The sequence below is a fragment of the Passer montanus genome, unplaced genomic scaffold, assembly GCF_014805655.1.
Source record: "Passer montanus isolate IOZ18808 unplaced genomic scaffold, ASM1480565v1 scaffold39, whole genome shotgun sequence".
Classification (NCBI taxonomy): Eukaryota; Metazoa; Chordata; class Aves; order Passeriformes; family Passeridae; genus Passer; species Passer montanus.
Window position 1 is genome coordinate 116,432 of NW_024368707.1, and position 60,948 is coordinate 177,379.

Consider the following 60,948-nt stretch of genomic DNA (forward strand, 5'->3'; position numbering starts at 1 on the left):
GTCAAAAAAATCACACCTTTTACCAGTGCTAAAGTCTAAATCTTTTAGATTACAAATGTTTGGTCTTCTGTGCTTGAGGGGACTGCTTTTCAGGTTTATAGAACTGCATTTGTGATAAAGGATCTCTTATAATTCTACCTGAAACATCTGGGTTTTCCTAATTATTTTCTTAAGTTGTCTATGTTTTCTTTGAGCCACTCTAACCAATTTTGTTGCTTTATCTTTAAGAATAAGATAATTGTCTGTATAATTCTACCTTTGCCTTAAAATTGTTTGCATCTGTGCCTAACAAGTTCTCTGTCTTTATTCTCAGCAGGATGTTTATTATACTAAAATGCCTAAAATGAATTTTGAAATTCTACTATTAAAATTTTGTGAAGATGCAGTAAATGCAATACGCCTAAATTAAAACTTTAATCAAACTGTTGTAAAGTATATTCTATGTTATTTGGAATTATTTTTAATGTAGGTGCTCATCACCTGATGGGATATGTATATCCACATAAGACTGGATTGTTGTACAGATCTCATGAATTTCTGTAACAGGGCTGTGAAAGAGTGTGTGTGTTGATGTACTGCTTGTAAATTAGTACAGGAATCAAGAAAGTACATTCTTTTGTTACAGAATTTTTTTTCCCAGGTAGGTAAATTCGAATTTTGAGAATGGTTAAAGCCTGATGAGTTCAGTAGAGAAACATTAAATATATTTTGATTTAAATTGTATTAAAGAGTATCAAAATACCATTTGACTGGTAGTTTCATGCTCTGAAATGTTATTGCTAGTCTGTAATGTTCCTACTCAACAAAAGAAGAGAAAAAGGAAAAGCTTCTTCTCTTCTCTTCTCTTCTCTTCTCTTCTCTTCTCTTCTCTTCTCTTCTCTTCTCTTCTCTTCTCTTCTCTTCTCTTCTCTTCTCTTCTCTTCTCTTCTCTTCTCTTCTCTTCTCTTCTCTTCTCTTCTCTTCTCTTCTCTTCTCTTCTCTTCTCTTCTCTTCTCTTCTCTTCTCTTCTCTTCTCTTCTCTTCTCTTCTCTTCTCTTCTCTTCTCTTCTCTTCTCTTCTCTTCTCTTCTCTTCTCTTCTCTTCTCTTCTCTTCTCTTCTCTTCTCTTCCCTTCCCTTCCCTTCCCTTCTCTTCCCTTCTCTTCCCTTCTCTTCTCTAAAAAAAATTTAGTGATACTGTCCTTGAGAAATCAAGCCCAGCATTGAAATAGCAGTAGATCTGATGGCATATAGGGGTGATTTATGTTTTTGAAAGTAAATGTGATTAATTTGGTTTGAGACAGGAACAACAGTTTATTTTGTTTTTCTAACACTAGAAAAAAATTTGCTGAGTTGAGAGATGCCTTGCTGGACCCAGCACAAAAAGACTTACTTTAAATGGCTACCTCAAATGTTTAAATAAACTAGAAATTCTCATTCTTGCTGGTCACTCTAGGACCACAGGCAGGCCATGGTGAGGATGTAGCCATTCTGCTGCAATGAGAATAAATGAACACAAGGCTGCAGCAGAGACTTGAGTTGCGAACAGGGAGGGTTTGAAGAAATTAATCTCTTCCTGAACTTGACATATAAAGACTTGCTTACCTTATCTCTGTTTGGAGAAGGCATGTATTTGCCAACTCCAGTTAAATACAAGCCATTTCAACTAGGTTTTAGTTCAAGTGGCTGCAAACGTCAACCTAACCCCCCCCAACTCTATTTTTTGGCTAAACCTTTGACACCTGGGGGTATATCAGATCCCATGTATAAAAATTGCACAGGCTTTATGAGGCCAGATTTACAACACTGGAATGCAGCTGCTACCTCTAAATGTCAGGGTGTTTGTCCATAAAACTATACACCTGGTTCTCATTCCCAGGCTTGACTGCACCCTGGCTCAGACAATGAGTCTCTCTTGGTTCATTTGAAAATGCTATATCAGCTATCAGAGCTCTTGTAATATAAAGAATTTATTTTTTTAAAAAAGGTAGCATTTTTTGTGTGCCGGATTTAATTACATTTTCTTCAGCTGTGCCACATTTCTGGCTCCTGAAACCCTCAATACAAACTCCTGCATGCTGCTCAGAGTGAAGCCATTTGCACAGAAGGCAGAACAAGATTTGCCCAAAAGATCTTTTAGAAGAAAATAATATCTTGCTGTACATAATGATTTGCATTCTGAGACACTGAAGACCCCTTAAAAAGAATTTTCAGTGAGGTTCCTCTCTCCTCACAAAAATCCTGCTGTCTTTGAATAAAACATATTACATTCTTTTGTAACTAAAAAAAAATCAGCTACATAAATGAGCAGATGATTTGGGCTTGTTCTCAAGATTCCAAATTACAATAGAACTATCAGGCAGCAGCAGAAAGGAATGATAGAGGTGATTCAATCTGATCATGATAAGCATCAGCTGCTGCATAATTTCTCTCCACTGACTCACCATCAGGTGAACAAGGTTAGCAGACATGCACCCTTTGTAAATAGCAAAAAGTTTTCTATATGGGTGATATCTATTGCTCTGTAGCTAAGTACTCCGTCAGAACTCATAGGAGTTTTAGCTTTTCTGAAAACCAGTTCAGCCAAATGTGAAGATAATAATTGCTGAACATGCTCAGTCAAACAGAAATTTATTTAATCTCTACTTGGACATAGAAAAGTTCTGATATCTGTGCCCTACATACCTGCTGAAATGACATTTTCCCTTGAAGCAGTTCTTGTTCAGAAGCTATAACAGCAAAACGTAAACTGCTTTTTATTTTCTTAAACCAATATGGTTCCATGTTAGCAAATATAAAGCTTTGCTTTTTTATTAGACACTTTCTTTAATAATTATGTGTCAATTTATTCTGAATAATGACAATTAGAAAAATTCCAGCAATTCTGAAATTAAAACTACTCTGCTCAAATCAGAGTAGTTTTAATTTCAGAATTAAAGAGAGAGAGACCCCCTTAAGAGAGTTTACATTTACCTAATCAGAATTGTGTTTCTTTTAGAGAGTTAAATTGGATTCTCACAAAAGGAAACTCATCTAGGCCAATCCCTCAGAGACTGGTTTCACTAATTTGTGCCAGAATTCTGCTTCTCTTACTATAGATGCTGAATATATACTTATTTGCAATCAGCTGTGATTCTGGGGTGATTGCAGGCTTTTGTATGTCCTTAGTGAGAGTGTGGATCTGTCCAATATGCCAAAGGCCAGGAATGAATGGGTTTAACAATTTTTTTTAAGGGAGCAGATGCATGAGCCCTCCTTCTTACACATCACAGAAGAATTTAAACCAATGCCAGAAAATTGACACCCACTGCATTCCGCCTCTTAGTGGGTATACAAATGAAAAAATTTTCAAAATTCATCATGGCTCTGAATACAGGCTGTATAGTCCCAACTTCCACATCTCTGCTCTGTGTGTGCTGCACTTCCAAACAGCTCAACTGTTAAGCTGAGAGCAAATACAGCTGTTCTTCTCTCTGAGTAGCTGACAAATGTTATCCTACTTGGGGATTTTAAACTGATGTCACAAATGTGTATTCCAGTTTATTTACCTGAGCAAGCTTTAAATGCAACCAAGGCAGCACAGACATCACTACAGGTGCAAAAAGTTGCTCAAAAAGCTGAGCAAATCCCAGACACCTAACCTACCACAAACATTCCTACATAAAATATTTCTCACTTGGAAAGATTCTCTCTTCACATTTTCTTGTCCTATTGTCTTCCTAATTTTTGATCTGCAGCACTCAAGGCTGTAGTATTTAGTCCTTTGCTTAAAAAAAAACCTGAATCAGATTACTGCTCAGAAAGTCAGCACATATACCTTGAAATACGGGAAGGAAAAGATGAGATTTTACCTTTGCAAACATGAAAACAGTTTTAAGGATTTTAAAATACTGAGAAAAATAAGCTGATTGAGAAATTCTACAGCAACACAAAAGAATGTTGGTCTGTCTTTAAACCATTTTTCACTTGCACCAGTGCTGTTACTCATATATTTGCACAGAATTTCCATCAGGAAAGAGTGACTAGTGACCAGCTCAATGCAGGGTCTATGGGCTCTTGCACAAAAGACACCAAAGGCCTCTGCCATTGACGCCTTCTCTTGCTTTGTGCTCTACAGTTCTGGAACCCCAGCCCTAGCCACAGCATAGATCAAAATAGCATTGCTAGAAAAGGGAAAATCATCAAATATTATGTACCAGAAATTAGAAATTTTATCTAAAATTAGTTTTCACTTTATCCTAACAGTTATTTCATAGATGGGCATTGCTCTAGTCAGTCCACTCTCCCACAAAATACAGGATGGGCTCTGTCACACAGAATTGTGCCTAGAATCCTAAATTGTAACTTTCAAGGCAAATACTTTTAATGTGTGAAGCATGTAAGGGTTATGAGACAGCAGCCACTAATTGCCTTGACCCCAGTCACTAAAACTCAAGATTGGATTATAATATTATCCAATATCCAGGAACAGGACAGAAGCCTGTGATGATGTGTATTTCAGCTGGTTGTGCACTGTGCAACCACTTCTAGCACAATACACTATCTAAACAGAGACTGGAAATTCTTCAATAGATTTATTATCTTTTAAATATGTAGGTTATCACTATTTGATGCAATCTTATAAGAGGTAACTTCATATGCAATGATTAACCCAGCAAGGTGCACACAAGTATTTCAAAGATTCAAAGTATAAGCAAAACCCCTTGTTTGACCAACAGTCTCTGGTCATAGCAGAGGTTAGGTGTTAGGAAGAAACTTTTTATTGTGAGGGTGATGAGGCACTGGAACAGGTTGCCCAGAGAAGCTGTCAATGTCTCAACCCTGGCTGTGTTCAAAGCAAGGCTGGATGGGGCTGTGAATAACCTGGTCTGGTGGGAGATGGCCCTGCCAATGGCAGGGGAGACTGGGACTAGATGACATTTAAGGTGCCTTCCAGCCCCTTAACTTTCTATGATTCTATGAATTCTTCTCCATTTTATAAAACAGGGGAGGACACAGAATGCAATGGTAGCACAAAGAGCAAAACAATGTCAATTGCAACATACAACGAAGAGTTTAATGAGGCACAGGCATTTTTCCTTCTGACTAAATAGTTCTCCAGCTGACTAGCACAACATTGACAGCCTCCTCAGAATACCTGGTGTTCTCCACCTCTGGCTTTCGCCAGTGTAGAAGGACAAGTACAAGGTCAGACAAAATGTGCTTTATCACCATTTTGGCAGAAGGTGATACTTGTAAATAATAAGTTCTGAGCTTGGTTATGTGTAGCTGTTGCTCGCTTTTTTCTCATTACCCTTCCTCTCCACCCCTGTTCCCAAGTGCATGGAGTTTGTGCTCCCTTCCTCTTTGAAATAAATGGGATTATTAGAATTTAAGGCCAGAAGCAACCCTAAAATCACAGAAGCTGACCTTCCATACATCTTATATGCTTATAGCTCTCCACATACCAGAGCTCTGGGTAAAGATGTCTAGATGGAACTTGTTTTCAAGAAAGTGTTGAGGATTAAAAATTTACCATTTGTTGCGGAATTTTGTTCCCCAGTTAATCAATGCTGTTGTTACAGATAATATCACTCCTTTTGTTTAAAATTAACATTGGCTTAAGCTCCAAGCCACTGTTTCTTGTTATATTACATCATTCTCAGGTACTTTACAGAGCTGTTGCCAGGCTGCCATTTTGTCCTTGTGGAGCTACTTAACACTTGTAACATGCCACTTCTCATTTTTATTTATTTTAATACTTGTATGGACTGTACTTTGCAAGCTTTTCAGTGCCAGGCATGTTTCCCCATTCACTGATTCATTGTTAGAGTTCCCGTCAACAAGGTTTTAAACTTTTCCAATGCTTTAACATTTTCTGTATTAATTAACATTTTACATTCTTTCTCTTGCGTAATCCCTTCAATATGCACGGCAAGAGTTTCAACGGACTGTCATGTAGATTTCTTTGTTCTCTACTACCCCAACATGCTTTTTGTCCCCTCACACATATAGATATCTTTATAGATATCTATATATAGATATCTTTCTTCTTTGATAATCTTAGTTTATTTAGCTGTATTATTAAAAACAGAAAAACAAGCCAACCCACACAAGACTTACATCTCTAAGTATGGATCCAGATTGCCAAAAAAAACCCCAGTGTCTTGCAAAACTCCTCTTTTTTAATTTTTATTCTGTTTATTGTTGCAGCGCTGGTGACAGAGTGAACAGCAGTGATCTGCTCCTTGTCTCTCTTCATTAATCTTTCTGTTATCCAGTTTTACATCCTGCTACAAGCAAGCATGGGCCTAGAATTACCTATTTTCCCATGCCACCTGTTCACCACTCTGCATTGTCTGAAACCAGTGTAGAAAGTGTTCTGTGTCCCTCTGGAATAAAACAATTCTAAAAACCAGCAGTTAGTGTTTGCTCTCAATTTGTAGCCCTGTAATCTGTGTGCATATGTGGCCAATTATTATTGGATTAATTCCTTTCATTTTAGGTAGGTCTCTATAATCTAAACTGTATTTTAAGTTTTTTTCTTTCCCCTTTATAGAGATTTTGAAAAGGTTTCTGGAAATATTTAAATACAAACAAACCCAGAGGCATTTATTGAGTGTGAGTAATTTCAGTATTTAATGATAACCAAGGCAAATGACAACCAATGGAACTGATGTGTCTCAAGTTTTGTTTATTGATGCCTTTTCAGGTAGCCAATAAAAAAGTATTTCCATAGGCCTGTGGCAAAATTTATTTAGAAAAAGAAAGGGAGAAAGAAGGATAGAAGATGGGAAAGTGACCATTAGAATTGGCACTGCTTAGGTGGTATGTTTGTTATATCTATGTGGCAAGGTAGAACATATAGCCCATCTACACAGAATCACAATATCTTCAGACGGGGAAACTCATATAGAAAAGAACATTCATGAAAAACAGTGTGGAAATAATGTGTTCTCTTTTCAAATGTCTTTCTGACAGTAATCTTATGTCATGAACAGAATGATGACACAGACAGCCCCAGCCTCCAGTTTGTGTTGAGTCTTGCATGCAGAAAAGAACTGAATTTTTGGTGTGCCTGCTGTGCTCCTCATGGTCACCGGGTCAGTCACAGGGTTCAAGAGCAATTTCACTGCATCATGTGGCTCTTACCTCAGAGAACTTACTGGATACTTAAACATACCAGCAGTGCCACATTATCAGATATTTCTGCTGCTAGGGAATGTTCTGTGCTCCACTGAGATCACTGGTGACGCCACAACTGCTTGATAACCTAATTCCCAAAACACCAGGGGGGTTTAGCAGAGAATCCTTGGATGCATCCCAGCTGCTACTCAAATGGAATTTCTGTGAATACTTCTAAGAATTCACAGAATAGGTTGCTCATAGATGTTAAGCTAGTTGCAACTCTCCTGGAAGTTAAAGGCTTGCATATGGGTAACCACAACAAAGCCAAAACAAAAGTAGGAAGACAGAAGACTGTATTACAGAAAATTTTATATTTATACTTCCTTTCAGAGAACAGAACTTTATAAAACTTGCCGAGTTCACAATGTGAACAACAATAATACATAGGTAAAATATATCTGTTTTTAAATAGTTTAAATACATACCTGAAGTTTCCTGTTAGTGAAATAAAGACCTCCATCAAAAATTGTTCTATTGGTCTAGATGAATAAAGAAACTTCCTTATAGTTTTTACATTTACAATGACACCATATTCATAACAAAAAAGACTACAAGTGTCTCTCTAACACTGCCATTGTTTGCAGTAATAGGTGTTCTCTGGAAAGTGATCCTGCCAAGTCCATACGGTTTCTAATCAGGAACAGTTCCAACATACCCTGACTGATGTTGATGTGTCTTATCCAAGATGTAAATGCTAGCAGCCCTTTCTCAAGTCTCATTTCAGCACATCTGTTTCTGATCAAAACACATAATCTCTTTATGTATTAATGTCTCCTGTTAGCCTTACTGTTCATCACTCTGGATATGCTGTGGGGACTCAGCTGGCATGAAATTAAGCAAACCTGTCTACACCCTTTCTCCTCTTGCTGCTTTCCTTGCCTTGCTTCTCCATACCTACACATAATTTAAGAAGTACATTTGTTAGAATTACTGTCTCAGTAAACTCTTATATAGCAGCTATTCTATCCCAAGAAAGCATGGATCTTTTTCACAGATATAAATAAATATTGTGTTTTGGAGGTGTACACAGTTTTGTAGGAAAAGGTAGCATTGCATCACCAGGAGTCTTTCAGGAATAAGTGCCAAACAGAGCATCCTATAGTGGCTATTTTAGCCAAATTTGCTTCATGGACAACTGGTTACTTCATCCTTTCCTCTCCTAAGGAACAAGTAACAAGACAGATCATATCTGCTTGCTTTTTAACAGAATCAGAATTGCCAACAGGTTACATTCAGTGTATTATTGAAAACAATAAATCCGGCACAATACTTTAGGGACAATCAAGTAAACCTTCAAAACACAGCCTTTGTTTTGAAGCTAACAGTGAATAGATTCTTTTTCAAGGTGTTAACTGTGAGTGCTCTTTTACCTTCTCCAGAACCAGGTATCAGCAAAGATGGTATACTGGGTTAGAAAAGCCTACACTCAGTTGAAGTTTAAAATCACTAAAATTATTGTACCAAATTTTAGATCTTTTTGATTACACCAATTTTAAGGAACAATTCCAAATATCCCTCTACCATGGTCATGAAAATTTAAATATTGCCAAATTCCAAATAATATTAATGATCTTTCCTTTCCAGATCAGCGTTCTCTTCCAAAAAAAAGTACTAAACTTAACAGTTCAGTTTACAGGTCTGTTCAGCTGCTGAAATAATCTATCACAGGCCTTGGGAGTCTGGGGAATTCTTTCCTGACTGGAAGCTGAAAGCTAACTTACGTTATTCCAATTTACAAGAATGAAGATCCAGGAAATTACAGAACTGTTACTCTAACCTCAGCACCTGGAAAATTATGAAGAAGATCATATTGGATGCTATTGAAAGGCATTTAGAGAACAATGAAACGATGAAATCATCAGGCATAGTTAGAGGGAAAGTCCTGACTAGCTAATCTGATGTCTTTCTGCTGTAACATCAGCTGCCTAGTGGGTAAAGGAAAGACAGTCGGTGAAGGTTTTCAGGATTGCAGTAGGGCTTTCAGTACTATTTCTCACAGCATCCCTCTGGACAGGCTTCCTAGAGAGGGGGTGAATGCCACAAGCCTGTCAGTTTGAGAATCATTTGGACAATGCCCTTAATGACCTGCTTTAACTTTTGGTTAAGCTTGGACTTGATGATTGCCAAAGAGACCTTCCAACAAGAATTATTCATTCTAATTTTAAAAGAAAATTAAACTGTACTCCAAACATGAAATAAACCTTTAAACTGTGTAGCCTATGACACAACAGAAGAGGAGGTGAATGCTGGCCAAAAGGTCATTTGTTCTTGGAGCCACTTGAACGGGCTAACTGAGGTCAATGAGTTTGGACAGTGTCACTGAGAGTAGGATTTACCTCATAAAAATGCAACGGCTGTGGGCTGTTTGTGTTACATAATAACTCTTTAGATAAACCTGTTAGAAAAAGTCAGTCTTAAAAATACAGTCATTTATGGTAATGACTACTTTCCTAATGCCCTATTAGCAGTGCTGCATTCTTTGGCATGTTATCTATGTAATCATCTAGAAGAATGTCCCAGACAGTTCTACATGAAATTCCAGTTCCTGCTGGACAGTGCGGTGCTTTTTAGATATCTGAATAAACAACTTTGGTGAAACATGAACTGATAGCACTTGGCCTTTCCTACATCAGGAATGCAGGTCTTGTTGAAAAAAATACTATGCATGTTCTGATGATATATGCATAATCTAATGGTACTTAATAATTTGAAAATGAATAATCAAAATATATATGATAATTTAAATGAATAAAATCCTGGGGCAAATCAACCTAGTACTATTCTTAATGCATACAAAAATTACAATATATTACTCCTTAAGATGTAGTCAAAGTTTTCAGTTAACACTGACCTGCTGGCAGACATGAGGTAACCAAAAGGGAAGCCCTGCCCTAGAGGTTATAAGGTTGAAAATAAGGAGAGGTAGTTCAAGTTATCCAAGGCCATTCACTACAATTAAATTTCAAGGTTTCATGATGCTTTCCTTTCTTATTTTTTGAAACTGGGGTAACATGGCCTTGACCATAATGTGACACAATGGCAGCTCACTCAGTGCCCTGTCAGAGAATGCCCAGTGACATGTACAGTGCAGAAAGATGACAGAGGCTTCATAAATGCCAACATCAGGATCAGATCTGTTTGTGGATATAACTTACATATACACTCAAGTATATAATGCAGTGAAGTGTGCTTGTTGGGGAGTGGTGCCCTGTGCAGCAGTACATAACAGCACCGATGATGGGAGAATCTGCAGGACATTTAACTGTCCCTTTCCTGGTAGAGCTTCACCTGAGAATGCTGTTCAACAGGTCTCTTGCATCTCCCACTGCATACAGAAGATTCATGCTGCTGGATGTTGGTATGAACATAATCTACCAACAAACAAAAAACAAAAAAAAAACCCCGAAAAACACTCTGAAAAAAACAAAAACAAAACCCAAGGTCTAGATGTCCTGTGTTTTAATTTTTTCATTGTAGAAAACTTACCGTTCTAGAAGCAAATTGCATTTTTTATGTAAAGCAAATTTTGATTTTGTTGATAATTTCTCTGATTTCTTCCACTATGTGAAGAACAGGATCATCCTATTCCTTCTATTGTTTTAGAAAATCTTCCCTCTATGTACACACCCAGTTTCTAATCTTCCTAAACCAAACAATTTAAACACTGTCACATATCACATTTTCTTTATGCTTTAAATAAGTTTCTGTACCCATTCTTACATTTGCCTAATTCATTAAGATATGATAACCAAGGCTGAATGAACTCCTTTACAGACTGGGAGAGGAGAAAATTTTCTGGAGGATGTTGGCTCTGTAACTGTTCACTTGTCTCATTCAGCTTGTGGCTGCTTCCAGCCTTAAGCATTACAATATTCCCATTGTTATTTTCTTCCTACTCTTAAATAGACCAAAATTTTAAAATGAAGTTGCTAACAATGGGAGTATTTTAACATCCCACCCCTTTCCACTTTCAGACACATTCCATTAATTTCATTATTTGCTTTGAACACTTCATTAATTCAGTGGCATTAATCGGTAATAGAGTAGGAGGGCTTAGAGGAAAGGTTTCCAGTTGCTAACCTTCTAGTTACTAATTACTGGCCCTCTGGACTTCAGTTCTCAAGCCAAGTTTTACTGCCTCCATGTTCATGAGCTCCTCGGGTGCAAGCCTTAATCATGATTAAGCCAGATACAATTACAGTATGCACACCCTAAGACTTAATAGAATAAATAGCTGATCGAGCCAGTCCTGTCATTCACCTGTTTGGCCACCCACAGGAAATAATCACCCACATTGCAGTACTCAGTTTCCCCAAATACCTTGCAAGAACAGGGTCTACAGCAGGTACTATGTTAGGATTGTGAATTTTTTTTTTTATCCTGAAAATAGTTGGAGTTTGTTTCCCTCTGGTTGTATTCTGAGCACCCAGCAGCTCACCTTGGTCATCCCCTCTCTCTTCTAAGTGTTGTTTCAGAAACACAGATCCTGTGGCCCCTTTGCTATGGATCCTGAAAATTAGTCACAATGGTAATTGTTATGTGCAGCACGCTGCAATTAAGGATAGCTAAAGTTCAAAGGAACAAGTTTAGTGCCCATTCACCAAGCAGACTGCAGTGGTAGTCCCTTTGCAGCCTAATTTCAAATTGTTTGGCTATCCCCCACCCCACAGGATGCCACTGCCAGAAAGAAAGGATGCCAAAGGCCTGGCAGCAGAGCCAGATGGACCAGCAGTGGGATGTGTTGTGTCTTGGGATGCAACGGCACACCGCTGGGGTGGGGTGGGCAGACCAGGAGGGCTCAGCCTCACCCTTGTCTGTGCCCCAGGTGTACAGTCATCTGTACCTTCTTGTGCTGAGGTTAATTCATGTTAGCTCACAATAACATATCAAGAGCCAATCCAGCTGAAAACAAATATTTTTCTCAGGTTTCTTTACTGTAACAAGCCCACATCTCTTCATCAGCTTGCAGCACAGCAACATTAGCATTAGTGCTGGCACAAGGAAGATGATGAGTGAATGTAGGTGGGTTGGGACACAGGAAGAAGACTTCTGCTGCCAGTGGCATTCAAAGCACACATAACCTCATCTTACTGTGGCCACACCAATTCAGCCTCACTGTAAGGCCAATACAGCTTTTCATTGATTGACTTTCTTCCCCTAGGACCTTACATGGGCATGATGGAACCTTTCTGTAATCTTTGTTTTACTCTTCCTCCACAGTCACATGATTTTAAAATGCTTTAAAAATTTGTCCTTCTCCATAAACATTTCAGCAGAGAAGAGACAGAGATGATATGTGATAATCATGGGTATGACACACCAAATTTCTGGTTGCAATTGGGCCAAAGTTCACAGTAGGGCTCCCTCAAGACCACAAACTATTAACGATGACAGGGTATTCCTATGATCTCTGTTGTGCTTTCCCTCACAACTGGGAGCTGCTGAATTCTCTGTTGTCAAAGTACCAATGCCATTGAGCTGTAGTATGCTTTAGTTTGCTTTTAGCATCTTTTAAATGCCCATTTCTTAACACCCAATGATATATGAAAGGAAAAAACTCTTTCCAAGCTGTCTCAACATAGCCAGTTTAGGGCAGAAAACAGGTAAACATCAGGTGGGGATAGCACATGAAAAAGAAAAAAACAAAAAATCCACAAAAAATTGAAGGAAAATGCAGAAAGTTACAGCAAACCTTATACATACATTTTTTGCTGCACTAAGCTGATTTCATCCAGACATCTGACCTGATTCCTGTCACCCTGTAAGGCATCTAAAAAGAGCTCCAGAGCAACCCATGATACTTAGGCAGGGCCATCTCTGTGGTTTTGTCATCCTCAGCTGAACTCAAACCATCACCTCCATCTCTTTTTTCTTCTCATGAGTAAATGGCACACCTGGGATAAGGCTACCCCACCTGAGGTAAGACTAACTGAGTGGGAATTGTTCTTCTGCAGGAAATGTTGGTGCAGAAGACTGGCAGGGAATTGCAACACTTGCTAAGGATGCAACTTGGCTGAGTTTCAGGGACAGACAGGCTGATGGAGAGTTGCTGAGTGAAAGACAGCAAGCACACACCTCTTTCCCAAACTACTTAGTCTTTTAAAAAGAGACAGCTTTCTTCAAAGGTTGTAAGAAATCTACTGTACTTCCCATAGTCTTATTTGTACTCCACACAGAACTTCCAGAACACATTTGCAACAGTAGATTTCAAAGATAAACAGCAGATTTACAAGAAGAGTACCAAATATTGTCAGGGGCTCCAATTTACCTCCACTTCTTTTCACTTTCTTTCTCTTTCAGGCATATTTTGTCCCTATCTGCAGAAGCAGGAATGGTATTAGCGACAGGAGAATGTTAAGGTTTTCTTGAAGCTCTTCTGCTTTAAGTTCCCAGGCAAACTTCTCTCTTGTGTCTCTTTCTGACAATAGCCATCCCATCTGCACATGCTTAAAACCCAGCCCTGAGTAACAGCTGCCCATGGCCTTCAGCTACCTTAAGGTGTTCTTTTTCCCCGTTTGAACCATCAAAACAAAAGTATATCAGCAGAGGGACTGAAAAGGAGCCTCCTTCATAAGATCTCTTTAGTGCTGATTCCTGTTATGCCTGCTTAATAATCCCTGAATGAAAATTTGATCGTGCTATATTGGCAATAAAAAAACATGTGAGGGCCCAGGAATCAGGCTGTTGTTTCATGTGTCTCATGCTACTCAACTGAAGGAGCATGCCAAGCACACCAACCCAAAACTGATGTGTGAAACTCAGTTAGGTTACAGGTCTCTTGCTAAAAAGACATAACAAAGCCACAGCATCATCTGGCTGTTGCCATAAACCAAGGACAACAGCTTCATTCTCTAATCATGACCAGAGATCAAAGAAAAGTCGTTTAGATTTGTAAAGAATGAGTTGGAATGATTGTAATCTGCTGAAGGTTTGGCAGGCTGGCTTGAGTGAGGTCTCTGGGTGCAGCCTGTCTGCTGAAGTGCATAAGGATAAACCAAATGAACTCAGAGAGTCTCACTACCCCTGTTGACATAAGACTGATTCTTTGCCCACAAAGGAAATGCCTGGTGGGAGGGAGCTGCATATGAACAAGTGTGAGAACCTTAGTGACTTGGAACATAAACCTCTGCTGCCTCCTGGCATCTGGGGCAGTCAGGATGAGAGGTCTGTCTTTGTCCAAAGAACGAATGAAAGGGCAAGGGGAACCTCTGAACTCAGAATTGTACAGCTGCCTGTCATGACCCTCAGTGAGGGTCTTGATAAGTTGAGGTTCAGGGTAGGTAGGACGTGTGTTCACACAAGCAAACCTAACTTATGTTTCACTGTTCTGTTGATGGTTGTGACAAGCCTTTCCTTTAGGGAAGCAATGATGCTGGTGTTCTCAGGACCACTTAAGAGAAATATCAGAAAAACACAATTTGATTTAGTCCTCTTAGCTGAAGAATAGTCCCTTGAAAAGCAATTAAATATCAAGGGTCTGACTTTTGACCAGGAAAAGGCCTAGAAGTGGTAAAATCCTGCCCTGCCCACTCAGAAAAAAACTCTCTCACTCCCTAACAGTCCTTTGAAGAACTGGCCCATTATCTTTACTCAGAAATGTCCATTTCCTGAAGTTCAATCAGAGCCTCCTGGATTCCTGATTGTGCCTGCTGCCTCTTGTCCTGTTGCTGGGCACCACTGGAAAGACCCTGGCTCTGTCCCCTTTGCATCCTTTCCTGAGATATTTGCTGCAGATTGATGGATCCCCTCCAGGGCCGTGTCTTCACCAACCTGAAAAGTCCCAGCTATCTCAGCCTCTCTTTGTACAAGGGATGCTCCTGTCCCTTAATCATTTTCATGTCCCTTTGCAGGACTCTCTCCAGTATGCCCATTTGTACTGGGGAGTCCAAAATTGGTGACAGAATTCCAAGTGTGGCCTTGCCAGAGCCGAGTAGAGGGGACAGATCATCTCCCTTGACCTGCCGGTAACACTTTGTCTAATGCAACCTTTTTGTGGCAAGGGCACATTGCTGGCTCAAGGACAACGTGGTGTCCAACAGAACCTCAAGGTCCTTTTCTGCAGAGTCCTGGTGGCCCCCAGGTAATATTGGTGCATGGGATTGCTCCTCCCCAGGTGCAGGACGTGGCACTTCCTGTTGCTGGACTTTATGAAGATCCTGTCAGCCTATTTCTCCAGCGTGCTGAGGTCCCTCTGGATGGCTGCATGCCCTGAAGTTGATCTGAACCCATCCAGAGTGGACTGTATATAACCAGTAGGATGTATTAAGGAAAAGATGTTTCTTTTTCTTACCACATCATAGTATTTATCTCAGGTGTATACTAAAGTGACATTAATGTGACAGCAGCTGTGCTGCCAAGTACAGCTATTTCCTTGGGCAGCTCAGCTCTATATCTCAATTCCATCTTATACAAAATGGGAGCAATAACACTAAATTTTATTTGTCTTAGCGTGACCAATTAGCCCCCAATCTTCAATGATAATCAGGAATACTACTATGGTAAATTACCTTTATGTTCTTAGTATTTTCAGCTCTCCATAGGCAAGAGAGGTAGGAAATGCTAAAGAGTTATTGTGCACAGCAAAAGAAGGAGACTCATTTACATATGGAATTTGCTGTGATGAACTATTGCAGGGGGTAGGAAGGTTACACTTTGCCCTGGCTTTAGCAATGCATGTTTAAGCCTAAGTGGGCTATCGTCCTATCTCTTAACACTTACACCAACAAGAACTTTCTCCCAATTAGGATTTCATCATGAGTCAGCTGACTTTATATGAAGATTCATTCCTGCATTTCCATTTTCTCCCTTCTCTTCATAATGCAACCAAGAGTAAAAAAATTTGGTATTTCATAGAGTCATAAAGTCATAGAGTGGTTTGGGTTGGAAAAGACCTTAAAGATCATCCAGTTCCAAACCCCCTGCCATGGATAGGGACACCTTCCACTAGACCAGGTGCTCAAAACTCCATTCAACCTGGCCTTGAATGGTTCCAGGGATGGGGAATCCACAATCTCTCTGGGAAACCTGCTCCTGTGCCTCAACACCTCACAGTAAAGAATTTCTTCCTAACGTTTAATCTCTCTTTTTTCATTTAAAACTACTCGCTCTGTCTTGTCATTATCTGCCTGTGTAGAAGGTGACTCAGGGTTTTTTTTACAGGCTTTTACTACTAAAAGGTTGTAATGAGTCTCCCTGGAGCTTTCTTTTCTCCAGGAAGCATCCTGGAGAAAAGAACATCCCCAGTTCTCTGAACCCATTTTCATAGAAGAGGTGCTCCGTCCCTCTGATCATCTTTGTGTCCCCCTTCCCAGACCTTTTTAACAAGATTGAGGATACTGATTTTATTATTTTCTTGTTCAAACATTTTCAAGTGCAATTCAGCTTTGGGAAGCAAACCCTAAACATGGTGCATACACAGAACTTATAATCTACTCTTTGGTAGAGTGATCTCTGACTCAACCTTTTTATTTGAAAATTAAAATGTCTAGCTCCACATTAAGTGTAATTTTACAAATTTAACCTGAGGTCTAAGAGCCAAGAAATCTTGCTTCATGTTCTTCATCCTATGAAATAAAGCCTTGTAAAGTATGACAGATATGAAAACAATTAAATATACTCAATTGTGGTGGTTTTCAGAATTATATGATAATGGATTTCCTCCCTGACAGGCTTGCTGACATTTTTAAAGCATGGAAATAACCTCAAGTAAGCAAACTCTTCTTGACAAAGAAAGTATTCCAGGAATAACAATGCTGTGGGGAAGGTGATATTCACAAATCCTTCTCTGGAGAATTCAAGCACTATCTCTCAGCACCATATTCAACAGTTTGATTACATCACTGAAGGTCAATGGGGCCAAGTTCCCAAAAAGTGTGAAGTCCTGGCCATATTGATAACACTGGTTACCTTTGCAACTCCTGCTATTTTCTGAAGTAGAGATGGGGACAACAACCTAAAGCAGCATTCTCATATTTAGCTGAGGATAAGGAAAGAAAGTTGGGATAATTAAAAATATAGGAATGATGGAAGAAAGAAAGAAAAACATCTCCAGAAAGGGGAAAATGCTTAGTGATTAAACAGAACTGAAGAAACAGACCAGAAAAAAATCAGAAGAGAAAAAAGAAAAGAAAAGAAAAGGAAAGGAAAGGAAACGAAAAAAAAAAAAAAACCACCCCAAAAAGGGGGAAAATGCTTAGTGATTAAACAGAACTGAAGAAAGAGACCAGAAAAAAATCAGAAGAGAAAAAAGAAAAGAAAAGGAAAGGAAAGGAAAGAAAAGAAAAGAAAAGAAAAGAAAAGAAAAGAAAAGAAAAGAAAAGAAAAGAAAAGAAAAGAAAAGAAAAGAAAAGAAAAGAAAAGAAAAGAAAAGAAAAGAAAAGAAAAGAAAAGAAAAGAAAAGAAAAGAAAAGAAAAGAAAAGAAAAGAAAAGAAAAGAAAAGAAAAGAAAAGAAAAGAAAAGAAAAGAAAAGAAAAGAAAAGAAAAGAAAAGAAAAGAAAAGAAAAGAAAAGAAAAGAAAAGAAAAGAAAAAAGGAAAGGAAAGGAAAGGAAAGGAAACCAACAAAAAAACCAAGAATAATATTAATCCTAAAAATCACTGTAACTACAGTCTCACATTTAGTCTTTAGGGAGCTGGTTCTAAAGTATGAGAAATTTTGATCTCATTTGGAGGGGGGTTACTTACAGTAAATAATACCCTCATACTTGTGGAATAATGGTCTGAGTTAGAACTGGGCTACCACAGGTCCAGCAGTTTCCAGTGAGTGTTTTTGACATGTAAAAAATGCCTTCTGGACTTCTGATTGAAAAGCAGCCCTAATGCTGATATCTGGAAGCATTCAGTTCATGCTACGCAAGAGGCTACTGAGGTCAAAGCACATGGCAGATCTCCAAAGTGATACTGAGGAAACCAATAGGGTTGAATTGCTTTTGTTTTCTGTAACTACAATGTATCTGAAGTGCAAATATGAAATAAATGGACACTTTCACTGGAATCTCAAAGATGTCACCTGTTCAGGTGTGTTCTCCTTCCATTTAAAAAGGGGAAATACAATAAATCTCCCTTAAAGGGAAATTGAAAGGAAACCATGAAATGTTAAATTTTATGCAGTATCTCAATGTTGTAGTTCTGATTCAAATGCAGCTGTCTAAATATTTACCACAATATAGAAAATGCTCCCAAGTGGGTGAAATTGCTATTGAAGAGTAGACTACTTGCAGAGAAATCAAAGTCAAAATGTGTACCTCCAATTATTTCTTCCTTCAGAGGTCATACAAATCACTAACCAGCAGTCATTATTAATTTAGACAAGTGACACATGCATCTTTAAAAAGTAAGAAAAAATTTATCATAGGGATGTCCTGCTAAGCAAGTGCTAAGAAAATAAATTTCCTTGAAGCATAACACTGCAGGGGCAGGTATCCAATGGAAATGGAAGGCATCAGTGTCTCAGTAGTCAGCGGGCAAACAAGTTCACTCTGTAACTGAGAGAGGCACTCAAAGCAGGCTGAATTACTACCTGGAGCAGTTTCCCACTATGGACCATTGAGAAAACCTGACACTGAGCAGTTTCCTAATACTTACATGAAGAAAGTTATGGGAAATCCACTGCCTGATGTCAGAAATTAACTGAGCAGTTTTAGTTGGGATCAAGCAGATGGCCTCATGTACAGACTTATACCCGGTTTCTGTTGCCATTGTTTGCATGCTTTCCATGATCCTGCATTTGTTAATGAGATTTATTTATTTTTTACTGTTTGTGTGATTAATTTAAAGATTGATAAGAATGTGACCAGGACTACATGGTACTATAGTCTAGTTTCAGTGAGGAATCAACCATGACCCTTCCTGGCACACAGTATCTATAATTTAGCACCATTGACTCTTTCACCTCTCTGCACTAACAAAAGAATAGGCTAAAATACCTCCCAGCTTGAAAACAAGCTCTAAATATAATGATATTAGCAAACACTGACATCACCCGTGTATGAGGAATGAAGGAAAAGCACTTTAATGTGTTCTTCAGTTGCATCACTTTTCCGAACAAAGAGCCCTTAGACAAGACAGATATAAAAGGTCTGTTGGAGGAAACAGCCTCACTTGAGCACATTGTTAGGACATCACTGCTCTAAAAAGAGGAATTTATTCATTTAGCTATGCATCATTAGCATCATTTGCCTCATGCATCGGGAAGCTGCTAGCCATCAGTGGCGTCTGTAATTTTACTATTCTTAAAACTTAAGATGTGGCTATGGAAAACAATAGAAGACATATTGCCTGAAGATTCCATGCAGCCAGAGTTGTTGTCTGAATGAGAAACAACACCACTACTGATTGCTTGTATGTCCAATGGGAAAAAAACAATCTTGGTAAAGAGGCAGTTGTAAACTATTTGGTATTTATAGGCTGAAGAAAGCATTGTCAACATGGAAAATTGCCACAAAAAAACTTAACCCTACCTGCTGCTCCTGGAAAGTGCCGAATTTCTGCATTCCATCAGATACTGTGGTATAGGAAATGCTCATTTCTAATGTGTGCCAGTCAGTCTTATTCTAGATCCTCCTCTCCTTCTAGAGCTCTCCTCAAAGAGCCAAATTAAAAATCTCAGTAAAACTGGACCACATGACGTTGCTATAAAAGGTCATGATGGGAAGAGAGTTCTGTGCTTGGAACATGTAAGAACAAAAGGCAATTTTCTGTGTTGAGATCCAATAGTATTTTCTTGTGCAATTTTGGACAGTATTTAGCTTGAACATGTAAAGGTCTTAAAATTTTGCGTGCCTGATTTGAAAGTAAGCTCCCTCTAAAATACAGGAATTTTAAATGAGTCTTCATTTCAACTCCTTGAATTTGGCTATTGCTAGGATGAATAATTATGTCCCACTCCATAGGATATGTCAAGTGTTTTGACATCTTTGCATGGTTAAGGATGTAGAGACGTAAAATGTCAATGGCAAATCAACAGTCAAGATAAATTGACAGGAAGCTAGATTAAAGCCTGTTACATATTGCACACTCCTGAAACCAAACGAGGAAGGTTTTCAGCTGAACTGACTGCATGATTTGGTCTTACAGGCCAAGAGGCAATCACAAATTGGGAGCGTATGTCCAGCATTGTACATCTGCATACGCTTCCACTTATTGAGGAAAGCTTTTACCAGGACAGCCAGGGAGTAGGACCTCTGTAGTACAGGATTTTTGGTGAGCTTCATGTGTTGCCTAAAAGTACCAATTCTGACATTGTTCTTTTAGAGACAGATGCTGAAGAAGAGTTGTGTGTTAAGAGAAAAAGCTCAATGTTTTCCAGATGTTTTGCATTGACAAAGCAACTTCTATCAAAGGTATGCAGGACAGAAATATGGAGAAATGTAAACCCATTGTCTTCTCTATTCCATTCTTTCAGTATCCTCTAAATAGCTGAGCAGAGTCAGCAGTCACCTATGTATATACACACATAAACACAAATTCTCTTCTCTCTTTCTTCCCACGCTTAACTTTAAAGTTAACTTTGCAGTTCTGAGTCCTAATATTTGAATTTACTAAATGCATTTAATTTCTCTTTTTTTTTTCCAGTTCAACTTATTCATTATTATTCTGCAGCATTCATATCTTCCTCAGAGTAGAAGCTTGATTCATGTGTTGTTTCTCTTTGAAGCAGGGAGATCTGAATGCTAACATGGCCCAACATGAATAAGTACTGGAAATGTCAACTATAATTTGACAGTATATGAAGTAAATTAGGCGGCTATTATGAGAAAAAGCTTTTAATCTGACACCACTCAGCTAAAAGCATCATCAAGATATAACGATATCCCTAAAAGACTGCCACCAGACTGAATACCTTTCATAAGTGCTGAAAGGAAAATATTATTACAGAAGCTGAAAGTGAGTTCATACACATGAGTGTGCACACATGAATATTCACCAAGTGACAGGCACACAGATATGAATGAGGCCAAAACTCAGAGTCCTTTATATGCTTATCTAGAGGATAACACTTATTTTTCTGCTGTTCTGTAGGGAAATTGCTGTCCTTATTAAGCACTGTGGGTATAGCCAGGCTCATTTTCCCCCTCAATGATCAATAGCTTTTCTAGCTTGCATTTTTCTGTTTCATTCCATGTCCTCGTGGCCACTTCTCTGTCTGCAATGAGAAATCAGAATTATTATTTCCTTCTACCTTCCTCAGCTTGTGCAGGATTTTTTCATCTCTGCATTCTTTGGAGTCACTGAATTCATAGGGAGAAACACAAAAAGTGTATCTGCCTTTAACCCCTCTGATCCTCTGCTGTCTTCTTCTTTTATTTTTAAGAATTTTTAAGGTTAAGGCAAAGCAATACTTCACACTGTGTCTGGCAAACCAGTTACTGAAGACTGTTGTTTTCTTCTATTTATGCCTTAAGCAGAAAGCAAAAAGAAAAAGGCCTGGCAAAATCTGATGTGTGCAATGTATTGAATCCACCCTCATGTCACAATGTTTTAGGGCTTCCTGTCACATTTTCTACATGTCTCTGGGAAACATCTCTTTCTCACATATGTACTGGCAGCCCCTAGCTGGGAGAGAATAATGAGATTCAGCTGCATTGCTCATTTTAGCCAAGGGCTGGCCAAGGATGCTGATCAGGAAAAACTCAGCCACAAATGGAAAATTCAGAATGCCTCTTAATCCCATTCACTTCGATCTCTGCTGTGCCAGGTTTTCTGTATATATTAATGAAAATAATGTGCATTCCAATTCTAGTAAATAGAATAATTAAATAAATAGAATAATAAAAAATAAATATGGGAAATATTGGACCTAACAAATCACTGATTCTTTCTTTTCTTATCCACCTACTTATATTGAGTTGTAGCTTGAAAGAGTAATGAGCGCCTTTATTTTCTAAGTACTGGGTACTTTTGATAATGCCTGGAAGCCCACCATTTTCTATTAGACAATAGACAATCTGAAACAATGTCTATTGTCTTGTGGATTGGCTTTCTGACAAACAGAAAGAAGAAACAGTTTCTGGAAAGGAAAATTGGCAAAAATGAAGCCACATAGCAGTAGAAGAACAGGAATAATTGAAACCACATCTTCAGATGGAGTGATACTTGTGTTTTCTCAAATGAAAAATAAATCACATACACAGCTCTGGAGCTAGCTTAAGGGACTCTAAATGGATTCCTCCAAGACGTCCTTTCAGCTGATAAAGAAAATATTTCAGATGTTCTTCATTACTTTGATGAGAAAAAATGAATGCTGGGAGTTAGCAGTGCTCTACTGTCTCTAGCAGGAGTTCATCCTCACTCTGTTGGCTTGTCTAGAGAAGTTGTTTCCCTTTTTGTGATAGTTAAGCCAAGGCTGAATGAACTCAAGTTCTTTATCACCATTCCAATGACAATGCAGCCATTGATGTGGAACACACCTTCACTTGCTGATGCATAAATATTATATGAAACTTATGACTCCTCCAAGGCTAATACATCTCCCTATCCATGACACACTCCACTTAGTCAAGGCGAGATTAAGGCAAAATGGACTGTGGGCCAGGGAGGCCTTTCCTTTCTTCTGCCTCAGACTGTGATGTTTTACTCATTTTAGTTAGGTGTTACCAAACTCTTACATCCCACGCATGTGAAATGAAAGACGGAAATCTGAGGCAATGCCTTCATGTTCAGTGTAAAAATTTATCCCTCCCTGCAGGTCTGTGATCACCTGCACTGCGCAAACAGTGTTCCAGCTGTTTTAGGGGGAGCACTCACCACCACCTGTGATGATGGTATGGAAACTTTTCCTTCTTTTCATGTTGGCATAAAATACAGACATGATCTAAAGTTTTCGGAAATCACTTTCTCGTTTCTCTTTTTTATCTGTTTTACTTCTGTCTTCTATATCCCTATTTCCAGTCTGACCATTATTTATTTCCTACCCTTCATCTTCTCCCACATGAAGCAGCACTTGCAGGAATTCACTTGCAGGAATGCAAGAAAATAGAAAGACAGAATGGAGAAATACTGGTTGTTCTAGTCAGACAGTTCTCTGAACCTACAGTTGCTCTCTTACAGTCAAAAATTGCATTTCTGCTGTCTTGCACCTAACCCTCCAATTTGGAGCCCAATTTCTAGGCTTAAGGCTTGGAGATCACTTGCCCAGTCTTGCAGACTGCTGGAATGATATCAAAATTCCTGGCCAAAGTGACTTATCTTGAGGTTTTCAGGGGTCTACTTTTTTGACATTTCTTTATAGATTTTAGAAAAAGATAACATCAGAAAGTTTACTTTGGTTTAACTTTAACTTTGTAAAACAATCTTTGGAAACACACTGAAATGAACTGGATTGGAAAATAATTTCTTGATTGTCCCAAATTTGTTGTCTCAAGTGTAGATTTCAGATCAGCAGAAAATTTTCCTTTATAATTAAAATTATTGCATTTCCACTTTCACATTTATAAAGCCATCTGAAAATATCCAGGTAGTGCTATAACTGCAGAGAACAAGATAGTTTTCAAATGTAATGGTGCCTGAATGAAGCAACTACACCATGGGGCCTAATTTTAAACTGCATTTTTACTAAGTGAACAAAGGTGAAATGAAGAGTCTCTGAAAACTTCGTGATGTTTTGATAATAAAAGGGCCCCTTATTTATTTGCTAAAAGTTATTTTTAACCACTTTTTTTTTCTCATAATTCTGGGTTTGTTGGTTTTTGGTGGTTTTTTTTGAACACTTTTCTAGTTGATGGAAATGTAAAAATGTAACAAAATTATGAGACTTGGCAAACAAAATTTTGCATAAGTCACCAATTTCTAGGGGTAAATGTTTTGACTTACTGAGCTGACATAAAGAAGAGTTAGGGTAATGTTAGTGGCCCAGTATCTGACCTCTTTATCATTATTTTTTGAGAGAGAGACACAAAGAGATTTTTTTTTTTTAGTACAAAAGCTTTAAATAATTGACAGCTTCTCAGTTATGTGCCAGTCTAGAAAATATAACTTCAAATTCAAACAGGATATGGAAAATAAGAGTTGTAGCACTGCATCCCCCCCAATGTGAAGGCTATTAACACAGCCCAAGAATATATCTAGACAATCAGGTTTTGAACATGAGATTTCCAGGGGAATCTAAGAATCCCTCCAGGTTTAAAATACTTTAAAAATCTGCCAGATTTTGGATAGTTGCATGCATGTCTTGTTGAAGCATGATGGAAATCAGGGTGTCTCATGGGCACAAACATAGGGTCAATAGTTTTTGGTAGTCTTCACTGTTAGACAACACCTGTGCAAATGATTCAGCCAGAAGAATGGACAAAATCTTTAGTAGTATTTTCAAATCCAAAGAAAACATTTTCTTAAGATAATTTTACTCATAATTTTTAATTTCCTTTGATTGATTGGGTTTTGCTTTTTGGGTTTTTGTTTGTTTGTTTGTTTGTTTTTGGTATTTTGTTTGGGGGGTTTTTTGAGTGATACTTAGGAATTTATCTGACAAGATGCCACGTCAATTAAATATAAGTGTAGTGTAACTTTGATGTTATATTGGAAATCTTCCTGGCATCTGCATGAATGAAGTGGAAAGGGTTTGGTTCCCAACATGACAGATTATCAACATTTCCATTTCTCCCTTTGTTAACTGCCCCAGAATACTTCTTTTTACATTCTCCAGCAGAGCTACATGTCATAATACATATGAGTTTCATTATCTTTTTCAGCTTCAAGTGTAAGAAGACCTGGGCATCTTCCTATTCATTGTTTCCCCCTGTAAAACCGTCTCCATTAACAGGATCTGGAGTCATCATGGGCTCTGTTCCAGGTACTGCGTAAAAATGAGTTAGCACCAAGCAACAGTAACTCACTGCATTGTCTGTATTTATGTTTTCAGCGAGGTTGTCAGTGCTTTAATTTGCCTGTGGATATTCAGCAGAGTGTTATACCTGCAGACAATTTACTCAGCAGCACATGGTGGGAGGTCAAGAGACAAGTGACAAAGTCAGAACAAGAGGGGTTCCAAATGGAACATAAACATAAACATAAAGAAAAGGTGTTTAATTATGAGGACTGTTCAGAACTGGGAGAGATTTTGAATGGCTTGTACAGTTTCTTTCCTCAGAGGCTTTCAAGATCAGATTGGAGAAATCCCAGAGCAAACTTGTCAGACCTCATAGGAGACCCTGCTTTGAGAAGGAACATGGACAAAATAACCTCCTCATGTCCCCTCAAAACTGAAGTATTTCATGCTCTTAAGGACCTAGTTCTCTCTTCACAGAGACTGTGTCAAACAAAACAGGTTTGTAATTTGCTCTACCCATGCGCTGTATCTCCTCCTAAACACAGGAAAAAGATGGCTGGAGAGAAGATTCTCAGTTCTGTCCATGGTCTTCCCTCACTAACTGCTCTTGGGCTCATATGGCAACAAGGAAGGAAAAGTTGAACTAAACTCGGCTTCTTTGAAAACTGAGTAATTTATTCTCTTATAGCTTTATGTTCTATATAACAAAATACTAACAAAATTTAGTATTCCATACTAAAAACCTCTAACTTTTTTCTTCTAAATTTTCAGTGTCAAAACCATGGATGAAACATTACTTGCAGAAAAGTTGAACAGTGGTTAGTCACTTCTGGATTTGTTCTATGCATTTGTTTTCCTTTTAATCACTTTTTAAAAACTATCCTGTCCTTGCTAGATTTTGTTTTATTTATTGGCATGCCAAACTAGTCAAACAGGACTCTCACCATTGCTGGCTATTTTTTTTTATGTGTCACAGGGTTTTTCCCAGGTCTCAAAGGAAAACATGCACGTAGGTGGCAAATGCAAACAGAGAAGGGTTACTTGTGGGCATACTGAAGTTGGCAAGTGAAGAAAATGCTCAGTGGTTACAAACAAGCAATTCTCACTTCTCTGTATGTTGGATGTGTGTTTGATGTGACCAAAATGAATAGAAATACACTAACCACGTGTAACAGAGTGTTTCTGGAAAGACAAATGTCTGCCCCTCTTCCTACTTCTTCCCCCAGCTTTTATTGCTGAGCACAGCATCACATTGTATGGAATATCCTTTTCATCAGCTGGGGTCAGCTGTCCCAGCTGTGTCCCTGCCCACCTTCTTGTGCACCCCCAACCTCTTTGCTGGTGGGGCATTGTGAGAAGAAGAAAAGACCTTGACACTGTACAAGAACTGCTCAACAACAACCAGAACATCTCTGTCTTGTCAACACTCCTTTAATCACAATTTTAAAACAAACCACTATACAAGAAATTGTGAAGGAAACTAACTCTATCCCAACCAAAAGCAGCATATCAAATTTATTTTCTGAATATATTATTGTGCAGGAAGCCCAGATGGCTAAATGACAACAGAAGATAGTGTGGAAGAAATCCCCAAATTAGCTGGCACAGTAACAATGTGAAACAGGAGTTCAGCTCTCAAATTTCCGAACTCAGCACAGATGTCAAATGAAATAATGTGAAACCCTGGAAAAAAAATTATTTAAAGCAACCTTTTTTTAAGTACCTAGTTATCTTACATGCTTCTGTATCTTGTTTGCATACTCTTCATGCATGCCTACAGAAAATACTCTGGAAATTGTCTGAACTTTTCTGCAAGTCTGAACTTTGTAGTTCTCAAAATGCTTTTGAATCTGCTATGCAATTACCACTAAAAACAAAGATTATAATAATAATGTAGCATTTCATCATTTCACCATGAATGTAAGTCCAGGAGTAAAACCTTACAGTTCCTGAGTTTTAAAAAAAGCAAATATGCTTTGCATAAACAGAAGAGACTTTGGGTGTAGATTACTTGAAAAAGTGATTGTATATACACAGACCTTTAAATGGATTTCAGTGGTTAGGAGCCTGCAAAGATGAGAACGAAAAACTGGAAAAAAAAGAAATTTACTGTATTGTAAATTGTCGATCTATCTAATTTCTGACCTTCAGCAATATCACTCTGAATAACAGAGTGTTGTTCCTCAGTGCTGTGGGGAAAAAATGATTATGCCTTTGTTCTCACAGGCATCACTATTTTAGTATACTACTGTACTACAGCAGGTGAAGTTATGTCTGTCTTAATTTCAGGGTTTTTTAATTGGGCTCCTTTACTTTTTGTTATGGGCCCATACTGACTGTACGAGTTTTCATACCTTTTGCACAGAGCTCAGGGCATGAGTGGAGGTGCCATGCAGACAAGTACATTTTAGGCTTCTTTGAATTGTTAGCTATGAGGAATATCTCACAGGTTTGAGATTTTTTCTGTATTTAGCCCCAGGAAAATATCTTTCTTTAAAAGTCTTATTTTCTAACTGGCTGTGAACATTAGTTTCAGTGTTAGGTTACAATGTGATGCTGAGAAGGGAACTTATTTATTGCAGAGCTGCAAAACCCCCAAAAGCAGTGTGTGGGTCTATAATATAATAAAGCTAGGAAAGGTTTTGATTGTATCTTTTCCTGTCAGGGAGTGGCCCCAAACTAAAGAGTTTTAAAAGGCAAATTGGCAGATTATCCCATACTCAAAAACTATATGAAAGTATTCAGGGAAGGAGCTGCTGAAGTAGTGAAGAAAGAGAATGACAGAAACAGAAAACTTCTTTTTTCCTTCCTACAAAAAAAAAAATCCAGTCAAAATTCCAGATATAGAGGTATTTAAAATATGAAGACAAATATAAATCTAGAGGAAGTACTGCATAGCACAGATCAACAAAATGGCTGTCAGAAACACTTATGGCCAACAACACAGACATAACTGTTGTAAACTAAAGGATCTATTTAATATTATTAATACTAAACATTAATAAGATTTAATATTAATAAATAGCAATATTTAATGTTATCAATATCTACTATTGATATCAATATCGATTATTGATAATATTAGATAATATAATAAGATAATATTAGACAATATTATTAATATTAATATTAATATTATCAGTATCTTCTGTACAGTCAATAGGAGAGATGGTGGCTCACAAGCAGGAACAAATAAATACAAAGATTTTATTAATTTTGCATTCAATTATATGTCTGAATCTTTGGACTCAAATCTTTGGAAAGTACTGGAGGGTTTTGACTAGACCTTCCCAAGAAAATGCTGAGTTCCTGACTATTTCACTTTACCCTTTTCCTCTTATTTGTGATCAGACGTGCTATGGTTCAAAAATGCCCTCACTTTTCAGAATTCATATATATATTTGTGTTTAAGTAGGTCACCTCTTGTGTATTATGAGGAGGTAGTTCTGACACTGGATCATTTGTGTTGATGGTTCAAGAAGAGAAGCACCATGGTGGTTACTTTTGTAGCTGGCCAAGGCAATGTTGCTTCAGATTCTCCCAGCACCCTGTTCAGCAACTACTGATTAGGGAAAGTCATCTTAAAAATGCTCAAAAACTACTTTCAATTATTCTTGTTTTACCTGAACAGTGTTCAACACTATACATAAACAGTCTTGAAGAAAAATTGTTGAACAAATATATAAATGGCAACTCCTGTTTGAAGTGAAGGAGAGGTGGAAATGCATTGGTACCATAAGTAAAAAGTATTTCAAAATATCCTATCCTTGTCTTTCACAGAGAATAGGAGGAGAGCATTGAGGCTGGTTGAGAAAAGGTGGTGGTTAAAGATCTTAGCCCAACCAAAAAACCTGGACTGACTACATGGCTTCTTTCAGCATAGGTTCCTCCAGACCATGAGTCTGTAGAAACTATTATGCTTTCAGCCCAGGAGAGCATCTAGGATCACCATCTGCTATTTGGTGAGCCACTCCTTCCACCAGCCCCACCCCAGGGAGATCGGTGTTTGTTAAAGGTCAGTTGCTTTAGAATGAGGATCAATACCCTGATAAGTGTGTGCTGGCTGTCCACAGCCAATGCCAGCTATGAAGCTGACCTTTTGCACATTGACATTTATGATCCATTCCTGATTATTCCATATGTGAAATATCATACCGTCTTCCCAGTGGGAGTGGCCGAGGCCCATCCCAAACTCTGAGCCACAGAAGGAAGAAGCATGCCAGCATTCTCAAGCATTTCAGCAGTATTTCCAGAGTATCATGTTAGAATGAGCCAGTCTCTATTGCTTTAACAGTCCAGGTCACTTTCCCCAGGAGACCAAGCAAATTAACAGGACTATAAGCTTGAGAAAAGACCTAACTCTAATCTGAATCCATTGGATTCTGTTTCATGTCTGCAATAAAATATAATAAGAGGAAGCACTATGGACATCCATGTGCAAAAGTAGCATAGATGCAGCTGCATCTGCCTTGTACCTCCTTAAAACCTATTCTTGTAATTTTATTATCTTTTAGTTGAAGTGCAAATAAATGAATTATTTACGCTGCTATGTCCTTGAGAATCTAGGAAAATCTTTCTCCTCAGTTTTCCATCCATGACCCAGACAGAACAATGCATAGCATGGTGTTGCCAAGTGGCTGTCACAGATGCTTGACTACACCAGTAAAAGAGTTAATTAGTATGTGTTGCAGATATTGTTACCCCAGAAGCTTGAATTTATTGATGTTTTATATTAAAGTTCCTAGATTAACTTAGAACTTCTCAGAGATTATAAAGAATAATTTATTCTGACACTGTAGGCTGGTTGATCTTACAGAGCAGTGTTTTCTTTCCTACCGGTTCTTTCCAACATACAGTCTCAGTGAATTCTTTGCAATAAAATTTTTTTTCAGCCAACCAATACATTTGATTAAGGAATAGGAAGGTGTTCCAAGGACAAGGTTTTCATGTATGCAGAGTGTTGATGGTAGAGTGTGCTTCTTTCGGAGCAGCAGAGAGGAAACAATTTGCAATTATCAACTGAGCATAAAACAGTAGTAAGACCAGAGGGTTTTCATATGGCTCATCTCAGAAATGCTTGCTTACATCTTCACTAGTTTCTTGTCTTGGATTGTAGATTTCTCAGGTCAGGACACAACTCTTGCCAGAGAGTTCTCAGTGCACAGCTGAGAGCTTGATTTAAATTCTGTAATTTCAGAGATAAAGTTAACTTTATTCTTAATATCAATAGTTAATGGCTCTAATTATTACCCTAATCATCTATGAACCAAGTATTTGTTGAATTGGTTCATTCCCATTTAGGAAGCTTTCAAAAAATCAACTTGACTCACAGTAATAATTTAAGGAGTGGTGTAAACATCAAATTCAGTGAACCATGATTATACACTGGCACATTATAAAACTGAGTTAGCTGTATCTCTTTTGCATGTGCATTCCTGAGAAAACTCTGTATAAATGTGTATTATATTGGCATTGTTGCCTCACTGTCCAACATGCATCCTTCCATGAGCATGAAAGGAAAACTTCTTCCCTGAAGAAAAGATAACTGCCCTGCAGTTTTCACTAAACTCTCAATGACTTTAAAAACCAGGACCTTGGCAGTTCATAGTTTAAACCAGAAATCGGTATTTGGAACATTGTACAAACTTTGTATAAAGAAATACCTGAAGTGGATTGTTGTGGAACAACAGATTTAATTAAAAAAAATTTGTGTGGACCCATATGTGACAATATAAACTATTGATCAGCTAATGCCTATTATTGATGCTAGAGAAGCTAACACAAAAATTGGCTCCTGATAGTTATTTTAGACACAAAGAAGCAGCCAAGACACTCCATATTTTTATTGTCAGCAAAATATATTTCATTCAACTATAAGCAAGTGGATCAAAACATTCATTCATCACATTATCATAAACTTCAGTAATGTAGAAGACAGTTTGAGGTTAGCACTTTCAGAGAGGGGAGGAATGTCTGCTTTGAAATAATTGCAATATTGTTAGGAAGGAGAGGAAAGACACCTTGCAACAGCAAGGAGCAGCAATACTATTTCAGAATTTTAGGACATAACTACACCAAAAAGCACAGAACATGAAGCAAATCTTGAAGCAGCACATTCATGCAGAATATTACAGTGAAAGTGTTCTGCCTCTGTGTGACTGAAGGCACTGCTTTTGCTGAGTCAGACCTAGATTGCATTGAAACAGTGCGAAGGTGATTCCAGTGCCTCCTATTACTTCATCACCTGAGATTCACACAGGTGAACTTCATGTATCTATGTCCAAATGACTGTGGGTAGGTAGTCATTAATACATTTATGTATTAAATTTGATATTCCAAACAACTGGTGTGCCCATTACATCTGCCACATTTCCACACCTCTAGTTTTGTTCTGTAGCCATTTATCCTACAGATAAATAAAATTATTCTAAAAATGCTCTGCATCATTGATCATCAACAAAAGACCTGGGAATCAATTTTCTATTGGTAAAATATTCTGCCCCCTTTTGCACAAGGTCTTTCTCCATGGTTTTGGTTTTTTTAAAATATGCAAGTCATTTTAGGAAACTGGAAGTCAAATTCCAATAGGAGCCAGTAAGAAATCTTTTTACAGTGAAGGTGGTGAAATACTGGAACAGGTTTTCCAGAGAGGTGATGGGTGCACCATCTCTGGAAACATTCAAGGTCTGGTTGGACAGGGCTTTGAGCAACCTGATCCAACTGAAGATGTGCCTGCTCAGTTTCTGGGCTACAGGACCTTTAAAGGTCCCCTCTTTCTATGATTCTCTATCCTATTTACATTAGGCAATTCCAAAGTCAGAAAATCAATCACACAGTTCTGAGGCTGTTGTTTGCAGGGGTTCTTTGCAGGAAGTTTGAAAGCTAAGGATCACAGGATGCAATTTTATGAAAGAAGGCACTTGGAGAGTGGATACCAAAATTTATAAAAGGTCAAGCACTGGTAACTGAATTATGTTCTGCTTCATGCCATGTCAAAGTGTTGCTTTAATTACTAAGATCAAATTACTCAGTGTTTATAACAATGAAAAAGAATGCAAAATCAGAACCAGGGCTTACACAACTTGTAATTCAATCTACATTATTATTATGATTATTATTGTTATTATTATTTTGTTACAAGGGGGAGTTATTTCATAGAAATGACAGTATGTTGTTCCATCATAGATGTATTTCAGTTTTCAAGCTATTTTTCAAACTAGTAAAAATTCTACTATATTTGGGGCCAGGGATAGGACCTGGAAATCATTAGTTCTCCCCCTCTTGCTATTGCCTATTCACTATGAAATAAAACTAATCTACAATAGAGCAACATTTCACAGTTCTGGTTAATGTACCACATTGCTCCCATTTCCATAGATCTCCAGTGAAAAGGCCAAAGCTTTTGGGAAGGACTGACAGCACTTTAGTGACTGAGACCAGGCAAGACCTTTAATTCAGTAACATTAGTCAACTGAAAAGCTTACAGAGTGACAAGTGACATCCTTCTGTCTGTCTTCCATTGGAGAAAAAAAAAATCAAGTAAGAGAAAGTGGGCATTTAAATAAAAACACACAATTGCAAAGATCATGATACTCATTACACAAGTGAGAAGGTGTAGGAGAGGTTTGCAGTGATATTTCAATAAAATCAGAAATCCACTGGATTCAGTTTTTTCATTGTCTGCTTTGATTATCACAGGGTGATTTGGCTCAAAGTCTAGTGCTAGATAATAATCTTTAATTTCTTAAAGAACAAAGTTGCTGTTACTAGTATCATTGGAAGGAAATGTTAAGACCATGGATTGCTTTCTGCTTAACTTCTGCTACTGGAATGAAACTCCACACTCCTGAGAATACAAAAAGAAACTGAAATGACTGTCCATTTCTCTGAACATTTCTTCATTTTTCTTAAAGTGGCCTGAGGCAGATGATAAACTGACAGACTGGCACATGCCTGGAAGGGAACTGTTGATAGTTGTTCATTGGATAGTTTTAGACTTTCATCCAACTGGTTCACTGTTCATTGGATAGTTTTAGACTTTCATCCAACTTGTTCACTGTTCAAATCAGTTGCTCATTGGATAGTTTTAGACTTTCAGAGAGAGACAGAGAGGGAGCAAGTGCCAGTTTCTGAACTGTTTCTGCAATAGTTCTTATTCACCTGTCCAACACCTCCTCACCATTTCTGTCTGTGTTAAATAGGAGCTCACTACTTAACCTTGATGGCTCAGTTATAAGTCAGGGAACTCTGGTTCAGAAACCTTCTTCCACAAAAAAAACAAAAGACCAGCTTTAGCTTACTTGGGAGATAAGTATCTCTGCTGAAATTTTACACTGCTGAAAGTCACCTAACCAGGTCATACACTTTCTCAATTGGAAAATAAGTTCCCGCTTTAGAATACTCCCAGGAACAGCAATCACATCTTTTTTAAAGCTTAAAGTGCGCTCGTGACAAAAAATTAAAACAAACAAAAACATTCATCACCAATAGAAAATCCAAACAAGCAAACCAAAACAGTCCTGCTAAGCCAGAAATGTTGAAATTGCAGTTAATGGAGACTGCCTTTCTTCAGAGGGCAGAATCTGTCAGTCCCTGAATGCCAGCTGAGTAGTTACAGTCCTTTTTGATCATCACAGTGTCAACAACTACCTTCATTCCTGAGATCAGTTACAGGATTTGTGGGGTTTGGGGGAGTTTGGGTTTTTTTCTGTTCTGTGTCAAATCATAAATCAGAACTTCAGTCATTCTTTGCTATGAGAGCCTTGCAATTTCATGAAACTGGGGGGGAAGATTATACTCTATGTAACAGTCTGGAAGAGGGCTTACTGTTATCACTTCATTGTAAATGGATGAAATCCCATTGCAGGCTTCTTTTGATTATTTGCATAACACAGCTCAATAAACCCACCAGCTTGGTGCAAATATCAGTGCAATTGCAAAGAGGCTTACAAGTAGGAGAGAAAAGATTGCATTATTTTGCCATAGCCCAGATGTCATGAACTGCTCACAAAATCTTCACCAGCAGAGTTCTCCAAGGCTGACGAATGTGTGTGGCGTGATGGGGAGTGTATGAACAGCTGTAGAAGACAACTGTCATGACAAAAGGGCCACTTCACATACTGTGGAGTGAAAACAGAGGCTTCTTAGACATCATAGACCTCCTCATCCATGGCAGGACTGACCTCTCCACAGAGCTGGCGGAAGGTGTTGCGCCTCAGTATCTCCCAGCCACGGTGAGAACTAGCTCTGGATGTGCTCCGTGACAGTGACAGAGCAGACACTGCTCTGTCTGCTTCCTTCTTGCACAAAGTGTCCCTGTTGGTCTCCAGCTTTTCTGAACCTTTGTCATAGTTATCCCTATCCTGAACCTTAAATGCCTCTGTGTACCGCATCATCTTGTGCTTGTTGGGATCAACCCTGTCTTCAATTCTGGAAGAGGATTAGAACAACATAAACTGAATGAAGTAGAAAAGTGCCAGTTTATCAAAAAAAACCCTCCAAAAAACAAGCCTACTGACAAAGACATTCCAGAAAAATCTGCACAGGAAACTTATTATAAGCAGGATGCTAGAGGCTGCTAGTACAGTTACCTCCTAGACCTTCATCCTCATCACTGATTTCAGTACCTTTGTCTGTTCGTGGTTTCTTGTCCTTTAACTCATTTCCCAGTCATGATTTAGCCTTTCCATTTTGCCAGCTGTAAGCAACTGGCAGACCTTGATATACGCATATATTCACATATATGCACATATTCGTTTATTTTCTCTGTTCTTGACTTTCCTCCTCTGATACTCTAGGGCTGCTAGCCTCAGGATGTCACTCCTCTCTTGCTGAACTTGTATTTAACTGCTCCACTTCCACCAGTCCTCTACACTACTTAAGTCCTCTGAATTACTATCCCACACATATATAAGGAACACCCATGTGACTTGACAGAACTAAATCACAGCACTCTTTTCTCACAGCATCCAGTAAATAATTGGCAATCCCAATTTTTCTCAGTGAATTTCTGGGACATTGCTCTTGCAATATATTTCTATATTCCATGCCTTGGACTGAAAGTGTTGCATACTGGCACCACTTTAGGTCTGCTTGTTCTGCCCAGTAAATAAGAAAATCCTCAAGGCTCAGTTTGTCTGCAAAACCTGCAGAAAGTCCTGTGCAGGGCCAGGAGTTGGACTTTGATGATCCTTGTGGGTTCCTTCTAACTTAGGATAGTCTATGAGTCTATGATTCTATGATTCATACAGCCACCACTCCCTCTTCTGGCTTTATCAGCAAAAGATGGCACAGTTAGAAAAGGCAAATGCCCGAAAGTTATTTCTTTTCTCACCCAGCAAAAATATTGATTAAAATCAGAAATAATGAGGAATTTAATGTTATCCAGACTACAGACAGTTTTTTAGTTCAGTGCCTAACCTGAAATCCTGGACCTGTGCCTTTGCCACCTGACACAGTCATTGCAAAGTATAAAGTATTTACTAGGTTCACTCCAGAAAGAAATTTTAACTAATTATTCCTGTTCTGATTTTGAGTCATTCAGAGGGCAGCTCGTTGCTGTTGAATGCCTGATAAATTGATTCTGCCTCTGCCATTTCATGTGTCCAAGGGACAGGGATGGCCAACCAAGCACAGCAGTGAAGTTCAGTGACACTCATTACAAGAAGTTTGAAAGAAAAATTCAGGTCTTATAACCCCTGCAGTTTCTGGGGTCTGTCCAATGTGACTACTGGATGAGAAGGCATCAGCTGATTTCACAAGGAAATGCACAGCAGAGCTTTCTGAGGGAGACAGTGCTTGTCTATCTATCAGTCACAGACAGAAAACAGACTGGGGTCTGTATTCCGTAAGGACAGCACTTCAAACACTCCCAAGACCACTGGAGAGGCTCTTTATTAACAGCCATACATTGGGTTCTTCTCATTGGATCCTGACATCACACACTCCAAGAGAACTCACCTGAGATACCATCGGTCCCCCAGCCCAAACTCCCGCCCACAGATTCCCGAGCGCGGCCACAGGCACCGCGGCAGTTTCCGCTCCAACATCACAGTAGTAGCAACAACCTTGGGAATGAGAAAAAGAAAACGCTCAATAAATTAGAAAAAAAAAATCAGACTCACTTACAAAAACATTAGTTTCATGAGCACTGACCCATGCTGTACTTCATTATAGTTTGTTAAGGCAAAAACCAATTATAGAGTCTATACTCCATTTCAAATAAGGCAGTCACTGATTTAGGTCTAACTGTGACATGTTTTGAAGAAGTAATGGTGGTCTTAAAACATTGTTCCATTTCTTTCCTTTTATACCTCATGGAAATTAATTGCAAGCTAGAGAAGAGGACAGCATGTATACCTATTTTAGTTGTCATCAGAACTTGCCACTGTGGCCACATGACTGACTACATTCTACCATTTGTTTGACTTCTTTCTCACAGAAAAGCAGAGGAAATTGATTTCCTCTCGATTAGCTATAGAACTGGTTGAATTTCTTTGCCTTTTGACCAAGACAGTCAGGCCAACTACTTTTAGTGCATCGAAAGACATTTCTAGCCTTCATGTAACCATTACCTAGTGTTCTATTCCCCCTTATCCAACCCCTATAATTATAATTTTTACACAGCAATGTGATTTGCAAAAAAAAAAAAAAAAAAAAAAAAAAAGAAAAAAAGCAATTTCAATTCTATTTAACAAGAGATTCCCCACGTAGGGAACAAACTTCTAGGGAGACACGGCATGGACAAGAAAGGCTGATGGGTTTCTAGCTGCTATTTGAAATTGGTAGGAATGCCCACCTTAACTAGATTACCTGGGCTCTCCAGAGCTCATCCTGCTCGTGGGCCACTCTCCAGTGGGTGTCACCCATCATGGCAATTAACAAGTTGAGCATAAGGAGGGTGGCAATGATGGCAAAAGCAAAGTACACCACACTGTACATAAAGGGCAGGTCCACATCATAGTTTGCAGGGCCATCAATGATAGTGAGGAACAGCTCAAAAGTGGTGAACAAGGACATGGGATAGTTGTAGAACTGCCCAAGGTTTTCAGGGTTCTCTGTCTGGAAGATGATGTAAAAAGCTGGAAGAGAGAAATGAGGAGAAAAAAAGAGAGAGTTTAACAACAGGAACTACATTCCAGGAGGAATAACAGAATCCTGTAAGAGATTCTGACCAAAAAAAATATGGTCTGGGCAGGACCTGCATGTGTTTCTACACAAGGATAACTCCCTGATTAGAATCACTGGTCTCCATGATAAAATGACCTAAAATTACCTTCATTATTTATTTATTTTTCAATGTAGTGATTTTTTTATCCTCAAGGATATAATAAAGCTATGTGTGCTAATCAAATTTTCCACAGACAAATATCATAATTGCAGTATGTTACCTTGACTTAAAAATATATGGAATTATCTGAATTATCCTAGTTTCTATGACCCTGGAAAGTGCAAGAATTGAAAACCAAACTCATGGTTTGAGAACAGAAGTCAGTACTGGGAAGGTGACCACGCTCAGAGAAATAGAAGCTAAACATCATCACCAGTTTTTCCAGCTATTCAGAAGTCAATCAGAGATTTAATCAAAACCCACACTCTTAATTCATACCAAAGCAGTTGGCAGGGGTAACATGATTATTTTCTCTTTGTAGACTCACCTGATGCAAAGCCCAATATCACCACAGCCATGAGCCAGCAAAACCGCATGAGATCTCCAAATATCATCTGTAGAGCAAAGGCAGATCCACCATGAGGCCCAACTGTTCCACCAAGTCACAGTGTCACCCCATGTAAACCTTTTTCCAGATTCTAAGACCATGAGCAGACTAAAGGAAACCTTTGCACTAAAGAGAGAATGTGAAAGTTCTAAAATGCTCTGTGTAGACAAGAACCAGTTTGTTTTATGTGAATGCAAAATTAAGCAAATAATCCTGAGTGGGGGAAAAGTACTCTTACAGTTCTCCCTATCTGCAAAGAGGTGCCAGGATAGCCCGTATTTGTCTGTGTCTCACACCTTTTGGATCATGATGGTGAAAGGTCCGAGCATCTGGAAGCCCCGAGCGAAGTACATGACATTGCACCAGCCCAGCACCAGGGCAAAGGACATGGGCACCACCTCCCCAGTTGTGCTGGTGAGGCGCATCACCATGGTCACCAGGATCATGCAAGCGTATGTGATGCTGCAAGAAAGCAGAGACAGCAAAAAAATGTTCAGTAAAGGACATATTAGCCGAGCCATTAAGAAAAATAAATCCAGAGAAAGAACACGCTAAAGAAAATGGAGAAAGTGACTCATCTGGCAAAAGAGAGCAGTGGGGAAAACGATACACAATATATTTATTAGACTTATTATGTTCTCTACTTACACAATGATGTGGAAAGGCCCTCCTAGGATTGTTTGTCCAAAGTATTTAGCTGCTCCAACTCTAAGGATATCTGGAATCTAAGAGAGACATCCTGTTAACTTAAGGACTCAGACAGTTTCCACAACACTACTAAATGTCATGGCAACCACCAATATTCACAGGTTCTTAGGGTCAGCCACATCTCCTTTGATGGATCAATTTCTATGATACTTTAAAATCAGAATGGTTGAGCCAGGTGGACCCTTCTGGGGATGAGACAGAGATTGCTGAAAAATCTAAGAATGCCTGGGCAGATTGGGAGACTTGTCAGAGAGAGGTGCCTCAGTAACAAAGACAAAAAAGATCTTCTTGTGGAATCAAAGGAGTTTGTTATAATTCACACTGTGTTGGTTGTTGCCTTCGCTCCAGAGTCCTGACTAAGCACAGGAAGAACAACTTGTGCTTCTGGAACACACCATAAAATCAAAACTGCACACTGCACTCAAGCTGAGGTCACACCAGTGCAGAGCAGAGGGGGCAATCACCTCCTTTGGCCAGCTGTGCCTGATGCACCCCACATAGGCAGAAAGCAGTTTACACTACCTGCTTAATTTTCAGTTCTTATTTTTTGAGTTTTATCAAAAATGTTTCTTCTATTTCCTATTATAATAAAATCAAGTGGGGGGTAGTTGAGAAAGGCTCCTGTTACAAGTCCAGAGAGTAACTGATCTCCAATTAATTTCAAAACTTTTCTCTTTATGGACAGAAATCACTTTACTCAGCACCCCTAAAGACAGGAATATTTATGGGTGCTGGGTGAAGCAATATCTGGGAATCAGCTAGACATGGATGGTGCTAACAGGAACTGTGGATTACCCTGCAGACAGTATTTGAGAGTGGGACCAATCCTTCTAATTGCTTCTTCCGCACCTGGAGTCTTACTAGGACATTGCCACAGTCTCTGTCTCATCTAATAGATACTGTTGGCAATGTCTATTGCCATAGACATATGTTGAAGCACTCAGACTAAAAAAATAAGCCCTACCAAGTAGTGAGCACAAATCCATGTTTGTCTAGTAAATAAAATCTGCCTTGATGATACTTGAAACTGTATAGCTGTTTCTCTTACCTCAAGGACCAAAATTACTACAGCTCCAATGACTGTGATCAGTTCCCCCACCAGCCTCAGTTCATCTTCATATGCCACATATGATTCCTGAAAAAAAAAAAAAAGTTAATGAAAGTTAAAATTAAATTTTAAATAAAGTGAAAGTAAATTTTAAAAGAGGATGGGGGAGAAGAAAGCCTGTTGTTACTTATAATAAACATGAGCAGACCTGGCAATGCCAGAGGAACCAGCCCAGCCACAGCAATGGAGAGCAGAGCACACCTCCTATTCCTCCCTGACAAAGGTCAGCTGGCTGAAAGAAGGGAGTAGGACAGCTGCAATAGCTGAGGACTGGGCAAGGATTGGCCTTTTCAGTTAAGTAGGTTAGATGGGAGCCCCAATGGGGGCTCCAACTCCTACAGCCACAGTACCTGAAGCATTTTCTGGACATAGACTGTGTTGTCCCTGCTGCTGGTTCTGTTGCCTGTGCGGGGTTTCAGAGGTCGGTAGACGCAGCACATGGTGAAGCACACCATGTAGAGGATGTAGAATAAGGCCAGGAAACAGAAATAGGGACGACCATACATGTTCCACTTCAGGCTCACCAGCTCCTTCACAGGTGTTAGGTCCAAGATCTGGCGTGCCTGAGGAAGAGAGAAAGAAGGAATTAATTGCCAAAAGTGCATTGTTTCAACAGCATTCACAAATTTTCCTGAGAGAGTGTTAACAAACTATTCTCATCTGCCTATTCAGCATTATGAAGCTGAATTTACTTTGCAAAAGTGGAATGGTCTAGTGGGCATTGGATTTGCCCAGTCGGACAATAAAGAGCTTTGGAAAAAAGAAATATATCCTGCAGAGAACAGCTGTTGAGTAACAGTGGGAAGTACAAGAAAAGCATATTAGATACTGGAATACATTTGTTCTCAGTGTAGGAACATAGAATTGAGGATGACAGAATATTCCTGTTAGTACAACAACACAAGTTTCTGTATCAGACGTTTAAAAATAAGAAAATGGAAACATTTTTCTAAAATATATTTGTACTTGTCTGATGCTCTATGGCTTATGTAAAAATACTGCCTTTCAGTTTCTGCCTTATTATCTGGGTGATAATTAATTGAATTGTCTATATCAAGCCTTCAGCTTATACTAGAAGACTGACCGAGTATAAGTAGGAGAGACAGGTGTACTTTACAACTTATTAATTTGAGCCACACACTTTATTATATATTTCTAGATTTACTTTCTGTTGTTTAGGGGACAACTGCAGTAAGTGAGAAGGAAATGTGAGTCAAATTTTTGTGACTGGGTTACTTTAAAGAAAAACTACTTGAGGCACACTGGATGTTTTTCTTCTCTTGCTACAATGCCCTGTTTCCTCTAAGTCAGCCAAAAATTGCTGAGTGCACAAAGTGCAGGGAATGTTTCCATAAATGGACATGACTCTTGAATAGCCTATGAAATAGGCTATGAAAAATCATAACGGATCAAAACGGCATGAGAGAGAATCCACCTATGGATGTTGTGGTTTCTGCAGAAGTCAGTATTCTGGAATTCTTTGCATAGGACAGTACATTTCATTTTCAAAGGGATAATACAAGTTTGAAGCTTACTATAATCTTCCCATATCTTAGTTCCCATCTATTTTTTTTTTTTTTTAGTTTTCAACCACTTCAGGATCAGAAAATGTATCTTAGTATCTATGTGTGTATGCATTCCCCTTAATCCAAGAGGAATCTGCTTCTGTCTGGGGGCTAAAGGTTCTTCTCTAGTCCAGTATTGAACTGGGAAGGGATGATGCGATGGGGTCACACGTGGCATTCTTCTAGAGAGGCAGCAAACATTTTGGGCCAAACATATCAATTGCAAAAAATAATTACCAGTTATGCATCAAAAAATTGCAACTGCATCTAAGTAAGTGTAGAGCATTCCGAAAAATAAATCATTATATCTCTTGGTATTTGGGGACATCTTATCTTCTGAAATTAGGATTCTTGGATCTGCAAGCACTGTATGAATGTTCTGGGATAAGAGAGGCCCAATATTCTGCTTTCTTTTTAGAATTACGGTTTAGTGTTCTAAAGTGGGACATCTTCTAAGCTTGTTATATTTTTTGACATGGACTGCTTTTCCCTGGATTTCCATATGTATCCCCACTCATAGAAATTTAGAGGATTTCACTTAAGAGCAAATGAATGCTCCATAGACATAGCAACTCTATAGCAAAGCTCTCCAGAAGCACAAACTTTAGTTAGAAAGGTTTGACTAAAATTTTGGTAGGTGGAAATAATACAGGGTGGGCAGAACTGTGCTAATTGAAGTGTCTTCTGATTCATTTCCTGTCCTGTTAGGATTATTTAAGGTCATTACAACTGATAGAGTTGTGTACCTTGAAAGTCCTAGGGAGATCTATCAAAGCTTTCCATTACACTCAGCTATTTTTGTCTTATTAATCCCTTCACAAGCTTTTGAGCCTACAGCAGAGATAATTTGCCCACTTTGTTTTGAGTCATAACCTGTCATTAAATGAAGGGAAAAATAGCAATGAGTGGTTTTTAAATGCACTCCAGTTTAGGATTTCTGAATGTACTCCTGTCTCATAGGGATATTCTGAGAGTTAATCAGTATCACAGGTACAGGAAGATACTTGCTAGAGCTACTCTACAGGTTCTTAGTGTATCTTTTGGCCTGCTGGGAGAAAACCCTTTTCTGTAGTTTGTTCATACCTAGTTCTTTCAATAACTTTCAATCTTCACACCACAGAAAAAACTGCATGTAAAGCAATAATAAACCCCTATACTTCATGTGTCCTCTGCAGCTCATGCTACAAAGTCCTTGCTCTGTGGATTGTATCAGTGAGCTTGAACCTTCAAACTCATCATTATTCCCCCTCTATAATCACCATGGCCTGCACACAGAATCCACGCAGTGCAGTACCTCTCTCTTCTTGGTGGATACTATGAGCTCGAGGAAGGACTGATCTTCAGCCCAGGAGTCAATCTCTGTGATATCATACAGCACAGTGCTCAAGGGGCCAAAGGACCAGAGATTCTGCTTCCGCTTCTGCATAAGGTACTGAAACATCTGAGGAGAAAAGAAGGGAGGCAAGGATGTCAGAAGCTTTCCAGTATATAGTGCATTTGCACTGAGAACAAATAAAGTTGTTCAAAGCCTTCAGTTATGACATGTTTTCCTTGAACTTGGTAGCTGTTGTGGTTCTCATATCTCTTGGGAACAATTACAGCAGGTTAAGAAGTGGAAGATACTTTTCAGATGCCCATTTGATTATTAGCTCATGCTTGACATAAAGGATGAGTTATTTTTACTCTAAATTCTAATCAAACTACTAAAGTTACTTGACAATAGACTTCAGATGGAATTGCATGTCTATTAGGAAAAAAATGTTTTATTCCTCTTCTAAGACATCAGAAAAGAGGTGTGACAAGGGAAATTATCCTGTCCCTTGTGAATCTACAGAAGAAACACTAACCACCTTTGTCTTTTCAGTGAGTGGAAGGATGAGGGTTTGCACTAAATGCTAAGATTTTGTCTGTGAATAAATGCCTGTGGGTATCCAAAGAGGTTTCCCATGTGTCACATTTAAAGTAATGAAATCTACACAACCAAGACAATAATTTCTGTGAGCCTTTCAAAAAATTACTTGGGCTCAATGTGTCTGTTAATACCTGTTTAACTCAAATGCTTCAAAAATTGGGAGAAAATATCTATTCTTTAAGGACTCATGTCTTTCATTAGGATAAACCAATTTCTTATAAAGGGGTTTTGGGGTCTACATAAGACTTCTGGGAAAAAAAATCTTGTTACTTATCTCCTACCCACTAAGAACATACACAAACACCCGTGATCTGAGTGATGTTATTTCAAGGTCTCCATTTCTTTTGTACAGAGCTACCAGTGTCACACAAACTCACCACAGTGTTGCCCTCAACTCCAGCCAGTTTGAATGGACTAAGCCCCTCATTGTTAGGAATCAGTTCAAGTGACCCTGGTCCCTCTTTGTTCCTGTCATAGGACAGTATCAGGCTGTACATGTGGCAGGCAAACGTCTTATTAGGTTGGAGAACCAGGATGTGAAGAACAGTGTTACCTATGAAGGAAGCAGACTGGATGAAGTATCTGGAATAGCCCAGCCCTGTGCAAAGACTGAGAATGAACTGATGGCTTTTATTTTCCTCATATCCCTCATCCCACAGCTGTTTCTAGTGAGAGAAAAATATTTGCATGCACGGGTGACAGCGTGAATTAAAATGTCCAGATCTACTCTATATAATTCATTGAGCCCCACAGCACATACCCAGAGAATCTTGAGCTCTAATGTCAGCTCCATTTTCAATGAGCAGCTGCACAATTTCTTCATTTCCCACACAGGCAGCAAAAGATAAAACATGTTCTCCTGAAATGAAAGGAATGGGGAGAAACAACATTAAGGATCCAGGAGGTAGAAGAGGTTGAAGTATGCTGAGGGAAAGCTATCCAAGCTATGAAACCATAGGATATGAAAGGAGGAGTTACTTTAGGTAACTTGTAAAATTCCACCCCATTTCTCATCCTAATCGGAAAGGTTAAAGAAGACCTGTCCCACACAACACTAAAAGGAAGAAATGTTCTTTACAGTGGTTTACCTCCATAAGAAGGTTGACAAGTAATTTGCTGCTAGGAAGACACTAAATTACAATTTTTATACAATATATGTATTTATTTTCATACATGCCAATCTATAAAATGTGTATGATTTGTATTCACATAACATTCACACACTCAAAGTCTTACTCTCTGCTAAAAGGTGTATGTCTGATGACACTTGGAGATAGGAGCCTCTGTTTATCCACTTTAGATGGGGACTAAAGTAAGGCTCCCCCACGTCCCCTCCCACTGGTTCCCTCCTGTAGCAGCAAGGGGAGAAGTTAAGGCTGTACCAAAATAGAAAAGGTTCTGGGAGCTGCGCCTGAAGAAGTGCCCAGTGGCCCTTGCTGTGCTGGCATTGGCTCCTCTCTTAAGCAAAGCCTTCACCAACATGGTGTTCTGGTTGGCTGCTGCAATGTGGAGAGCTGTCTGCCCTGCAAGACACAGAAACAAAACCATGTCATTCAAGAAAGCAGCTTGAGGCTGATCAGCAGTCTGCAGTTCATGTGTCAGTCATGGTAAATGGACAGCAGCTAAAGGAATTGGCTTTGAAGTTATCTCTGTTGTGTGCAAAGGGTCGTGCTAGAGATTTTCCAGAGGTTTCATTCTACTTAAATCTTTTCAGTAATTTATTACAACTGACTTTACAAATTGGCAAAAAACTCCAACAGGATACATTCTCTAGATTTTTTTTCTAGGGAAAATCAAGACATGTCACTCTCTTCTGGGAAGCAAACAGAAAGTTGTGAGATCGACTATGATTTCCTTAATAAGAAATGAAGATTACGGTCAAGACAAGACTCCCAAAGACTTCCTCTAATCCTTCAAACTAGGCTTTAGAATTTAAAAAAACCCATTATTAATATTATTATTTTATTTGTTTTGAGATTCAAACTAAAATTTCTGTGTAGTCAACCAGAAGCATTCTTTAAAAATCTGGGTAAGAGTCTAGCCTCAAAAGCCGTGGCCACATTTCTAATTTCCTCAACCAAATAACTCCTTTTTCTCCTTTTAGGGGAGGCCAGGCAGATATCCCTTTTTTTACTAATGTGTATGTCTGAAAGCAAACTGTATATATCCTTGCAATTCCCTGGACAAGGCCTTTGCATGTTTGCACATGTGTGTACTCATGTTTAATATAATTGTACCTTCCAAGAAAGGTCAGAAGCCATTTTCATGCTGGTTTTGCCATGTAACATTTCAGCAACATATTGAACCAGGAACCATACAATCCAGTTTCCCAAAAGTACAAGTAGCACTTCCTCTCCCCTCCTGCAGGGAATCCTGCCCATCCTCATTCCCAGTGATATTACCTTCATAAAGTTCTGATGTCATCCTCTCATTGATAAGCTCAGGAGCTGCTTCCATCAGAGCCACTGCTGCCTCCAAGTTATCATACATGGCAGCTACATGAAGGGCAGTCTCTCCCACTGCGCCTAGTAACAGTAGGACAAGAATGAGAATTGTCAAGGTGTTCAACTGTACAGAAAGCAGAGGAAAAAAAAAGCAGAAATAGATTCATTGAGGTGGGGAATTACAGGAGGGCTATGTCCTCCCTTGAGTAGTGCCTGGTACAGCCACACAACTGCACAGTCTCTGTCCTTCACTTCAACAAAATCTGAAAACTGATCAGAAACTTCAGGTGTCTGTAAGTGACAACTGATCTCAGGCATAAAGTGAATGAGCACAACCAAGTCAGAAAACTCACTTTGTTGCAAAGCTGCTGACACAGAGTTAAGTCATCTGAATCTGCTGATGCAATTTAAAAAAAAAAACAAAACTAACACACTGCTCACTGCAGGAAGCTCTTGCCTTCCACAGAAACCATTTTTTTTCAAGTAATCCCAGTTACCTCTCTGATAGATATCGCATGTTCCATCAGTGAGAAGTTTCCTAATGGCAGCAAGGTTGTTCTCTTTGGCAGCCTGAAGGAGTGGGGATTCCCAGATCCTGGAGTCAAGAAAAAGTGGCTGATAAGGAACAAAGTCAAACACATGGTGCCTCTCTCCAGAGCTAGCATGGCCTTTGTTCAAGACAGTTTGTATCTTGAACATTTTCACTGAAAAATCAGCAGTGTACATCTACCATCTGAGGTAGTCTTAGAATGCACCGAAAGAGGGGGGGGAAAAGAACAGGAAAAAGCAGAGCAGTGCAATTTTAAAAACACACTGAAATTCATAATCTCTTGGCTTACTGGTGCTGAGCCGTATGGTGGCAGCAGAGAGAAAGCTGTCTAGACCAAAATATTTATTGTTTTTATATCCCACTTTTTGAGGCACAGAAATAGCAAATGATGGGTCATTGAAGCCCTTCTGCAAGTAGTTATCTCAGCAGCCAGAAAAAGCCAGTTGCTTCTTCACACAGCACAATAAATTAAGAAAAGGTTTTTGTCTGAATTGCTCCCACAGTGGATAGAAAACAGAAAACAAGGATTCCATCTGTGTTCTAGCAACACTTCCTATAATTAAGAGATGGAGCTCTGAAATGTAGTTCATCCATATACAAAGTTATGGAGAAAACATTGACAACTTAGCTATACTACTTTTTTCTCTAGTGCTGAGAGAACTGAGGAAATTGTTGAGAACTGAAATATGGTCATGTCCTGGGAAAGAGCATGCATCAAGCAAGTTCCAGACATAGTGGGTCACTCATAGCTGAAGCATGTCCTTGAGTCTTCCATGAAGATCTGGGTTATTTGAGCATATATCTTTTGGGCTTGATGAAGAATTTATAAGTACAGCCATCAAACTTTGCTACAGCAAGGTCTTGGGAAGCAAATAACAGGTCATGGGAGGTGATCCCCCCACCTCTACTCAGAGCTACTCTAGCTCTGGTGAGGCCATACCTAGAGCCCTGTATCCAGGTCTTAGGATCTTGAGTACAAAACACACATGGAGCTACTGGAGAGAGTTCAGCAAAAGGCAAAAAATGATCATAAGAATCAAAAAATTATCCTCTCAGATGAGGAAAGGCTGAGAGAACTGACTGTTTAGCCTGGAAATGAGAAGGCTCCAGGCAGTGTTCCTATCAATTTATGTAAGTACCTGAAGAGAGCTTGCAGTGTTTGTTCAGCATCCAAACAAGGTTTGCCAATGTTCGAAATCATGAGTTGGCCACACAGAATTTAAAAAATAACAAAATCTACAAAATTTAGGTAAATATTTCTGTTATACTTCAGTATTTTCAGGTTCCTCTTTTAAATCATAAATTAAAAAATGTTTTGGTGTGGGCTTTATGATTTCTTGATTTTATACAAATAAAGAATTATAAGTATCCATATTCAGGAGGCAATGATTAAAGGGGAGGAAAGGCTCTCAAACCTAAAGAAAAAAATTGTCTCACGAGTTTTTCAGTATGAAATAGAAAGAGATTCCTCTCTCCCAACCAGACAAGGTCAGTTTTAGATCTCTGTTCAAATTAAAATTTTGTGCTTTTATCTCACCCCTGCTGTTTTCTAGTACAGATGTTTAATTTGATCTTAATTATCTAGCATGGCCCAGGTCAGGCTGCAATGTGTGATGTGGAATAAATCTAAGGATTACAGTAGAAAATGACAAATTCAAGCTGATATGAACCAGGATAACACCAGCCCTTGTTTTTCTACCAGCCTCTATCTGTCCCTTTACTACAGTATAACAACTGGCAATGCTTGTCTTAAGCACTCCTCCCAAAAACACATGTGGGGCAAATACATTAGTTAAACCATACACCTGCAGATCCAGTAAATGCTTCCTCCTGGTGATGTTCCATGTATTTCGGCATTATTTAGTTACAAGATTTTGGGGATAAATCCTACATAAAGCAATAGGTGCTTTGTATTAAGTAGTACCACTTATGTGAGGATACATTACCTGTGAATATAACTCTGTTATAAGGCACAATAAAATCCACATCAGAGACAGAGAGAATATAAATGGCCCATTGCAAAACATGTTTTCTTACAACTCACACATCTTAAGTACAAGACAGTTTAACAATAAAACAACAGGAAAGCAGGCAACATGAATTCTCTGGCTCACAGGAATATGTGTTTTTTGCTTTAAATTATTCTCTTATGAACAACAAGACCTTGAATCTATAAGAAATTTATATGCCATTATCTCTGGATTTAATCCACTTGAAATGTGAGAATTCTGCTCTCTTTTATAGTGGAAAGACACTTGAGAAAACTTGGGGATGAAGCAAAACAAAAAATAACAGAATTATACAGATAAAGAGAAATCTTTGAGTAAGTGTAAATTAATGGACATGGGCTACAAGTAATCAAAGCATAACTGAACATCATGTTTATCACTCCACTTCCTGTCACCAAAAACACCCCATTACCCAAGTCACTATAAACTAGAAAACCCCCGAAAAGCAGAGGAGAAATAAAAACATTCAGGATAACAATCCTCAACACATCAGGGAGCCATTCCGAGATATTTTTATATGTCCTTCACACTCCTAGTTGGGGAAGTATTCCTTCTATAGCTTACTCATGCGTCAATTTCATTACTAACTAATGACATGATGATTTGATGAGGAGATTGCATCTAGGATCAAACAAACAGGAACTAAATGAAGAGTCACTCTAAGCAAAAGTCTTAAGATTCAGTGTTGGTGAAGTCAGCTTGCCACCTATGCCACTATTTTGGCTAAGAAAGACTCTGTGGTTCTGGAAAAGACAAGTTTCAGAGGCAGGAAGTGGGGTTTCAATAGCATAAACAATGCTACAATTAATATGTTGATGCTTGACTGGGTAAGCCTTTATCCCTCAAATGACCTCAGAGAGAAGGAAGGATTGGGCAAGAGATGACATGGGAGGACACAAACACAATATCTTTCTCTCAAAAATTACCATAGTTCTTGTAAACAACTAATTAACTCACAATACTGCTACAAGGAAGTCAACTAAAAAATACTACGCTCAGCTTTTGGAAACTGAGGGCAAAATTGTCAAACATTTCTTCTTATTGCAGCAACTTCTAACTGGGCTTAAAATGCCAGAGATCTCAGGCCAAAGAGCAAACCAGAAAAGGAGCTCAGAAATACTGGCAAATGTCATGGCACACTGCTTGGGAAGTCTCAAAGGTTTGTGAGTTACATGTTCCTGGCATATGCTTTTACTCTCATTTAATTTTCTGTCTCATAATTGGGGAAACATTTTAACCTCATTTAAAACATACCATTCTAATTATCAACTAATTTTTAATACATTACAGCAATGTACTGAGCATATAAATGTCAAAAACTAGGGGAAGCAAATTTGCTAATATAAAAAATTAAATGAAGTCACATGAATTTAGAACCTTCAAAACATTTTCAATTATTTAACTTCTGCATATTTAACCAACTTTCTTCCTGAGAGATCAAACGCAGCACAGAGTTTAGCATTTTACTACTTGGGCCCCTTTGAGTGTCAAAGCAGCAGCTGGCAAAGTCTGTAACTTAAGTCTCTTAACAGAGCTGCCTACAGTAGATGCTTAGCTTCCAAAAAGTACCATTATGTCACTGAACAGTGAGGCTGGCTTTCAGAAAAATGATTCAGCAGACATATCCGGATAATTCAGCACATCAAAGTTAAGCTTCTCTTCTAATCCTCTTCATCCCCTTCAACAGCTATGAAATCAAGGAACATGATCTCCTGATTTACCCAGCTAAGTTTGTAACACTAGGCAGACTGGATGTTGCCTTACAGGATCAGTTTAGGTTAAGCACAGTTCCGTGGCAAACCAGTAATTCTGAGGGGCAAGGAGAACCACAAGAATATCCATCTGGATGTGCTCCTGGGTTGTTGTTGCTGAGCTAAGGAATGTGTCTGTGTGGAGGCATGAGTGAGCCTTGGTCATGCCTTACTATCGGCCCGTTTTCTTCACAGGTGATTCAATGAGGGAAGCCGTGAGCTGTTTTTCCAAGATAGGTGAGGACAAAATCAGGACACCCGAAAATCCATTGTGAAACAAGAGAAGATAAAATGTAGGTCACATTCTGACTGAGGTAGTAATGTAAAACAGTTCTAAACAAGGTTAAAGATTTCACAAGCACTTTCTGCTGGTAATATGTACCCTTTTAGCCTCTTAAGCACTTCTTTTGGAGTGCAGCGTGCTCATTTCACTTCTGGAGAGATAGAGAATGCAAAGACTAGTAAATAAGTCTTAATTTCATTATAAAAAGAAGAATTTTGATTGCTATGATTATTCTTTCAGAACAGGGAAATATTATAAGTATGTGAACTATCTGGACAACAACCAATCTGAAGATTCTATTTCACGACTGAACTCACCAGAAATGCAATGAAGCATCTCTTTCTGTTCTTCCCTTATCAGATTCTACAACTTCAATAATTTACTATATGGAATTTCCCCATTCTTTGCTCTAATTTAAGTTTGCTTCCAGCTTCAAGCTTTATGCCAATAGAAAGTCAGTTCCTGGGGTTCTAAAGCAATTATTTTAACCTAAGCTACAAATACATCATCAGAATATTATATTAGCTTTCTCTTCTTCCCCTGTTGTGCTCAGAATATCCATGCTCCAGAATGAATCATGAAATTGCCAGAGGAGATTAATCTTCTGCCTTCCTTCTGCTAGCATGTGCATGTAAATGTGAGAAAGCCTTCAGGAGGGCAGAGGGCTGCTCAGAGGAAGCCAACCAGCTGAAAGAGGATCAAAGCAACCACCTAGCAAAATGCCAAAGAAGGAGTTAGGGAATAATTGCAGGAAGTGAAAAGGAGCCAGATAACAGGGGCTTGGACAATCAACAGGGTCAGCAAATTTCTTCAGCACCAGCAACAAGACTCAGCAAGTTAAGTGGGACCTCTTGCTCATGTATGTCAAAGCCCCTTCAGCTGAGAGTAAACAGAGCTTCTCTGGAAATAAATTAAACAGGTTAATAATTGCCAATGTTACTAGACAAGAAACTGATAGGGAATTCTTATCCCTTCAGATATTTAACTATCTGCCACAAAAGCAATAGAAACCTTGATCAGTCATTTCCAGCAGGGCATTCTGCTTGCATTAACACTTTTTTTTTTTCTAATTCTGCATCTGAGACCATCATAAGAATAATCTCATGCTAGAACTGTTTTAGTGGTTCAGAAGTTGTTAGTTGTTATTTATTATCACTGAAGCAGTCACAAAACAATTTTTTTCCGTGATGTATAACCTCATTCTGCATCAAAACTTCCAGGCCTTGTCAATAGGGATTTTCTTTCAGTTTTATTCCAGGTTTGTGTTCCTTACCCAGTGTCTAATATATTTTTTCTACCAGCTTTTTTATTTGGGGGGAGGGGGAGGTTAAGAGCAAAAATGTCATGTTTTCTTCTTTATATGGAAACCTATGGCCAAGTTTAGGAAATCAAATAAATTGATAAATCTACAAATAACTTCCTAAATCTATGAGCCTTAGATGCATCTTAGGCTGAGATTGGGTTTGTGTATGTCTGTGCATTGCTGGGGAAACATGACTTCTGGAGGACCTTTATACTTGTGAAATTAGGGAGACTGTTTTCCACTATTAGTCTCAAAACTTTCATTAAGATGAAGGAGTCTTAGTAGAAGAAAAGACCAGAAATGCTGCTATTGATGCTTTTGATTTTATTTTATGCACAGCAGCCAATTGTTCTTTGCATCTTGACTACTCGGAAACACAGTTGTTGAAACAAGCTATAAATGAAGTGCTGTAACTGAAAGCTGGCATCTTTATTTCACTGTCACCTTTTGGGAGCAAACCAATTAATACTGACAGGTATTGTGGATTTCAAGACAGGGTAATCCTATGCTAAATTGGGATAAAAACTCAGTAATTTCGTTTAGACAAATGAACAGCCAAACTATGGGAACATCTCATTCACTACTGGCTTGAGAAAGATTTATGTAGGAGCTGAAGGCTCTCTGTGGCCCTGCACAACTCTTAAAAAAAACAGTTTACCTGCATTGGGCTGAGCTGCCTCTTTATTTGTGCCACATTTGTTTCCAGGATAAGCAAAGCACCTCACTAATATGTCTGGGACACTAAAGAGCCACCAAAGAATTTGGAAACCAAATGTTTTATAGTGACATCTTTAGAATGACCATAGCTCTCTGCAAGTTATGCAAATTGTTCCAGGCACCTCTAATGCATTAGTTACTATTTATCAACCATAGTTATGAATACAGGCAATAGCAGGAGGAAAAATACTACATTATTGTTATACTTTTACAGGTACTGTTACCATGCACTCACTTGTTCTAATTTATATATTGCTTATTTTTTTATGAACAGTGCAATTCTCATAGAGTGGATTTTCTAAAATCACATTCTAGGAGGAAATTGTTCACATTTCCTTGGAAACTCTTGCACTGAAAATAATTTCTAGAGGATCTATTACATTGTGACAGACATGTGATCCTTCTTCACCTCTGTCAGGCCCAAATTTTCATAAGGATTCATCTTTCTGTTCTCCGTCATTATGAATTACATTGAGGGATTATGCTCATATGCTTCAGGCTGTGTAGATCTCAGAGTTTCCTTCCAAAGATGATTCTAGAGAGGATATATGAGATGTGACCACTGTCCCGGGGGTTCCACACTGACCTACAGGCTGCTTAAAAAGTAGAGTCTTCAACAGAGAGGAACCAGAAGATTAAGGCCAAATAAACTCTAAATTCTCTTCAATGTTAGGAGATTGTATTGCATTTTCTGAACCTGGATTCCCCTGGGGAAATATTATAGTGAAATATTAACCCCCTTCTGTGAATAATGCTGAGATCTACTGCTAATAAGATTCAAAGGACTGTTTCACACAAAGAAAGAGACCAAACATTGATGCCAGGGAAGGTGACAACTACCAAAACAATCAATTTTCTGGTATTATCACCAGTTGTCAGACAGGAAAAAAAAGCTTTGTTCTTCTCTTGTAGACTTTCTGTGTGCCATCAGAGAATGCTAGTTAAATAGTAACATATTTACCACTGTCTTTGAATAAGACAATAGTAGAATTCAATCACTGCTAATTACTGTATGTATTCCAACATCATTTTCACTAAGAAGAACTCAAGCTGAAGCCACAACACTGCAGTTCTATACCACAAAATGCAGGACGCAGCAAAAGACCTTTTGGCTTACAACAGTTTTTCCACAAAAGCAGAGGTTTCATAAGAGCAGTTCCCACACACTAGTCACCAAAGGTCTTCCTGCTGTGTTTTTATATCTGTATATAAGTAAAAACGTGAAAGTAATAAAACCGGTCCTCTGCAAAATGTCCATTTTCTTTTTTTTTTCTCCTCAAACTCTGAGCATCCCCGGGGAAAAGAAAGGAAAGAGCAGGATAATAGGAGGAAGAACTGGTCCTGTCCCTCTTTAGCAAAAGATTTTTCATATATCGGCACCACGTAATTTGTGACCAAATAGCAAGAGGCTAATTTGTGTTGGTTGAAAGCTGTGGGAAACATATGGAACTAAAATGGAAGGGAACAAGCATGTCCCCATGCAACCCTGATTTCACAGAGAATATTGTGCACACTGCATGTGTTTTACAGAGAGCTTTATAAAGAAACAAAGAAACATTAACTTTGGGGCCAGTGGGATTGCACTACAGTGATCTAAGAGAATTTTATGCAGAAGGGTTTATATGACTAACATTTTTAATGCTTTCCTCCATCAACACACAAGATGTTAATGGCCCTGCAGCACATGACTCATGAGGACCAATGAGCAAAGAGAAGTGGCAATCTAACAGGAGCCTGCGTGAATGGGAGCAACAAAAAGGAAGGGAACAAACCCCTCTTGGCAACAGCAGAAGGCTAACAAGGGACAGGAGTATCATCAAAATCAGACTGAATATTTGGGAAAAAAACCCAAACAAACTCTTTCACTAGGAGGTTACTACAGCACTGCAACAGGTACCAAAAGATATGGAGGAACCTCTGTCCTGGGAAGTTTTCAAAACTGAGCTAGACAGAGCTAAAGCAATGTGATCTCTTGCTGGTAATAGTTCAGCTTCAAGTAGGAGGTTAGAGATCAGCAGAGCTTCCTTCCACATCTCTTTGACTTAAAAATATGAAGATAATGTTATAATCATAAAAAAAACCTGTATTACAACTTATTGCTTATTGGTATTAATTATTAGTATATAATCAATACAACTAATTTGATATATTAATATATTTATGCTTCTATTTTGTACTCATTTGGATCTTACAGAACCTGCTGAGAACTTATTTTTCAGTTACCTGTGATGTTTTTCATGAACACATCAAAATGTAAACACTTTAGCATTCCACAGAAACACTATTGTTCCCATTGTCCCTCCCATTTTAAGTGTATTTAAGTCCCACTGCTCTGAAGTAAACTGGAACTGGCTTTATTACTTGGTCAGAGGCTAGATAATGATATAATTATTTCCCTAAAGGTGTACTTTTGTCCCCCTTAATCTACTTCTTTGCATATTTTTATATATATATATATATATATATATATGTATGTACATATACATATGTATAGATTTTGTCCACACAGTCACCTTTTTGTTCCCGCAGATGTTGAGAGTTATGCGTGGAAAGAAAAAACAGATTTTACAAGCAACTGGAAGCAATTTGTTATTTGAGTACTGCAGCATTTGTGCATGCAGAAATGACAATGAAAACCAGATCCAGCTGTATTTCCATGAATAGTCCCACATCTCTGTATGGAGGGAACAACCCTGCAGAGCAGTAACAAACAGCCTTCAGTGCTCACATGGGAAGACACAGCCAATCTTTTGGATAATCTAAGGTCTAAGAGGAGTCACTGTACGTGTTGACACCCAGGTCAGAGGTCTGAGAAAGCACGGTCTGACCCAGAAGGTGACTGACCCCCAAAACATTTAACAACATTAAGCCTACTCTATCCCACAGTAAGAGCAACCTTTAGAGAGACAGAAAGCAAAATCCTGACAAAAAAGCACCACTATTTCAGCTGACTGCAGCCTACACATCACACACATTCCTAATAATAATGTTAATGATAATTATGACAATAATAATAACAATAATAATAACAATTAAAAACAAATCTTCATGCATTTTCCTGCAAGCTTTACCCATGAAGCAGGAAAGACAAGAGAATACATAATTAATTTGTGACTGAAGTACTGCACAGGGTAATTCAATTGCAACCTGGTAAATCTACCTGTGAAAGCAGATAAGATTGGAACTCCAGAAGCATTCCACCTTGAAAGAAGAAATCTGATAGAGAAAAGTGCTCCAGGGTTGTTTAAAATTTATCTACCGGCAGAAAAGCCTAAGGGGAAAGAGTGAGAATCAGCTACAGGGAGAGCAGCAGAAGAAAGAGAAGAAAAGAAGCGTGAAGTGCACCGTACCTCTTCTGCTGGAGTAAATAGATTTCATCCAGATGTTTATCCCAGGATTTTTTGCCTTGCAGCTTCTGACTCAGTTCACTCCATATCCGGGAATAGAAGGGATTGCTCTCCCCAAATAAAGGTACCCCCATATCACGTCCCTTTTCCTCTCTTGCCTAGCTGCCTGAAAGCCAGCAATCCCTACTTTGGGAAAAAGTCAGGAAAGGCTCACTGCAGGTCACCACTCCTCTGCCCTCAGTTTACAGAGGAGACTGTCAGTCAACTGCATCAGCTGATCAAAGTGTGTGTAAAAACACACAATAAAATCACTTGTTCCTAGCAGACCATACTTGAGCCTCATCAATTACTTAGTTTCCAAAATAGCCCAGCCCAAAGGTGTGTCTGATTTTGAAGTAGCTCGCCAGCAGCCTACCCCTCAAAAAGACCCTGTACAGCAACTGAAGAATTCATACAGCATCAAGGTCCTGGGCTTCTAGGCTTCTAGGATTCCTAGGCTATTTTGATTCTGAAATCTAGGCTTTAGAAGCAATCATCCTCCTTTTGAATCTCTGAATTCCTCTGGAAAGCAACATGGAAGCACTTTTGAAATAGACAGCTGAACAAGCCAGGCAAAACACCTTTAAGGTGAGTGAACATGTGGGAACGTGCCCTAAAAGACACAGGGCTCTGGGAAGGTGGCAGAGAGGAGGACACACCTCCCACCTCAGCTGTCTGCAAATCCCATTAAAGAATTATCCTTACAGACTCCACCTTCTCCACGTAAAACAAAATCACCTTACTCCATAAGCTGGAAGAAGAGTTTATGTAGATTAATGTGTAAACTTTAAATACTTCATTTTCATTTAATGTTCTACAACTCTCATTATTTCTTCTCATTTCTTCCAGAAAAATCTTATTTAGGAAAGGGATGAGGATTTCTATTTAACAAAACGGGTTTTTGTTTGTTTGTTTGTTTGTTTGTTTGTTTGTTTTGTTTGTTTTGTTTTCATTATTTAACAAAACTTGATTTTGGCACAGAAAAACATATTCATGGTCAGAGAGTATTTGTCTGCAAAGCAGTAAACCAAATATGAAAATGAAGAGATGAGACATCCTTCTTTGTGTGAAGAAACTGGAAGCTATGAGGAAGAAAAGAAAAAACAAAAAGTGGGAAAAAAAAAAAGAAAAATAAAAGGAAAGGAGAAAGGTTCTAGTTTATAAACTTCTTTCCCTAAAGACTTGGACTTGTACTAGTATTTTTGCACCTTGAAGGAATAGAAAAATCCCTTCATTCCTACTCTTGCTGTAGTGGAAACCAATTCTGTTTAGGGTGCCTGGATCTTGAAAGAATTAGACAGAGAGAGAGAAGTGTATAAAGCAAAAGGACTGAGTCATCTCTATGAAATTCCTGGTTTATTTAGAGGTTTCTTAGAACTACAAAACCAGGATTAACATCCAAACTTCTGTAAACTCATGATGTATGCTCTTCTATAAAATCATAAATTGCTACACAAAAACCAATGATTTAAGGCAAACTTGAGGGACCTTACCCTAAATGTAAAATTCACTGAGTTGACCCGATCTAGGAGGAAGTGTCAGGTTAAGCTGTAATAATGGGAAGAATATATTACTTGCTACTTTGAGAGGTTAGAATTTATACCAGCCAGGTGTTTTGAGCATATATTGTGTTTTTAATATTTTTTTTAAAGAATATCAATAGAGTCCCTTCTAACACTGTGAGGGGTGGGGGAAGCAACTCCTCTTGAAGTTGAGAAAGGTATTTAGATACTGAGGTATTAATAGTCTCTGACAGACGAACACAATCTCTGTTTTTCCCAAGCAGAGAACACTTTCCACTGTCTCTCCAAGGAAGCCCTAGAAGAGTGGTATCAGCAGGACAGGAAAGCAGTGATTAATTCCTGCCTCCTCTGGGCAGCGCTGCCACCCTGACAGCAGTTCTAGGGGACAAGAAGTGAAGAGCAGTCAGACATCAGGTCGAGGAAGGTGTTCTTAGCTAACCATGGAGGCACCAGCTGCAGCAGCCATGGCAGCCCCAGCAGCTGCAAACCTGTCTCAGGTGGACTCACCACATGGTGTGGGCAGCTCATCAGACCTCTCATTAGGGCTTCAGACTGCAGCAAAGCTGGCTCAATAGTTTTCCTTTACCCACTTGCGTGAACATGAAGTCTAATACTGCAAAAGAGTGTTTTCCTGTAATTCATGGTCAGGGCATTTTCAGCAGAAATAGAGTACGGAGATGAAAGGTGGGTGAAATACGTAAGCATATGGTAGGGACTGAAACCTCTTTAGCACATCATGACCATACCACTTAAGCACTGCTGGGCTTTCAGTCTAGAAGGCTGTAAATAATTTTATTCAAAAACTAAGGACCTGATAAGGCCTTGCAGTTGAGGTGTGGATTGTAGGTCTATACAGGTTTGGTGTATGTGGTTTTCCCTTTCCTCAGCTCCTGAGTCATGTTGTGACTGGCTTCTAGCCCTTTAGCTCCTGACATTATTCTAGCTCTACCTGTTCCTTGTTCCAAGCTCCTTCTGCAAATAGTGTCTTTATCCTGGCTGCCAGTGATGCCCTTTACTGGTGTATGCCTTGACTTCTCTTGTTTCTGAAATGGGGTAATTCTGACTGACCTGATTCCTGCACTCTCTTGATTCCAGCTTGACCCCTTCTAACAAATATGACAGCAGATGTCAACATCTCCTTCCACACAAATTCCCTTCCATATGCATAGGCCATCCATAGCAATGTAAGCATGAAGAAATGAAAAGCACAACCTGTCCAAATCTGTTTCTCACACCACAGTGTCTAACTACACAAAATTGAAACAGACCTGCAGTGGTGGAACAATGCTGGTTCTGTGCAGTTCAGTCACCCCATGGCTCTGGGGTATCTACCAATGTCATACATGGCACAGTTAGGATGTGCTGCCCTTTGCAGGACTATAGAAACTGAGTGCAAATAAACCAATGTGTGGAGATACTTCAGCAACAACCAATCTGACTTTCCCATACCTGCCATAAATACAAGGGAGGAAAAAAACCACTTTTGTCACTGGGGATTGTTATCATGCTAGAGACAATACTCTGCACTTTTTTTATAGTACAATCCATTCCTTTTAGGTCAGCCTTGAATTTTTGATTTTTTTTTTTTTTAAAGCAAATCAGAATAGTTGAGTGTGAATGAGGTGACCTTTGGTGAACCTGAAATTCAAGCTAGTATTTGCCAGCAATGTACTTGAGAAGTAAAAATTATAACAGGAGAATTAGAGAAAAACACTACAGGAGAATTTTTCACATAGTCTCCTGGTTTTTTTTTCCTCCCAGCCACCTTTTCAGTGCCTTCTTTCTTTTCAAAATTAAATCAGCACAGCTATTACCTGGCCTACTATAAAAGTAATTTCAGTGCTAATGTAGAGACAGACGTAATTTGCACAGTACATGGATTCCTTTCCTTCTGAATGTTCCTGACCCCTACATTCCATGTTCTTACAAAACTCCTGTTAACCTTCCTGGAAATTTTGAGTGCTGGAGGTATGTAAGATTAAATCCAAAGTGCTTTTCTGGTGACAAATCAGGATGGGAGTGCTTTTTTATTTTTAATCTTTCTGGTTTTATCTTACAGGTTTTTCAGGGGGAGAGGGAATTGCGAGAACTGCGAGATATTTTAGAGTTACTACAAAGATGTAAGTGTAATCTCAGTCTTTCACAAAATCCACAGGAATGCAAACTCTGAGCAGCAGGAAATGCAAAAGATAAAAGGCATTGTAAAAATAAGGAAACCTATTGAACCTAAAGGAGAAACCAAATTGACTGGGCATGGTAGATATCCCCCATTTTGATCTTCTGAAATTTTTTTTAAGGTTTCTGTTAAGCACACAAGATTATGTAATGAGTGTTATCAAGAGAATTTACACAGAGGGCTTTTGAAGAGAAAGGAAAGAAGGGGAAGTCAATTCATTTATTATTACAAATTGAAAATCTCTTCTTCATTTGCCTTCCAGATTTGGGCCCCCACATTCATGTTAAATAGACAAATAAAGTAGCATAATTAGATGCTTAACACATTCAGAGTCCCTGAGTAGCCAAGTTATCTTGGTTAGAGCACAGACAAGTTTTACCTGTCAGAGATAAGTATTGCTCCCAAACATCTGCCTGGACAAATTTTCACACAAAGATTTGCCTGTTCTTCCAGAGCCACAGACTGCCAAACCAATTCAGAAACTCTTATTCTTCCATGTCTTTTTTGCATATAATCTCTCTGAATCACATATATGCTCAAACCTTAAAAATAAAACCACATTTTCTATTTTTTTCTGAAATTCACAAAAGAATTTCATCATAAAAATTATCTCTTAAAAATTCCCAGTTTGGATATCACAAGACAAATTCTGTCATTTCAGCAACAGCAAAAACCAAGTGCACAGATCGCATTCCCAAGTTTACACTGCCACCTTAAGAGGAAGACTGGAAGTGCAACCTACAACCAGACCAGTCTTTCAACACTTCCCGAAGCCTGGACATTTCTGATTGTACTGCAATTCCTTGTCTGAAATCTCAACATCTAATAAAAGCTCTAAAGATGTAAGTTGTAAGAGAAAAGAATGAGAGCAGCAGAAGTACAGGAAAAAGCAAATGACAGAGAGAGTCAAAGTATAGAGAGAACACTGAACAGAAAGTCAAGAATTCACCAAGTCAGCAATAAACAATGATGTAGTTTCTCCATGTCCATAATGGATAATCTTCCATCTGAGAAGATTGTAATAATAGCTAGGCAGCAATTGATTGATGTATTACAGATACGTTAGGGAATCCTGTTGGACTGTGATATTTCCAGTTGTTCAAGTTATATATCTTACTTCTGTAGCATAGGAAAACAAAGCTGAGGATGATTGTATGGAAATGCACAGCATTATGTACACATTGATATCACACAGCTGAGTAATGATATCTATCAAAAACCAAAACAAAGTAACAGAGGAAAATAACTAGATATTCCAGAAGCAGAATACTAGCGGTGTTATCTCCACCAGTCTTGAGAAACTCTTATCTTCACAAGATCTCATCTGCTGTGTAAATATGAATTACTTCACCACCAGTAAATCACAGGTAACTCAGCAACAGACATAACTTAACAATACATTATAAACTATATCAGGGCATATGTGTCCTTGAAGGATTTACTCTATATTATGCAACTAATCCTGATGTGTAATTCCATTAATCCATCTTCTGTCCTGGAGGAGTGCAAAATGCTAGAGGGAAGCTGCTTGTAAATAAAATATTACACTGAATTCTTTTAATTAATAGTGTGGCCTTGTGTGTGAAAATGTGTGTGTAGTAAGCCCGATTAAGAAAGTTGAAGGGAAGTGATCTCTACTTCTTGACTCAGATTAGCAGAAGCAAGGACAGCTACTCGTGGTGAGGAATGGTAGCAGAGGCAGAGACTTCCCTGAAAGATGCATTCCTGAGGTCCTGGTCAGTTGGATGAGGGATCAGCAATAACACTACTGACTGTTACAGAAAAGCAGCACAAAGATCACTAGATTTTGTAAAACCTATCCCTCCCCCCCAACATTTGCAGCAGACTTTGTAACGTTTCCAGGAAAAGCCAAAAGAGAATTGAAGACCT

The 60,948-nt window shown here is 38.7% G+C and overlaps 1 protein-coding gene and 1 long non-coding RNA gene across 3 annotated transcripts; one reads left to right on the forward strand and one right to left on the reverse strand.

Moving 5' to 3' along the window:
• Positions 1 to 28,166: 28,166 nt before the first annotated feature.
• Positions 28,167 to 55,931, reverse strand: LOC120506501 (transient receptor potential cation channel subfamily V member 6-like). Of its 2 annotated transcripts, none has more exons than XM_039718157.1 (15): positions 55,324 to 55,931; positions 45,858 to 45,955; positions 45,319 to 45,441; positions 44,299 to 44,439; positions 43,677 to 43,775; positions 43,294 to 43,469; positions 42,299 to 42,445; positions 39,790 to 40,002; positions 39,380 to 39,466; positions 38,272 to 38,348; positions 37,920 to 38,085; positions 37,564 to 37,630; positions 36,719 to 36,987; positions 35,867 to 35,973; positions 28,167 to 30,092 (listed from the first exon to the last, which is right to left on the reverse strand). In XM_039718157.1, the coding sequence occupies exons 1-15, from the start codon at positions 55,452 to 55,454 to the stop codon at positions 30,086 to 30,088; spliced, it is 1,908 nt and encodes a 635-aa protein (XP_039574091.1). In that variant the 5' UTR covers positions 55,455 to 55,931; the 3' UTR covers positions 28,167 to 30,085. The 2 variants fall into 2 exon arrangements, with proteins under 2 accessions (XP_039574091.1, XP_039574090.1); XM_039718156.1 differs by lacking the exon at positions 28,167 to 30,092 and adding an exon at positions 30,747 to 34,336.
• LOC120506503 lies at positions 55,816 to 60,603 on the forward strand. The gene is made up of 3 exons (XR_005628521.1): positions 55,816 to 55,947; positions 58,942 to 59,002; positions 59,720 to 60,603. It is a non-coding gene; the product is annotated as an uncharacterized LOC120506503 (long non-coding RNA).
• The last annotated feature ends 345 nt before the right edge of the window (positions 60,604 to 60,948 follow it).

Bases quoted from the DNA above. Each gene is read 5' to 3' on its own strand.
- LOC120506501 (XM_039718156.1), bottom strand. From the start codon at position 55,454: ATGGGGGTACCTTTATTTGGGGAGAGCAATCCCTTCTATTCCCGGATA. The intron at 43,776-44,298 runs GTACAGCCTTAA...CTTTCATTTCAG, and splicing joins CCAGAACCTTTTCTATTTTG to GAGAACATGTTTTATCTTTT. The intron at 40,003-42,298 runs GTACTGCACTGC...TCTCTTCCTCAG, and splicing joins TATCCACCAAGAAGAGAGAG to GCACGCCAGATCTTGGACCT.